General features: G+C 44.3%; 6 protein-coding genes and 1 long non-coding RNA gene across 7 annotated transcripts; 3 read left to right on the top strand and 4 right to left on the bottom strand.

Annotated features, from left to right (window-relative positions):
• The first annotated feature begins 2063 nt into the window (after positions 1-2063).
• LOC117856024 (disease resistance protein Pik-2) lies at positions 2064-10513 on the top strand. Its single transcript, XM_034738425.2, has 3 exons — positions 2064-2404; positions 4308-5026; positions 8277-10513. Exons 1-3 carry the CDS (start codon positions 2204-2206, stop codon positions 10255-10257), a joined length of 2901 nt encoding a protein of 966 aa, XP_034594316.1. The 5' UTR covers positions 2064-2203; the 3' UTR covers positions 10258-10513.
• Positions 10514-21714: 11201 nt separating this feature from the next.
• Positions 21715-27041, bottom strand: LOC117854612 (disease resistance protein RGA5). Its single transcript, XM_034736841.2, has 2 exons — positions 26368-27041; positions 21715-22873 (listed from the first exon to the last, which is right to left on the bottom strand). Exons 1-2 carry the CDS (start codon positions 26961-26963, stop codon positions 21808-21810), a joined length of 1662 nt encoding a protein of 553 aa, XP_034592732.2. The 5' UTR covers positions 26964-27041; the 3' UTR covers positions 21715-21807.
• Positions 27042-41442: 14401 nt separating this feature from the next.
• On the bottom strand, positions 41443-51573 carry LOC117856028 (uncharacterized). The gene is made up of 2 exons (XR_004640604.2): positions 51202-51573; positions 41443-42805 (listed from the first exon to the last, which is right to left on the bottom strand). It is a non-coding gene; the product is annotated as an uncharacterized lncRNA (long non-coding RNA).
• On the top strand, positions 42611-48435 carry LOC117856025 (disease resistance protein Pik-2). Its single transcript, XM_034738429.2, has 3 exons — positions 42611-42808; positions 44333-45036; positions 46136-48435. The coding sequence occupies exons 1-3, from the start codon at positions 42611-42613 to the stop codon at positions 48096-48098; spliced, it is 2865 nt and encodes a 954-aa protein (XP_034594320.1). The 3' UTR covers positions 48099-48435.
• Positions 51574-52060: 487 nt separating the features above from the next.
• Positions 52061-54189, bottom strand: LOC117854598 (actin-related protein 6-like). The gene is made up of 2 exons (XM_072293530.1): positions 54113-54189; positions 52061-52858 (listed from the first exon to the last, which is right to left on the bottom strand). The coding sequence occupies exons 1-2, from the start codon at positions 54187-54189 to the stop codon at positions 52069-52071; spliced, it is 867 nt and encodes a 288-aa protein (XP_072149631.1). The 3' UTR covers positions 52061-52068.
• Positions 54190-55584: 1395 nt separating this feature from the next.
• On the top strand, positions 55585-64146 carry LOC117858829 (disease resistance protein Pik-2). The gene is made up of 3 exons (XM_034741966.2): positions 55585-55966; positions 59712-60415; positions 61504-64146. Exons 1-3 carry the CDS (start codon positions 55769-55771, stop codon positions 63464-63466), a joined length of 2865 nt encoding a protein of 954 aa, XP_034597857.1. The 5' UTR covers positions 55585-55768; the 3' UTR covers positions 63467-64146.
• Positions 64147-64258: 112 nt separating this feature from the next.
• On the bottom strand, positions 64259-67812 carry LOC117858830 (cysteine proteinase inhibitor 12). The gene is made up of 4 exons (XM_034741967.2): positions 67509-67812; positions 67129-67348; positions 64762-64907; positions 64259-64666 (listed from the first exon to the last, which is right to left on the bottom strand). The coding sequence occupies exons 1-4, from the start codon at positions 67716-67718 to the stop codon at positions 64511-64513; spliced, it is 732 nt and encodes a 243-aa protein (XP_034597858.1). The 5' UTR covers positions 67719-67812; the 3' UTR covers positions 64259-64510.
• Positions 67813-70416: the final 2604 nt, after the last annotated feature.

The raw sequence follows: 70416 nt of genomic DNA, 5'->3' as shown, positions 1-70416 counted from the left end.
TTTCTTCCTCCTCCTCCTCTCCTTTCTTTTCCAAGCGGACGGCTGGCGGGCTGCGGGTGGCGGGCGGCACGGGTGGCCGGCGCGGGTGGCGAGCGGGCGGCGGGTGGTTTTTTTTTATTTGTTTAACCTTTTTAGTCCTGGCTGGTAACTAAAAGAACCCGGGGCTAAACACCAACTGGAACTAAAAGGGGTCTTTAGTCCCGGTGAATGATCCAGAACTAAAGGATCCCCTTTTGTCTCAAAAATTTAGTCCCAGTTGGATTTTCGGGATCTATGACCCTATCCAACCGGGACTAATGCTCATTTTTTCCATCGGTGTTAGGGTATGCCAGGTCCCACTTGGCATACCCATTAGCTCCGTCACTTGCGTAGCAACTTATGTACAAACTGTATAGCAGCTTACGTATGAAAACTTATGTACACCTGGCATACCCATTAGCTCCACTACTTGCATAGCAACTTATGTACAAACTGTATAGCAGCTTACGTATGAAAACTTATGTATAGACAAGAGATAACTTTTGTAGATATAGTGTAGCATATTATGTAGAGGCAATGTATCAAACTTTTATAAATACTATATAGCCATATATACTATATGTCAAAATTTATGTAGAGATAAGTGTAACCACTTGTGTGCGGAAACTATAACAACTTATGTAGTATGTTTGATATCACAACCTATGTAGAGATAATATAGCACCTATGTAGATATTTTAGATAGCTAATAACACGAGAGTAAAATTTATATGCATGTACATTCAAATCTCATCGTATGTTTAATAACAAGTTGTGCTGTAATATTGTATTAATGTTTGTAAAGTTAATTTGGCAACTTACTTAGGTACTCTATACATGCAACAATTTCAGGTAAAATAATATATTTTGAGAAAAAGTAAAATAATATATTTGTAACAACTTATGTATATAATTATTTTTAAGTTTACACATAAATTGCTACACACTTGATACAGAAGTAGCTATTGCACATTCACGTAAGTTGCTAGTGCATAAAATTTATTTCGAAACATATACATCATAGGTCTAGGTTTATAGATCTCGTTATAGGAAATATAGTGGTGCGATCGCAATTGAAAACGGACCATCCAGAAAAAAGTTATCACATTTTAACGAGACGAAACCGAAATAAAAATAAGTAGGCTGCAGCAGCGTAGTACAGTGCACTGGACCGAAGCAGGCCACACGGGATCGCGCGCTTGGACACAAGCGCGACCAGACGCGCACAAGCTTTTTCCATTTCAATTGGACCCGACACTGAGGACTTAAGGGTATATATGCGCAAAAGAAGTAAATTTTGAGTTTTTTTATCTTTAGCTCAGTAGCGTCACGATGAAGTAATATTTGTTACGAAAGAGGCACGCTCTATGAAAAAAGTATTATTTTGAGCAAGATGAGATCATTGGTCCTATTTTATTTTGTAGTACTAGCTGGCGTGCACCAGCAACAAAGGGGGAGGATGCTTGTAATGATTGTGATGAGGTTAATAAACATCTCCGCGCAATAATAGAACTAGTTAGCGCTTGTTAATTATATTGATGTACTATCACCTCCACCTCAATGAAAGACGATACAATAGAAAAACACCTCTACTGTACGTACTCTCTCCGAAGCATCTTTTACTAATCCACCCACCCCCATTTAATCTATGTGTGAAAGAGAAATGAAAGAGGTGAGCGTTGGAATGATTATAGACCGGCTACTAATCCGTAGACTAGTTAGCCTTTTTCCCCCTCTATCTTCCCTCCCATGCACTCTTCTCTGTTCAGTCAAAATTCGTCTAACGTAAGAGTACTCGCTTATAGTGTGCCTAGCATTGACTATTGGAGTTGATGCCTAGCGATGGCCTAGTATTTTGTACTCTCTCTGTTTTTTTTTTTTGAACCAAAGGAGTGAAAGGACTATATATTGGCCTGGTTGGTAGCTAGGGCCATGTTCAGCAGCCAGTGGGCAGGTTAAGAAACAGAGGCCGAAGAAATAAAGAAAAGAAATAGAGGCTGAAATTGGGGTTGTTGATGGAGTTTTTATATGTAACCGGCAAGGCGCCGCTGCGTCACTCCAAGCAACACGTCCAAGCTGGCACTAGCTAATAAGCCCATCTTTCCGGGGTCGTCGTCAGAGTCGCCGCCGGGCGCCGCCCGGCCCAAGAAAGGCACGCGGAGTGAGATCTAGCTCGCCTGAGGCGATGGAGCTCGTCGCGACCACCGCCGCCCAGAGCGCCATGGGGATGCTCCTGGGGAAACTCGGCGGCTTGATCGCCGAGAGGTACGCGCTGCTCGGGGGCGTGCGCGACGAGATCCAGGAGCTCAAGGACGAGCTCGAGAGCATGGCCGCCTGCTTCCGCGACGTCGCCGGTATCGGCGATGACGACGGGCAGAAAGAGCAGGTGCGCGACGACAAACTAACAACATTTAACAAGTCAATTCCCGACGACTCTCTTGCCCATTTATTTGGTTGTTTTTCTTTCTTTTCAAGCTATTTATTCGGATTCCCGTTATAACTTGAGTTTTCATTTCCATTGCAATATAACGTTGTTCGCTCATGCTCTCCGGGTCTTTGTTTGGACCGGCAGGTGGATTAGAATAATCAAAAAACAATTAGAAATATTGTATCTATAGCATCTTACTATGTAATTATCTTCCTAATTGGTAAAGCAACCCGCGTTTAACCTTAATATAGGAAAGATATGATGATTTTAATATAGTAAGGGATAAGAAGAAATAAGATAAAGAATTATGTACGAGTACCACAACAAAAGAGTTTTCCAATTCATAATGTCCTCTCCACCATTACTTTAGTGGATTCCATCAACTAAGCTGCCTACTGACCATGACGAAGACTAGAGTCACTCATTTTTGTTTCCAAGGGGAAGAGAGCTTTATTAGTTACTCAGAAAAACTATTACATTTTAGAGTAATAAATAATAATTTGCTCGACACACGGGAACCTGTAGACGCCACAATGCTGAATGTGCTCGCTTCAGATTCTACGCAGGATTCTGAATTCCGATATGCTCATTCCTGCATCTAACCTTCCTGCGTAGAATCGCATCGCATCTCTACATGCTGCAGTCTCATTTCCACTTGCAAGAAGACAGTTAAGCAATTTACAGCATACTATCACAAGATGAACGAGGCGCCAACTCAAACCAACAACCCCACACCTAAAACTGGCAACCTAACAGAACCTAACCATTACACTACGTACATCTCAGAAAACTTGTATCGTTTTCACAATCTCTCGCTCACAGCCAGCTTTGAGATCGACCAGTGCTTTACCTGGTTTCATCTCATCCAGCACGGTCTCGTAATTAAAGATATTCATTCAGACCATCCAGTTTTAGCTCTTCATCCTTTATCTCCAGGGTTCGTGATTCTTCTCTTATCAAACAACATTGCATCAATTAGATCAACAATCTTCCTGGCCTCTTCACAGCTTCCTCCAACTTGGCAGTCGCTTCCAGAAGAACTAGGTTTCCATAGCGCACCCCCCCCCCCCCCCCCCCCCAACACACACATACATCTTTTTGCTACAGCCTACAACACATTTTTTGTTACAGCACAAAATAAGCAAGAACAAGTTGTCTCTGGTAAGCAATTAATTCTTTGACAAAAGCCACAGTAGAAAAATGAGCTGTTGGGGTACATGGATTTTGTACACCGCAGGTGTGCGGACTGGAATAACACCTCTACATTTAATCGCCTTAAATCCCAGAAGAACTGAATTGCCATATGAAAGCATCCTCATCATCAAAGAAAACCACAGTTGAGCCTATTTGAAAAACCTCATCACCTCATCCCACACATTCATTAAATTTTGATCTATACATCTTCTACATGTGCATTTCAAATTGACTCCATGCCAAAGCTACAAGATAGTAGTAGAGTTTTCATTGTATAAGGAAATTTGGAGTTGAGAGTTTGCCTAAGATAGGTGCAGCAAGATCTATTAGGTCGCAAAGCAATGCCCTTCAAGAGTTGTGTCCCTGTGCTATATGGCAATTATTTAGGAGCAAGGGATCAAACTACGATTGGCAGAGTTGACATGGATCTTTAAAATATTGAAGAACTATAGATCCATGTTGATCTAATCGTCTAGAATTAGAGGGAAAACAATAGCAAGAACACAGTACACAATATAGACATAGTCCATACTAATATTTCTTGTGTGTGGGCATGGCGGTCCATGAATATAAAGAGGATGGTAGGAGTCAAGCTCACATACACAAAGTCGTGAATGCTCGTTGTATGAGTGTTTGTTACTAACGAAACTGGCATTGTTGTCTGCAGATGAGGACTTGGATGAAACAAGTTAGGGAGATCAGTTATGATGCAGAGGACTGCATTGACATTTTCTTGCATCACCTGAGCAAGCACTCAGGGGATAGCAAAGGCCTGGCAAGGCACGGATACAAGATTCTCGACTTCTTAAGAACACTTAAAGTTCGACTCAAATTGGCCACTGAGATACAGAGCCTCAAATTTCGTGCCCAGAAGGTGAGCGAGCGGAGGCTGAGGTACAAGTTGGATGCCCTGGACATGCCGGACAACATGGCCAGCTCATCCAACTATGTTGACGTGGATCGCCGGCTGCCTGCACTCCACGGAGACGAGTCACCGCTGGTTGGGATGGCTGAAAACAAACGAAAACTCATAGACTTATTAAATAAAGATGACACGCAACTTCGGGTGATTTCGGTTGTTGGGATTGGTGGCCTAGGTAAGACAACTCTTGCGATGGCTGTTTTGAACAGCCGGGAAGAGGCTGAAAGTCAAATCCGCTCTGGAGAGCCCAACATTCTAATCCGTGCTGGGCAACCTAACATTCAAATCCGCGCTGCTGTGCCGGTGTCTAAGACCTATGATCTCCGGGCACTTCTGGAGTACACTGTGAGGGAGCTTCACCGAAGACCCATTGGGCAACATGAAGATCCCCTCATTGAAGGCATTGGATCCTGGAACATATCGAAGCTCCTGGAAAGATCTCGAGAACACTTGGCAGATAAAAGGTTACTACTATATTCCTCTCTTCATTAGTAGAATAAAATTGTGAGTGCAAACTAGTGTATATTCCATAGGTCCGTATCTTATAAATGCTCACTAAAAAGTTGTTGAACTATGTTTCAAAAATTGTTGACATGTTTTAGAACAAGGTTCTTTCTAGGTTTCTGAAAATTGTCAAACCAGGTTTTCAGAAATTGTTGATCCATTACTTGAATTATTGCTATTTTTAAAAACAAAAGCTGGAAATTGAACAGATTTCAAGGAACATTGAGAGGATATGAATGCTCGCCGAATAAAAGCATTCTTATAACCTTCCTCCCTTGAGACTGCATTGCATGTTATATTCTTTGAACACACTATATACTTGGCAAAGCAATTAGACAACTTAGATTACCTAACGAGATCTGCAGGAAATCTTACAATTTTAATATACTCATTTACAAAGGTTATGCATGATATTAGAGCATGCATCCTAGGATAGAGCAAAATCATGCTCAATAAGGTGTGAATTAAACTAATCATTGCATGTACAGATTTGCCCCCAACAGTGTTTTAGTTATTATTTTTTGCTTTGAGATTTCACAAAAATCTTATGAAAGGGGCCATTTGTATTCCAACAAATGAGAAAAGGGACATTTTCTGTATTACTTTTTTCTCGAACATGCAGGAGAGGTGCGTATCATTGTATTAATAGGAGAAGAAAGAGTCATACATAGACCCAAACACACATCCACACACACTAGAACCTGTAGATCCTAATAACCTTTTACAAGAAAAAAGTCGACCACGAGAGGAGGCAAGAACCAAAGCCTAATCAACCCCTCTGATAGCAGGAAGGGGGAGGCCCTTGGCTCCTGCCAAGCTCCACGGCTAGGCATCTTCTTTGGCTAGAATCAGAGCTGTAGCATTCCTAGGGGAAGCCCCATTAAACACACAGTCATTGCAATGTCTCTAGATGGTCCAGGCTCCAAGGATGATAATAGAGTTCAAGCCTTTGTGCACATCACTATCCACTCTCGCCCACTAGTCATTCAGAGATGTATCAGATGGCTGCGAAGCAAGGGCCAAGAGACCTGCATATTGCAGGATGGAGAACCAAAACTGTCTAGCGAAAACACACCCAGTGAGGAGATGTTGGATATTCTCATCTTCTTGGTCATAAAGCGGGCATCGAGTAGGATGTGGGAGTCCACACCGAGCTAGCTGATCTGCTGTCCAGCAGCGATTGTGGGCCACTAGCCACATGAAAAAAGCGACATTTGGAAGGGACCCATGATTTCCAAATGCGTGCATATGGCTCAAATAGGATGGCGCCCTGAAATTGAGCATTATAGGCTGATTTAGCTGTGTACTGTCCGGATGAAGATAATCTCCAGATATGCTTATCTGGGATTCCCCGCTGAGGTTCCATTGCAGTAAGAGTATCCCACAGCTCAAGATATTCCCACAATGCTTCAATGGATATGTCACCCTGAATGTCCTCCAACCAATAATCATTGTCAAGGGCCTCCTTAACAGTACATTTGTTTGCCCTTCTCCTTGGCACCAAGGCATACAATCGAGGTGCAAGGCCCTAGATACTCTTACCAGCCAGCCATTTATCTTTCCAGAATAACGTATTGGATCCATCCCCAATTTTAGTGGTCATGGCCATTGAGAGGAGGCATTCAACCTCCTTGCTAACCTGGAGCGACAAGTTGGCCCAAGGTCTGTGAGGCTCAGATTTCTTAAGCCATGGCCATCTTGCTCTCAGAGCGAACCCTAGTGCTTTCAGGTTAGAGATTCCTAGCCCCCCAAGCTCACGCGAGCGACACACCTTAGGCCAAGCGATAAGACAGTGCCCTCCATTTGCTTCTTTGCAACCGTGGGGCTCTTCTAATCTTATCAATTGCTTTGATTGCCCATGGGGGCAGGTCAATTTCCATGGCCAAATAAACCAGCATTGTGGTGAGAACATGTTGAACCTGCACAACTCTTCCTGCCCGAGTCATTAGGTCAGCCTTCCAACCAGGCAGCTGATTCGCAAGTCTGTCTATAATGGGCTGGAATTGTTCCCTGGTTAGCTTCCGTGGTGAAAGAGGCAGTTTAAGATACTTGCACGGGAACTCCAAGATTTCACACGGCAGCAAGTTCTAGACTAGGACCATATTCTCTTCAGAGCAATGGATTGGTAGTACGTTACTCTTCTGGGCATTGGTCTTGAGGCCAGAAGCATCTCCAAACAGGTGGAGCATTCTCAGAGTTAAGGTAATATTTGTTGCTACCGGCTAGAGAAAAAGGGCTACATCATCTGCATACAAGGAGATTCTGTGTTGGAGGGGTCTTCAGGATAGTGGCTGTAGTAACTCAGCCTCTGACGCTCTAGTGATCATCCAATTTAGGACATCCATGACAAGTATAAAGAGCATTGGAGATAGGGGATCTCCCTATCGAAGCCCTTGTCTGTGCTGTATGACATTCCCAGGGGTGCCATTAAGAAGGATTTGGGTAGATGATGAAACCAACAGGCCACATAAGAGATGTCACCATCGTGAGCCAAAACCAAGTTTGCCAAGCACCTCCAATAGAAATGGCCATGAGACTGAATCGAAAGCTTTCGTGATGTCCAATTTGAGAAGGATTCTTGGCTGTTTTGGGAAATATAAGAACCTCACCGTCTCCTGGACCAACATGAAATTGTCTTGAATAAACCGTTGCTTGATAAAAGCACTTTGGTTGGGGGAGACTATTGCATCCAGGTGACCAACCAATCTGTTGGCCAAGATTTTGGTCACTATTACAACTAAATAATAACAAAGTAATAGATATTTTTGAATGGCCTTCTTCATTCCTATCAATTTTATCCAAAATGGTCTGAGGATGAAGAATCCCTTGAAAAGTGAAGACACAATCTTCTTCAAAACTGATGCATAATGGGCCCTCAAGATGAAAAAAGAATGATATTTCCAAGGAATGGCCATGACTAATGGTGAATTTGTGTTTCTTGGTGACGAAGCTTCCATTTTGTTGAATTGTTTACTTTAACTGTGCAACAACATAAATTTTCATCAATGAAAGAAGTGGGCAAAACAATGCTGTTTGTAGCGTATAACAATAGGGAGATGGTATAGTTCTTGAATCAAACCCTTTTTTCATAGATTTAGTTACTGATGCAAACTTGCAAATAAATTATTTTTTTCTTTTCATGAAGAAATCCCTGTGAACTCGTAATTGATCTTTGCTAGCTAAACTGATTAGCTTTGTTTTCATGTTTAGGTACTTGGTCATTATTGATGATGTATGGCGCTCGACAGCATGGGAACAGTTGAAGGTAGCTTTCCCTAATAATGCAAAAGGAAGCAGAATAGTAGTTACTACACGAAGTGATGAGGTCGCTAGAAGTTGTTCATCGTCCAATGGTGATGTCTATAAAATGGAGGCCTTAACGGAAGCAGATTCCAAAATGTTGTTATTCAAGACAGTGTTTGGGTCAGAGACAATCCCATCCGCATATCAACGGGAGGATGTTTGGAATGCTATAATCAAGAAAAGTGGTGGTTTGCCTCTAGCAATAGTAAGCATAGGAGGAATGCTAGCTCAAAGGAAAAATGAGCCCGTGGACAATTGGAAAAAGGTTATTAAAAGAATACCTTCTGAGTTGCAAAAGGACAAAGTGTTAGACGGAATGAGAAGGATTCTTTCCCTTAGCTACAATGATTTGCCGTACCACCTGAAAGCTTGCTTCTTATACCTAAGTGTTTTCCCAGAGGATCATGAAATCAGAAGAGGACCATTGGTCAGAAGATGGGAAGCAGAAGGATTCATTAGTGAAGTACACGGTTTGAGCTTGGAAGAGATTGCTAAGGATTATTTTGATGGATTTGTCAGTAGAAGCGTTGTGGCTCCAGAACGGCTCACTAGCAGCAGCGACATCAGGAGTTTCAAGGTTCACGACATAATGCTGGACATCATCACCGCCAAATCTACCCGAGAGAACCTCATGTCAACCCTTGGGAATCACCAGCATAGCACCGTAGGGCATGACAAGATTCGGCGGGTTTCCATCCACCCAGGCAGCAGAGACAATTATTTCTCGAGAGCAAGCTTACGCCATGTCCGTTCTTTGACAATTATGGGCAGCACAGAGAAACCAAATGACATCACTTTCAGCAAGTTGAAACTTCTAAGAGTGTTAGATCTCGAAGGATGCCGCTGGTCATTAAGTGACAAAGATTGGAAAGAGGTCTGCAAGCTGTCCCTGCTGAGGTATCTAAGCATTAGAAGGACAGGTAACGAGCGACTACCAAGCAAACTAGGGAAACTTAAAGAATTGGTGACACTGGATGTGAGGCAAACTAAAGTAACACACTTTCCCAAGAGCATCACACAGCTCCAGAGCCTACAGTGTCTACTGGCAGGTGAATATGTCCATTTCACAAGGACGCACAGTGTGAAGCATTTTGCGTACAAGAAGGAAGTTGTGAAGATACCACCTGGCTTGAGTAAAATGAAAGCGCTCAAGAGGATTTCTTTTGTAGATGTCAAAGGGAAGGGCCTTGAGGCACTGCAAGAAGTGGCAAAGTTGTCCCAGTTAACCAGGCTGTGTTTAATACAGACCGATCCATATGCAAGTTGGGGAAAGTTTAGCTATATCTTGAGCGATTTGAACAACTCTCTTCGCTATCTGTCAGTCATGCAAGATGAAGGAAACTGTAACATACCAGGGCAACTCGACTTCTTGGAGCAGGTAAGGTCACCGCCTGTCTTCCTTCACAGCCTGCACTTGTTGGGGAGGCTGGGTTCTTTACCTTCATGGTTTCCATGCCTCAGCAATTTAGCCAATCTATCACTCCGACACAACTACTTAGGACTGGATATGGTAGATAAGCTGGGGAGGCTTCCGAGCCTTATCTCTCTCAAGTTATACAGTGGGTCATACACGGGAACTGAATTAAGTTTCACAAGCCATCAGTTCCCCGTGCTGAAACAACTGGTTATAGACAACCTACCAAATCTTGTTAAGCTTAGCTTCGAGAGTGGGGCACCTGGGAATCTGGAGAGACTCACTCTGTACCTTCCAAGGGGCTCCGCTGCAAGCGTTCTTGGAATCCGGAACCTCCCGAAGCTACGGGCAGTGGAGCTATTCGGCATTAACGATGGTCATGTGGTGAATACAGTGATGGAAGAAGTCAACAGCCATCCAAACAAGCCCATAAGGGTTACCAGAGATGATCAACCACCACCACCTTCTTCTTAGTTTATCAATGTAAATAGGCTGGCCACTTTATCAATGGCCTAGATAGTAGCTATCTGGTATTTGTTTGTTCCCAATCAATGTTTTGTGCGCCTTAAATTTAATTTGTGCCTCCTGCTGCAATCAACGCAATACCATCAGTACAAAAATTTTGATTTGTAAACAATGTATTCTTCCTTTTGTTATTCTTTTTTTCTTTTTAGGGCACTGTACACAATGTACTTTACAAATGGTGTATGGATGGCCAGGTTGCTGTGGAGGATCAGTGTCGCATTTTAACATGTGTGGGAAAGCATTGAGTGCAGCGTACTTTATTCGTTAGCTAGAGATAAAACGTGCACGAGTCACCCAGAATGTGACTTATAACTGTGCATATCTTTTCAGTTGAAATGCAGAAGATGAAATGAGCATATATCATCTTGAGAATACGAAGATGCATAGCAGTAACTATATATACTTGGAGCAAGCTGATGTTGGAAGTAATTAGGTTTAGCTACTCTACAATATGCAGAGAACTAATCATTAAATCAGGAAACACCTATTTTGTAGGATATCTGCATTCTGAAGTCAGGTGCTTGGTACATAGGAGAATACCTAGGTTAGAACTGACAATGGCAGCATGATCACTGGAAACATAGATGCGTACAAAATTTTGTGTCTTTGGTTCGAACCCAGCTGGGCTGTGTCCTGCAAGATGCAAAATTTTAGGTATGTACAATTTGTAGCATAAGTAAAACTGTGGGTTCAAATCATATGCATATCTGTTCCAGTTGAAATGCAATAGGCATATATCTTGTGTTCTATTTTTTTTTTAAAAAAGAAGCACATCAGTAAATACTAAGGTCCCCTTTGGCACGGCTTAGGCTAAAGGGGCTTCGGCTTCGCGCTACAGTAACATACACTATTTAGCACTGTGCGTTACTGTAGCACGAAGTCGAACGGATACCGAGGCCTCAGAATGAACTAGGAAGGAGGTGAAGCCAAAAAAAATGGCTCCCCACGACTTCAGCTCCTCCTGTTGCGAAGCCGAAGCCCCTTATACCAAACAAGCCTTAAATGTAGGCACGTGGAGCAAGCTGATGTTGGGAGTAATAATGCTTAGCAACACTTAAAAGGTGAGAACTGCACAAATCATATGCAATTGTGATTAATGAGGTAGGTACTTCAACATACCTCAGTTCTCCTTTGCAACAGAGAAGTTCTTCCACTAGTTCAATCACTCCAGTAATTAAATTGACTTGACCCCATGAGGAGGATCCTTGTATCCTCGCCTTTCTGCACAAATCCCTGATGAGAAATTTGACGAAAATATAACATTCTTCAGTAACAGCCATAAGAAAATATCTATAGAGCATTTATACAATTTATCCAGTTTGTTACAGCAGTTAAAGAAACAGGATTTGTTGTCCGTGCAGATGAGGTCTCGGATGAAATAGGTGAGGGAGCTCGGGTACGATGCGACATTTCCCGCCATTGCCTTAGCAAGTACTCATCAGAAGGTATCAGAGATCAGACGCCTGGCAAGGTGCATGCCCAAGTTCATCTATCTCTTAAGAGCGTTGAAAGTCTAAAACAAGCTTGCCGCAGAGGAGCATGTATCCATTTATCAGTTTGAAAATTATGTGACTCTTTGGTATGGGAGCAAGTCCGAACACCTTGCCAAGCTCAAAGCTCTGACGAGACGCTCACGAGTACCGGCAACTGTGAACACAATCCGTCAGTTATTAAACTGCATTCGGAGGGCTTCCATCTGGAATCAACTCAGGACTACTATCTACCATAGTGCTAACGAAGGTCTCAGTTTGGCCTTTCAACAAGATGATTCTGGTTAGAAACTTTTTTGTCGTCAATTAATGATATGAATGAATGAATAAATCGAAGTGGAGTCGTGACATGATAACTGAGTCAACTATGTCAAGGATGACCCTGAATGGTTCCCTTACCGTTTTGACAATTGGCAATCGTACTAGAGCGGATACATGTCAGTGCAAATTGCAGACACAAAAGCAGAGGGGAAAACTGAAAATGAGGGTCGTCTTTACCTCGGTGGAAGAGAAGAGGGGAATGCAACGGAAGGCGGCTCGACCTCTATGGTCTCGCCCGGTGCGGCCTGCGACGATGGCTGTCGAGGGGAAGATGGGTTGCTGGCGCAGCCACATCACCGTCCTCCCGTGGCCCCTCGCCGGGGGCTCCGGAACCCCCCTCCTTGGCCGATCCGAGAAAGATTCGGTGGGGGGAAGCAGGCGGCGGTGACGCTGGCTGACGGGTGACTGCACATGGCAGAGCCTCGTTCATGTTCAACGGTTCAGAGGCGCCGAAACTGCTCTCCTTGGGTGGGCTCTGCTGAGCCAATGAGAGTGAATTGTGGAACTCGTGGGCTCGTAGCCACAATCAGGAGCCCATGGTCCATGGACGAGGCCGCAAGTCAGGAGCCCATGGACCATGCTGCATCTTCTTGTGAGGTTTTTTATTGCTTTACCTCGCTCGCGCCCGCGGACGAATTTCAAGTGCAAAACTGAATTAAAAAAAATGTACTACTTTCCGGCCTGCCGTCCACCCACGATCAGAGGAGCACCGCGCAGAAAGACCATGCGTGAACCTTATCCCCTCCCCCAGTCACGATCACTGGCCCTCTCTTTCCTCTCTCTCTATTCTTCTCTCTGATGCAGCAGCACGGTCTGGCGGGCGGCGGCGGCGCGGCTTCGCGTGCCGTTAGCAGTGATCGGCCGGCCTTCCTTCCCGCACACCTCGCCTCCCCGCGCCGCCTTTAATAAAGGATAAAGTTTCGGTTGTAAAGAATCTTACGTGAATGTGATGGTTTGGATGTATAGATATGTTGATTAAACATTGACTTATAGATAGATATTGTATAGATAGAAAAAGGTTTAAACCTAACGCGTTGTCATCAAATTATTGTAATTCGTTGGGAATTTCCCATACAGTAACACAAAGCCGTGCGCTAGCCAAGATAGACAGCTACGTTCACCCAATTACCATTGTTTCTTTCATGGTAATCAGAGCTACTTCCTCAAACTACATCTAAGCTGCCGCAGCTATGGCTTACAGTTCCTCGTCGTCATCGTCGTCAAGTGCTCTTGGGCCGCTCATCTCTGAGAAGCTCACGCGAGAGAACTTCATCCTTTGGAAGGCTCAGGTGTTGCCACCGATCAGGGGTGCTCATCTTCTTGGCATCCTTGACCGTTCAATCCCGGCACCACAAAAACAATTCAAGATGACGAGAATAACGTCGTCTCCAACCCGGCATACGAGATCTGGCTGGCGCAGGACCAGCAGGTACTCGGCCATCTTGTTAACCCCCTATCATCCACAGTGTTGGCGCAGGTAGCTATGTTGACATTGTTGTCCGAAGTTTGGGCGGCATTAGAAAACATGTACTCGGCACAATCATGTGCACGAGTAACCAATCTACGGATGCAACTTGCAAGCCTCAAGAAGGGAAGCATGAACATCGTGACGCACTTCAACAAGATGAAGGCTATCGAAGATGAAATTGCTGCTGCAGGGAAGCCTATCGAAGAGGAGGCTTCAATCCCCGTGGTCGCGGTGGAAGCTGTGGACGAGGATCAGGCAGTCGTGCTGGAGGGCATGACAATTTTTCAAGTAGCAACAACTTCACCAACAACAATTTCAAGTCTGGAGGATAGTCAAATAGACCTCGGTGTCAGATATGTGGCAAGACCAATCACACTGCTATTGAATGTTGGCACCGATTTGAAGAAGATTTTCAGCCATCAAACAACAACAAATCAAGCTTGGCAGCATATGGTGTTGACACTAACTGGTATATGGACAGCGGTGCGACGGATCATATTACCAGTGAATTGGACAAGATGACGGTACATGACAAGTATGGCGGTCATGATCAAGTACACACAGCGAATGGTTCAGATATGAAAATTAGAATTATTGGTCATTCAACTTTACATACCCAGCTCGAAATTTCTTATTGAAAAATATTTTGCATGTTCCTAGTGCTCAAAAAGTCTTGCTTCGGTTCATCGTCTTGCCTCTGATAATAATATTTTCCTTGAATTTCATCCAATTTTTTTCCTCATCAAGGACCGGGCAGCAAAGAGTTTGTCAAGGCAGATGTGAAGGAGGCCTTTATCCCTTAGTTTCCAATTCTTCCAAAGCAAGCACAAATAAAATAGCGTTTGGAGTCAATAAGCCATCCATGTATAGATGGCATAGTCATTTGGGTCATCCATCTTTCCCTATTGTCAAGCATGTTTTGAAGAACAATAAGTTGTCATTTATAGATGATACTAGTAATAATTCAGTTTGTGATCCTTGTCAGAGAGCCAAGAGCCATCAATTACCTTATGCAAATTCCAATAATGTGTCTACTTTTCCTCTCCAATTGATCCATTCTGACGTATGGGGTCCAGCTCTAGAATCTATTGGTAGACACACATATTATGTAAGCTTCATCGATGACTATAGTAAATATACATGGATCTATTTGCTTCGAAAGAAATCTGAAGTTTTTCAAATTTTCCATCACTTTCAAAACCTTGTTGAGCGCAAGTTTAATAGGAAGATTCTATCTATGCAAACAGATTGGGGAGGAGAGTATGAGGGATTGCATTCTATCTTCCAGAAAATTGGCATCTCTCATCGAGTTTCATGTCCTCATGCACACCAACAAAATGGCTCCGCCGAAAGAAAACATAGGCATATAGTAGAGGTTGGCCTTGCTCTTCTTGCAAATGCATCCAATGCCCTTAAAATTTTGGGATGAAGCCTTTCTAACCGCTACTTATTTGATTAATCTTCTGCCTAGCAAAGTCATCAATTATCATACGCCAGTAGAGCTTCTTCTTCAGGAAAAACCAAGCTATACTTCTCTTCATGTCTTTGGGTGTGCATGTTGGCCAAATCTTAGGCCATTCAACACAAGAAAACTTGCTTTCCGCTTAAAATGATGTGCCTTTCTTGGTTATAGTTCTATTCACAAAGGATTCAAGTGTCTTGATATCTCTACTGGGTGTGTGTATCTCCCGTGATGTGATCTTTGATGAATCTGTTTTCCCTTTTCAAACTCTCCATGAAAATGCTGGTGCTCGTCTTCGCCAAGAAATTCTTCTTTTACCGGATCACATTTTGAATAATAACTCCAGGGATGTAAGTTGCAATGCTAATACTACTGATGATCATAACCCAAGCCTTGGCTCTAGTACTGTGTTACAAGAATAGGAGCCATCTGGAGAAAATTCGGCGCAAAATGATGCTTGGATTGCTTCAAACGAACAAGTAATAGAAGGAGTTGATCACAGAAACCTGGCCAGCGCGGAAAACCACGTTGATCCGCCGGCACCTGCGGCAACAAGTCTTCCTATACCGGTGTTGCCGCAGGCTGCCCGCACGACGCAACCCACGCCCGCGCCCACGCCAGAGGCGCCTGCGTCCGCGCCAAAGACGCGTGGCGAGCCGCGACGGGCAGACGAGCCGGAACCGGCGGGCCGCGTCACTCTTGGCGAGCCGCGTGGCGAGCCGAGACAGGCGGGGAGCGAGCTGTCACCTGGAGCGCTTGCGCCCGCATCTGGATAGGCCGCGCCAATATTTGAGTCCCCGGGATCCTCTACGCATACCACTTCAGAGTCGAGTTCTGAACCCGAGTTTGTCTCCTATCCAACATCAATTACTCCTCGTCCGAGAACACGGTTTCAAAGTGGCATTGTTAAACAAAAGCAATATACTGATGGGACCATTAGATATGGTTTCTTTTCTTCTACAGGAGAGCCACAGACTTTACAAGAAGCATTTGGGGATCACAGATGGACAAAAGCAATGGAGGAGGAGCTTATGACACTCCACAAAAACAAGACCTAGCACTTGGTTCCTCCATCTAAAGGTAACAACCTTATTGATTGTAAATGGGTGTATAAATTAAAGCGGAAAGCTGATGGAAGTATAGATCGTTATAAAGCAAGATTGGTCGCAAAGGGGTTTAACCAAAGATATGGTATTGATTATAAAGATACTTTCAGCCCTGTTGTAAAAATAGCTACTGTTCACCTTGTGTTAACTATAGCAGTCTCAAGAGGTTGGTGTTTGAGGTAGCTAGATGTACAGTTTCTTCATAGTGTTCTTAAGGAAGAGGTTTACATGAGACAACCTCCAGACTTTGAGGATGCAAAATTTCCAAACTATGTTTGCAAGTTGGATAAAGCTATTTATCGTTTAAAACAAGCTCCAAGGGCCTGGTATTCACGGTTAAGCTCAAAGTTACTTGATCTTGGGTTTAGAGCATCCAAATCTGATGCATCATTATTTATTTATTCCAAGTCGAATACAACTATATTTATGCTGATATATATTGATGATATCATAGTAACAGGGTAATCTATGGATGCGGTTTTAGCATTACTTAAATATCTACGGGCCGACTTTGCTCTCAACGATTTGGGAGATTTGAATTACTTTCTTGGGATTGAAGTCAAACCAACTCAGGGAGGCATTATATTGTCACAAGTAAAGTATCCTTTGGATGTTCTTAAAAGAGTTGGCATGACGAATTGTAAGTCTTCTTCGACTCCTTTAGCAGCTTCAGAGAAATTATCATTAGAAGATGGAACTCTGTTATCGTTAGAGGATGGTACAAGATATCACGGTATTGTTGGGGCTTTGCAATATTTAACTCTCACACGTCTTGATCTAGTTTTTGTTGTCAACAAAGTGTGTCAATTTCTACATGCACCTACAACTGCTCACTAGACAGCTGTCAAAAGAATTTTGAGGTATGTGAAACGAACAGCTAACATTGGGCTTGAAATTAGAAAGTTTTCTTCTACCTTGCTTACTTTCTCGGATGCGGATTGGGCCGGTAGTATTGATGATCGAAGATCTACTGGTGGATTTGTTGTTTATTTTGGTCCGAATTTAATCTCATGGAGTTCTAGAAAATAGGCAGTTGTGTCTAGATCAAACACTGAAGCAGAGTATAAGTCATTGGCCAATGCTACAACTGAAGCTATTTGGGTTGAGACATTGCTGTCTGAATTGGGGGTGAAATTAAAAGAACATCCTTGTCTATGGTGTGATAATCTTGGTGCGATGTATTTGTCGGCTAATCCTGTCTTCCATGCTTGTGCTAAGCATATTGAGATTGAATTTCATTTTGTAAGAGAAAGAGTAGCAAGAAAGCAATTGGAGATTCGGTTTGTTCCATCTAAAGATCAACTGGCAATGGTTTCACTAAAGCACTTCCAGTTCAGGAGTTTGAAAAATTTAAAGGCAATCTGAACCTCAGAAGCAAGCCCGGTTGAGATTAAGGGAGGCTGTTAAAGGATAAAGTTTCGATTGTAAAGAGTTTTATGTTAACACATCAAATGAACGTGATGGTTTTGGATGCATAGATATGTTGGTTAAACCTTGAGTTACATATAGATGTTGTATAGATAGAAAAAGGTTTAAACCAACTATATCTTGTGTCACGCATTATAATTAAACTCTTATAATCTGTTGGGAATTTCCCATATATTAACACGAAGCCGTGCGCTAGCCAAGATAGGTAGCTACGTTCATCCAATTACCATTGTTTCTTTCAGCCTCCTCCCTTCCTCTGCGCATTTGGGTGAGCGAGTAGCTCCACGGTGCCACCAAACCCTGACCATTCAGGGCCGTCGTGACGCGCCGGCCTCGATCTGCTCCCTCTCTAGCAGCTAATTGCCGAGACATGGTGGTGCTTCTCTTGCTTGACATGGCGGCTCAGGAGGTCGCCGCAGGTGCATCGGGCCCTTGGTTTGCCCCTGATGACCCGACTCTCCCTGCGCCCTGGAAAGCAGCGCTGATCGATGGGGCGACGCTGTACTACTGGAACCCGGAGACGAATGTGACCTAGTACGAGAAGCCGGGTGCTGCGGCGGCGGCACCCCCTTGCCAGTGGGTCCTCCGCCAACGACCCCTGTGCAGGTTCCAGAACCCGCACCAGGGGCTTTTTCACAGCCTGGCATGCAGTTTGGCCAAGCTGGTCAGGAGGCGCACCAGGAGCGGCCAAGCTTGGGCGGCAGCAGCAGCAGCAGACTCAACAGCCGGCGCAGCAACAACCTTTTCAGCACGTGCCTCAACAGCAACCTTCTTTTCAGCAAGCTACCAGCAACAGCAGCCGCACATGCCAAATCAGCCACCTCAATACCCCAACCCGCATCCTCAACACATGCCGTACCAGCAGGGTCCTTACAACATGCAACCCCAGCAGCAACAGCAAGGACCGCCATATCCGTATCAGGCAGACAAGCAGCCACAAATGCCGCAACCTGCCTACCATCAAACACAGCAGCCGCCGATGCCGCAAGCTGCCTACAATCAAGGTCAGCAGCCACCGATGCCGCAATCTTCCTACAGTCAAGGTCAGCAGCCCGCGATACCACAATCTGCCTACAATCAGGCTCAACCACCGCAAATGCCACACGCTGCATATGTTTTGGGGGTATAACCTCAAACTGCAAGTGGGTTTCACCATTTCATATCAAGACGATCAAAATACATATGCGATGGCCTGATTTGGATTTCGGATAAACAAGGTTATGGTCATGGGAAACTGGGAATAGGAACCACGTCTTGGAAACTCAGAGGGTCTGTCTTCCAAAATAGGAGAGCACGATATTCGTTGAGTAAGAGAAGTTGTCGTTCGACGTGATTTTGTAAGGGATTCGAATCCAATTAGGGAAAGACTTATCTACCCGATAAATATAAAGGCCATTACGGACTAAGGGTATGCAATCGATCAACAAAAATGTGTACCACTTTATTCTTTTCCTTTGCCTTACTTTTTTAAGAGAGTGGCTTTCCTAACCACATAGCTAGCCACGTGCCCACAAGATGTGAGGTCATCGGATATCATGCTTGTACTTGTACCAGAAATCCATCACTAGGCTCATGTCCAAAGTAGTCCAAAGCTTTTGAAGAAATGGAATGTAGCCCAGATAATAGATATATCTTTTGCAAAGCATTGTCACCCAGGTCGCCAAACCGAGAAAACATTCAAATTGGAAAATGAATCATCAGAAGTCTGAGGATAACAAAACTAGCAGCAGGCATCAAAGAAAAGCAACTTCAGATGGAGGATAGGTGAAGGCAAGTATGTTAAAATGGTATTTAATTAGGACTTCATCACCATGTGTGTTTTATAACCGTGAAATGTGGGTAGTAACTATGCTGCAAAGGGCTACAGCCTATAGCCGATGCAATCTGAGCATCGACAGAGGGCAGCATACACTGACCAATCAAACAAATACAGCATCCAAACCAAAGTTTCCACATACCTCAGCAACCCAACTTGTTCTGAAACAGCAACTACAGCACGGTACGACAGAACTACTTGACAGAATGGTAATTGTGCAGACTAGGTTCAGGGGAAAAAAATATTTTACAGCAATATACAAGACCAAATCTTAGATGAGGCTTTTGCTCTCACCATAATTTACTTGGCCGTCGCCCTCAAGATGGGCTTCACCACAACCATCCAGCCCAAAGGTTGTACACATGTTCAGAACTTCAAATGTAAGAAGAGACCAACCTGACCACATCAGCTGCAGATTTTTTAGAATCCAGGCAAACATAGTTACGAACCATACAAGCATTATGATTATAACCTCTGCAATAAATAATGAACCAAGACTCACCAATATATACAGCAGCACCTCGTAAAGGAACGTTGCATTCAGCCAATACAGATCTCAGATCCAACAAAGGATTGTTTGGGATCTTGGAGACTTGGTCTCTGATTGCAGCCTCTAAAGCATGAGTGCTACAGTTGATTGTGACGCTGACTTCTTCCAAGAAAATGAGGTTCTCGATGCCAAAATCAAAATCACCAAACTTATCCTCTGTTTGCTTTGCACCAAAGATAAGTTTAAACCTTCTTAACTTTGGCATCACTCCTGGACCAAACTGCAGGCCCATCCCACTATCCAAAAATCTGAGCCAGAAGACCTTGAGACTTATAAAGCAACACTCATTGCTGATTATGCACCTTTCGAGGGTATCATGTGACACCAACTCGAGGAGGACTAGACAATGCAACCACCCAAGAACAAGCAAACCTTTTTTTTTCGAGAACACGCAGGAGAGCTATGCATCTTTGTATTAAGAAGAAAGCATGAACAAGATAAGTTACAACGCGAGCCTAATTGGGCGCACGCACACGGGTCTCAAATTACAAGGACTGTTCCTAGTTAGAAAAAAAAATTGACAACCGTAGCAGTAATTTGGCCCACTATCGATTTCAAGGAAGCTACAATGTTCGCCCCGTCGGCCCTGGCCATTCAAGCAGGCCTAAGAATTTGGCACCGGCTGCAGACCAAAGATGAGCTTGCTCAATTACCTCATTGACTAGCTGTCCCACCTGCTTCGCTGGTGATCTATTGAACACCCTAGCATTTCGTTCTTTCCAGATGGTCCATGAGATGATCATGAATGTTGAGTCGAGGCTTCTTCTCCTTGCTCTGTCCAAAGTACTCCTCTTGGATATCCACCAGTTGGTGATGCCGAGGTCCGGTGCCGGAGCCTGATTCTGAATGTGCAAGACTGAACTGACGGCTTGCCAAACATGTTGGGTGAAATGGCATGCGGAGAAGATGTGCACCGACGTCTCCTGATCCTGGCCACATAAGGTGCAATCCGTGCAATCTTGAAGGCACAAGCAAACCTTCAGCTTCTGTCACACGGACACTAATGTGCAAATGTGTTAGGCCATGGAGATAGGAAATCATCCATGGGACTATGGGGTTCAGGTAATGGGAAATGTTCAGCTCAAATATGTGTAGGTTCCAACCACACGGGTGCCACCCATCCTCCAACAAGCCAAGAAACGTACCATAGTAGTCATCAACAACGACTGTTTGCAGGTTGGAATGGTTAAAAGCAATATCAAGGAAATGCATTAGTTCCGCTTTGTCATTGGAGAATTCAAAGCTTATGCCAAGCACCCTTAGGGGGTGTTTGGATACCCTCTGCTAAACTTTAGCACCTGTCACATCGGATATTTGGATACTAATTAGCAGCAGTATTAAACATAGTCTAATTACAAAACTAATTGCACAGATGGAGTCTAATTCACGAGACAAAGCTATTAAGCCTAATTAGTCCATGATTTGATAATGTGGTGCTATAGTAACCATTTGCTAATGATGGATTAATTAGCCTTAATAGATTCATCTCGTGAATTAGACTCCATCTGTGCAATTAGTTTTGTAATTAATTAGCATCCAAACATCCGATGTGACCCTGCTAAAGTTTAGCACCTCGTATCCAAACACCCCCTTAGTAGCTCTGATTTTCTAATAAGGTTTTCAGCATTCAGCACTGAGTATCTATGGCTGACAACAATCATAGACAGCTCCTCCAACTCAGCTTTGATTTTCTAATAAGGTTTGCAGCATTTAGCACTGAGCATCTATGGCTGACAACAATCATAGACAGCTCCTCCAGCTCAAGCATATCATCCATGTCTCCCGGTATCACCAAACGGTCACCAAGCAAAGAAACCAGCTTTGCCGTTGCAAGCTGTGGCAAATGGTTCGCATTGGTTTACCTTAAATCCACAGTTTCCAAATGCTGCAATGCCTTCATTTCCCTAGGGGGCTGGTAGGCATCAGTCCCTCTCAGACTCAAGTATCTCAGCAGAACCAAGCTCCTGATGCTCCTCAACTGGCGCTTTCGCAAACCCATGGCACCTTCAAGGTCCAAAACCCGTACAAGTTTGAAGGTCGAAACATCAGACAACTGCTTATTGGTATTGCCAGAAACTGCAAGTGAGCGCACTTTGGATAGCTGCACCGTCATGGAGGATAATACGCCAGATTCATACTGCTTGCTGCAGTCATGTGTGAACCGTCGGACTGTATCACATGGGTATGATATGGAACTCAAATGTTCACCAACTGTAACAAAGTTTTCTTCCATTGACAAGGACCGGATAAACTCATGAATGATATTATGAATGGTGCAGCCAATCTCATCATTGATGTCATTGAGCACCAACTGAATCAGTCCTCTCCTAGCAAGCTCCTTGAAATAGCTCTTGCCAACACTCCATAAGCTTTCTCCCTTTCTCAAAGGAATGAAACCTTCAGCTATCCATCTGCGGATCAGACGATCTTTCAAGATTGTACAATTCTCTGGAAAAGTACTCAAGTAAAGGAAGCATGACTTTAGGTGGAGAGGCAAATCACTGTAACTCATGTCCAGTATCTTGGTCACCTCTTGTGGTCCGTAGTCTTGTTTCGTCATTGATAAAATAGTGTTCTCAAGCACCCAAGGCTGTCCTGCTTTTGTGGCTAACAAACCAGCTGTGACAACTACCGCCAATGGGTTGCCGCCGCACACTTTAAGTGCGCTTTTGAGAATATTTCGATAATTTTGGCAATCTTCCTCTGAAAAAGACATCCTACTGAGCAGCAAGAGCCTAGAGTCACAATCAGCAAGAGGCTTTAAAACAAAGATGAAGTCAATTGGCTTTACACAGCAGAACTTGGCTAACTTCTCAGCCTCAGTTGTTGCTAGTATCCTACTTCCGAGGTTATTCTCTGGAAAAGCACATGTGATAGAGTTCCAAGAGGAAATGGTCCATATGTCATCAATTACAATGAGGTACCTGAAAACACAAGGTGCACGTCAGTCAGAGCTTTAAGTAACCATATAACAGCTTATTCAATGAAAGCTGATCATCATGCATGTTATTACATTATCTGTTTACATGCAAGCCCGTAGGGATGTAGTTCACCAGATTGTGGCCAACACGACGTGCGCCATTGCATGTTTCCAGGAAACTAAGCTTGCACAGATAGATGACTTCACCTCGTCTTACTTGGGTGGGTACAGGTTAACCAAAAACGCTTTCGCGCCGGCCACAGGAGCTTCAGGTACAAGAGGAGGACTGCTGATACTGTGGGATGAGAGGTAGTGCAGGTCTCACAGATTACCATGGGGATGTTTCACTTATCAGCCTCTATTTCACTACATGATGGCGAAATATTTAGACTGTCAAATGTCTACGAACCATCCAGCCAGGGGCAAAAGAGAGCCTTCAGGACAACGATCACAGGACGTTAACTGGGACAACATAAATCTCCCCAGTCTGGACCTTAGCTCCCTCGCCGAACCTTTCACAGAGGAGGAAATTAAACATGCAGTACTCGACATACCATCGGACAAGGCGCAGGGACCACATGGCTTCACTGGGGCATTTTACAAGGCCTGTTGGGAGATTATAAAGTGCGACGTCATAAACGCAGCCAATGCTTTTCATAACTTGCATTGCACGAGCCTGCCATTAATCAACACAGCCAATTGTAGTGTTGTTGCCAAAAAAGGAAGGGGCCGAGGGAGTCCCTGACTTCAGACCGATAAGCTTGATACACTCATTCATCAAGGTTATTACAAAGGTGCTCACCATGCGGCTGGCCCCGCACATGAAAAACATTGTATCACAATCACAATCGGCTTTCATCAAGCAAAGGAGCATCCACGATAATTTTATGACAGTCATGAACATGGCGCGTCGCTACCATCGACAACGAATTCCGGCACTATTTTTTAAGCTTGACATCACCAAAGCGTTTGATTCGGTGAGATGGGATTATATGCTAGATTTACTTCAACGCTTGGGCTTCCCCATTCGTTGGCGGGAATGGATGGCCTCTCTATTCTACACATCTTCATCTAGGATCCTTCTCAATGGGGTCCCAAACAGCCCCATCAGGCACAACAGAGGACTACGGCCAGGAGATCCTTTATCTCCTTTACTTTTTGTGATTGCAATTGAACCACTACGAGCTTTACTGGAGCAGGCCACTGATAGAGGATTCATATCCAAGCTGCAAGGCAGGTCCCTCAATTTCCGAACATCCATGTACGCCGACGACACAACTATTTTCCTAAACCCGACTAGGCAGGATGTCATTGCTTTAGCTGACCTACTCACTAGATTTGGTGAAGTGTCGGGGTTGAGAACAAATTTCAAGAAATCTAGTGTGGTGCCTATAAGATGCGAAGGGCCTAATATGGACAACATCTTTGGAGACGTTCCAGTCACACGGTCTTCCTTTCCGGTGCGATATCTTGGACTTCCACTAACGACGTCAAGGCTCAAGAGAGTACACTTCCAGTACGTCATAGACAAGGTGACCTGCAAACTCACTGCGTGGAATGCAAGGAACATGACTATGGTGGGCCGTCTTGCACTCACGAAATTAGTATTAACATCACAGGCGGTATACCTCCTGTCGGCAATGGAGGCCCCCAAAGAGGTGATGAAGGAAATTGACGAAAAGCGCAAGAAGTTCTTTTGGGCAGGAGCGGCGACATTAACAGGGGGAAAATGCAAAGTGAATTGGTGAAGGTCCGCCCGACCAACAAGACTGGGGGGAGTAGGTATTTTAAACATCTACAAGTTTGCAAGAGGACTGAGGCTCAGATGGCTGTGGCACGAGTGGAAAGTAGAAGATAAGCTTTGGGTAGGCTCCGAGGTTCCGTGTAATAACACGGATACGAAATTATTTGTGGCATGTACACGCATCGTCGTAGACGATGGAGCAAAGACTTCCTTTTGGAATAGCGCCTGGGTTCAAAGCTAAAGGCCAAAGGACATAGCGCCAAGGTTTTTTTTCTACCAATGGGGGTATTTTCTCCATTTCAAAAAGAAAGAACAGGAGTTTACGTGGCGTGCTTCACAACCGAACTTGGATCCGGGACATCAACGTACACCACAGTAGATTCTCTGTGCAACACTTCCGAGAATACGTCCTTCTGTGGCAAGTCGTACAATAGATAGCCCTACGCCCGAGTGTCCAAGATGAAATCACTTGGAAGCTTACTGCAGATGGTAACTACTTCGCAAAATCCTCTTACGACGCACAGTTCATTGGTTCGGCATCCACCAACTTTGACGGCTTGATTTGGAAAATATGGGCTCCTAGAAGCTGCAAAACCTTCTCCTGGCTCGCAATCCAAAATCGCCTTTGGACTGCTGACAGATTTCAAAAAAGGGGATGGCCAAATCAAGCTACCTGCCCACTATGTCGGAGATCACAAGAATCGGCGCTACACCTCTTCGCCGAATGCCGGGTTACAACAAAAATCTGGACCATGGTGGCGGACTGGTTGTCGGCGCCAGCAATCCACCCGAGGGCTTGGCAATAGGCCGATACGCTGCACCATTGGTGGTCGATGAGAGCGGGAGAAAATTCCTGCTCTAAGACAGGCATGCGAACTTTGATTATGCTAGTTGCATGGACAATCTGGAGGGAAAGGAATATGAGAATATTTAACAGCAAGGAGTCTTCTGTCAACATGATTTTCGAGAGGATCAAAGACGAGGCCACCGTGTGGATTATGGTGGGAGCGAAACATCTCTCCGCTCTACTGGTGCGATGCTGATTGCGACTGAGTTCATAGTGTTATTTTATTTTCTGGCTCAATTTTGCCTCATTTCATTTTTGATCCATTGTATTTATCCAGTCTGGATTCTTTCTTTTTAATATAATCGGTAGCTCTCCTGCCAGGTTCATTTAAAAAAAATTGTTTGCATAAATGACATTGTTTTGAAACTCTTCATCTTCTAATCAGTAGGCACATTTGTATAAGTGTACCATAGAAAGGTTCTTGCTTTGCCCACATGCTATACCAGACTTTGCTTTTTGTGCATACTTTACTGGTATTTGTATCTGTGCCACTGGCCATGTCAATTGCAGTGGCACACACAATTTCCAGCAGCATGGACACAAAGTATGTATTTGTGATGACATGCGAGCAAACTAGCAAAACCACAATGATGTACACATAAATTTCTAGATTTCAAAATGCATTCTTCAAAAAAAAACCTACAAAAACTTACAGGCACTTTACTTATCTGTGTGCTTCTAACACTGTTAGTATATATATTCTTAATATGCCTCCAGGTTGTAACAGTTGGTCAGTACCAAAAATTTCAGGATGTAAAAATATATTAAACTCCATCATTCTATTCTTGGACTGATGCTTAGGCACTTAACCAATAATTAGGTAAATAAATATGGAATGATATGCTGACATAGAATCTAGTTTTGGTAACAGAAATGATCTCTATATGAGAGAGAATCGAGGGAGTACCTCTTTGTGTAAAGGAATTCCCTCAATTTTTTGGTGATAACCTTCTTGTCACAGGGAACAAGACTATTGGGCATCACTTGACGGGCGACATCCATTCGAGTATCATCTATAGATGGGTACCGGCCAACATATACAATAGCTCCACAGTCGAACTGGCTTCGCTGTTTTTTAAATACCTCCCTAGCAAGAGTGGTCTTGCCCAGGCCTCCTGGCCCAAGAACTGAAACAACTTTAAGCTCTTTCTCATCATCTATCAGGCGCGGGACAATCTCACTTTCTGGGCCACCGAAACCAACGACGCAAGGCTTCTCCCCACACGGAATCTCATCAACATGCATAATTTTCTCAGGGGTGGTGTCTTCTAGGTCCAAAGTGACATCGCTAGGCACAAGATCAGCAAAGCCAACTTTAAGACGTCCAAACTGTTTTCCAAGATATTGCAAATCAACAATCCGGTTCTTAAATTCTTGAAGCAGATTGGATCCATATGATTCCTGCTTGAATCGACACCCGGACTTGATGAGGAGCTTGTCAATTGAGTCCTCAATATCGTAGGCGAGCTCGCGGAGCTGTTTCATCCAATGGCAGTCCAGCATGCCCGTCACCACGCCTCGGGCACAGAATCCAAGAAGATGTTGCTGGAAGCCATCAAGGTATGGCCTCAATTTTGTGAACTCCGGTTCAGCAGGCAGCTTCTTAAGGAGGGAATTTATGGCGCCCATGGAAGAGCTCACCATAGCCATTGTCCAAGGAGAGCCATCTTCTTTCCTCTCCTGTTTGTGATCACCCATCATCCCCAGCCCACGGTCATGATCCATTTGGCCTGCAAATAATAATTAAATGAGTAAAAGAATTGCGCGTTAGTTATCAGCTCCTGAGGCGTAACTCTTCTCTGTAAAATCTGGAACTGCATTTCGATAACTCCTACACGTAGCTGAACTAAGCAACATGATATAAGTAATATGATATATGTAGCAGTTTCCAAGGACGAAGTGAAAATTTCTTAAGGCTAGTCTTGAAACAAGCTAACTGATTTATGTTTTTTTTCCAGAAGAGGTTCAACCTCATTTCCATTAAGCAACGGAAATATTCATTTATGTTTATTACACTAATATGCATAAATGGACATACTCTGGTCACAAAAGGAAAAGCACAGCAAACAGCCGATCGGTCCATGATCTTCTTTCCTAAACTAATACTACTCATGAACTAGAACCAAGTGCTATGAACAAGCAAACAGCCAGCATTATCTCTAAAACCTACAGAGTCAATTTTTCTCAAGAGACCCCTCTATGTACGATCTAAACAATAACTCCAATAAGCTGAAACATAAATCTCAAAAGATATCAAGGCAGGAACTAAATTTTTGGTAAGGGTACCTCTTGGAGAGGACGTAGGGTCTCAACCGGGAGAATCTACAAAGTAGACATGACGTATTCAGATTAGAATTTCCAAATGTAAACCTTGACAACTAGTTCAACCGGTGGTTGATAAAGCACTCATGATAAGCTAATATGGAATACATGCTGGTTGATAAAGCACAAGCTTCGTGCGTATCTTGTGAATCAAACACAGAGGACCAGGATATCCAGATCAGAAAACGGATGCTTGCTGAGGCAATTTCTCCTCGCACCCACGGCCATCGTCCTCTAGCAGGTGGCCCTGGCCAAGATCAACTCCTACTTAGCCTCTGCTACGCCGCAAACGCAACCGCCCTGGACGTCGACAAGAAACTCTAGAGACAGGAGACAGCGGCGGCTACCCAAGAGACCCTAGAGACAGGAGACAACGGCGGCTAGCCAGGAAACTTAACGGAGAGAAGGTGCTCACCGAAGGGGAGAGCCGCCGTCGAAGAGAGCGATGCGTCGCTGCCGTCGACAGGCCGGGTGTTTTCCTTCTCAGGGACATATAAAGGCCCCTAATATGTTAGAGGCGGCTGTAGACTTGTAGTCTATCTAGTACTCTATAGTAGGCCCTTCACTACGGGAAACCTCAAATTTGCCGAGTGTAATTACTTCGCCGAGTGTATTATTGCGGGCACTTGGGGAAGGACAGTTTTGCCGAGTGTAATACTAAAAACACTCGGCAAACATAATACACTCGGCAAAGAGCCTATTTGCCGAGTGCCACCAAAAAAACACTCGGCAAACACCCACGGGGCACTCGGCAAAGATGGAGCACTCGGCAAAGTGATGAGCACGTGACTTCCCCGTGCCGCGACGGGCCGGCGCCGTGACGGACGTTAGGCTTTGCCGAGTGTCTAAGGGGGGCACTCGGCAAAGCCACTAGTTTGCCGAGTGTCGTGATGGAACACTCGGCAAACCTACCACTTTGCCGAGTGTCGGCATGAGACACTCGGCAAAGTGGCGAGTATGCCGAGTGCTACGGGGAACACTCGGCAAAGTAATTTTTTTTCCCTCCTCCAACCTCCAAACTTTTTACACTCCACATGTATGGCATTTGGCACTGCATGGTAGAAGGTGGACTATTTTTTGACCTGTTTGCTATATTTAATCAATTAATTTCATTTAGAGTAATTTTTTGATTTAAGTCAAATTTGAACTGCAGGTGATTGGAATAATGGAATAATATGAGTGGAAAAATCATATTCATGTTAGTGAGTCCAAATTGAGGTCTCACCCAGAAAATGAAAAGGAATTTCGAACATTTTGCTAAGGAAACACGACTACGAACGTGTGGCCAAATGATTGTTTAATTCTCAAAAATACAAACGAAGTTTGAAAATCACGAGATTTTGCAAGATGCTATGATTTCATATGCAGAGGCTGTGGTAAAAAATTGACAAGGTTTCGCACAAGTTTTGACATATAATGTTTAGAATTCGAAGCATCTCCGGAGAGGATTCGTAGAAGTTGGAAGGATCCGGTAAGATTTTGAGATGAATCGATACATGTATTTCTCATTGAGTCCAATTTTTTTTATAGGCTATAGAGAACATAGATTGGTTCATGTCAAATTTTGGGAATTTTTCAGATCCGTTTGGTAATTTTTATTCATTAATTGCACGTATATGAATTTAATAGATATAAATTTAATATGAGCTATAAATCCATGAAATGATGGAACAATATTACTTAAAAAATGAAATACGCAATGTTTAGTGATATTGACTAGGTTTTTGCAAACTTTACAATCTTTTAATTAATAAAACTAGTTTGACATGAAATACTAGTACTTAGTTGCCGAGTGTCCCCGGGTTGACACTCGGCAAATAGGCTATTTGCCGAGTGTCAACCCGGGGACACTCGGCAAACATCGCCGCGGTCCAGCTGTCAGCCGCACTTTGAAATCCAAAAAAAAAATTAAAAAAAATTGTTTGCCGAGTGCTCCTGATCTAGCACTCGGCAAAGGCTTTGCCGAGTGCTAGATCAGGAGCACTCGGCAAAGCGGGCGCCTCCAAAACCCTTAGCGCCTCGCGCACGCGCCTCACACGCGGACACAGCACAACACCCGCCCGGCCCCCACGCCCGCTCCACCGCCCCGCGTCGCCCGCCCGCGCCGCCGCCGCCGCCGCCGCCCGGCCCCGCGCGCCCGCTCCGCCGCCCTGCGCCGCCCACCCGCGCCCGCTCCGCCGCCCCGCACCGCCCGTGCCACCGCCCCGTGGCGTCGCCGCCCGGCCGCCCCGCGCCGTCGCCGCCCGGCCACGCCGCCGCCGCCGCCTGCCTGCGCCGGGATCCGGGCGCCGGCCGCCGGCCCCCCGGCCTCCCCCGCGCCGCCGCCGGCCGCGCGCGCGCCGCCGCGCCCGCCCCCAGCCGCCCCCGCTCCTCTATTCGTGGCCGTCGCCCCTCCGTCACCCCTCCGGTAAGTTTCTATGCCACTACACATCATAAATTAGAGTATGCATGAAATTAGAAATTAGAAATTAAATGTTGAAAATACTAGAGAGGTGGTAGGATGTGGTAGCATTTATTTTAGAAATTAGAGGCATGGATTTAGAAAATTCGAGAAGACGGATGAGTAGAAATTAGAAAATGTTGAAAAGAATAGAGGTGTGGTTGGTTGTGGTTGTGGTTGTTGGCCATCGTGCCAACTCTTTGGTGAGATTGTGGTTGTCGAGTTGAGACAGGTTGCCGATGGCTGTGACTATAGGGTCAGGTCGTTTGCCGGTTATGACGTCAACGGATATAGGTTTCACACAACAAGGCACGAGCATAGTCGGCCCAATCGAAGAACCACAAATACCGGAGTTTTCACGCCAGGCTCCGATGGGGTCGAGTACTACGGAAGAATTGAAGAAATATACGAACTCACTTTTCATGGGTGCAAACCTCTTAATCCAGTTATATTCAAATGCCATTGGTTTGATTCATCTGTCGTGAGACGGGCCCCTAACCTTGGGCTAGTCGAAATTCGACAGTCATCCAGGTTACCAGGAGACGATGTCTATATTGTGGCTCAACAGGCCACACAAGTTTATTATTTGTCATACCCGTGCCAAACCGACAGCCGTCTTAAGGGTTGGGATGTTGTGTACAAGGTATCGCCACACGGTAAACTACCTGTACCAAACAATGAAGATTACAATATAGACCCTGACACGTACGAAGGAGAGTTATTCCAAGAAGATGGGCTCGAAGGGAGTTTTGTGATAGATTTAACCGAAGCGATCGGAATGGAAGTAGACAACGAGAGGGTTGCTGCAGAGGACGGTGGAGACGAGGTTCAGAATGTGAAGGACTTAGAATTACTTGAATGATTACAGTTAGCTAATGACAGTGATGACGACATTTCTTCTTCGGAGCACGAGCTTGACTATATCGACACGCGTGATAGTGATGATGAGACTTATGATCCAGCTAATCCCGATCATGATGATTATTTCTAATACATGTATGATTCGTACTAATTTAGTTATAATTTAATTATAATTTGCATATCTTTGTAATTATGTTTTGTTTGCCTATGCTGACTCGTGTACTCTTTTTAATTGCAGGTCATTAAGCAATGGTGGGCGGTATGAGGAAGCTCACGTCGATTTGCGAGAGACTGGCCGCGGCAGGGACTGGTTCAGGGTCAAGGTCACGTTCAGGAAGCGGTCGAGGGAGGCGTCGAGGCATGCCTCGATGTAGGGTTGAGGAGGAGGAGGAGGAGGAGGTGGTGGTCCAGAGGCCTCGGGGGAAGGGTAAAGCGGCGAGGCCCCCGTCGCCTGAACCTGAGGTGGAGGAGGAGGAGGAGGAGGAGGAGGAGGAGGAGGAGGAGGAGGAGGTACCTTCCGCACACGCCTCTGGGGACGAGGAGGCGGAGGAGGAGGAGCAGCAGGAGCAGGAGGGGGACGGGGAGGCAGGGGATGCCCAGTCCAAGATATGGTTGCGAGGTCCCTCATCCCTCCCGAAGCGGCCGATACCTGAGCATTTACGCCCGCTGATTAAACCGGTTGGGACCAAGTAAGTAACTTTAAATATTCTTAATATTGTTCTTATGTTGAAAGTTACAAAAACTAATAATTCATATTAATGACTTGTGCAGGAGTTGGATTAAGCTCAGTGGGGGTGACCACAACCGTAAGGCCAACGGGATCCTTGGCCTTTTGTGCAGGGTTCACTTCCCTGGCTTGGTGGTGTACGCCGGACAGCAGCAGCCGGCCTACACGTGGGACCACTACGTCGCTGCCCCCGACGTCCCTGATCGTCAACAGAGAAGATTCCCCAACATAGCGGAGTGGGTCAAGGCCGAGCTGTGGGTAAGTACTCCTCGTACTAAATTGCTCAATACATCACCTACTTTCGACATTCTTGAAATAATAACTGTATACACGTGTATATGCAGGACTTCTATAGATGCCAGGAGGGGTTCGAGGCCAAGGCGAAGGCCGTCTGTGATGTAGCTGCCAAGAAGCTCGTGAGGGACATGCATTACGAGGCGCGCATCCAGGCCATCATCGAATTCCACGCTCAATACAGATATATGAAGGTTAGAAAAGAGGAGGCAAGAACAATGAACATGACTAAGGACCAATTCATGAGGGTAAGTAAAGAACGTTGATGCTTACTATTTATGATTAATTAGGCTCATTTTCTTTTTCATACGTCACATGCTTGATGATGTAGGTGCCTCCGTGGTGGTGTCGTGCGCATATGCCGTGCTGGGAGAGGATGGTCGATGTGTGGTTGGAGCCCGAGTGGTTGGAGAACCACCTTGCTTGCCGGCAGCGGCGTTTGTAGATGCCGACTGCACCACACCATCAAGGCAGCCTAAGCCTTGATGAATATAGAGAAAAATGGGTACGCAACTTCAATTCTTTATTGTAACGTTCAGTTCTACATAATTTTTAATGATTTTGTATTTTGCCGCAGTCGGCGTCACATGATGGCCGACCTTGCTCCCAGCTCAAGGCATGGGTCCTCTCCAAAAAGGGCAAGGCGACGGCCGATATAGATTTCAACCCAGACGACCCGTCCGAGGCGTACAGCCACCCTAGCATACACAGCCGCGTCAGCGAGTATACAAAGATGGCTAGGGAGGTTCATGGGCCAGACTTCGATCCGAGCTCGGAGGACATTGATGGAGAAATCGTGATGAGGGTGGGAGGAGGCAAGAAGCATGGCCGATATTGGATTGGCGACGGCGTCATCGACACGGCCTCTACTCCCACTCTCTCCCAGATCCGAGCTAGGAGCACGGACTCGAGCCCGGCGGTACGGCCACGACCCACCGCTGCACAGTTCCAGATGGAGGCTCTACAGGTTCTTTCTCTTCCATTTGTCGTTCGTTTGTTGTTATACTTTAGCTTTGCATTATAACATTGCAATGAAATATTGTAGGCCCAGGTGGAAGAATCAAGGAAGAAACAAGAGGAGATTAAGGCGCAGATGGAGGCGCAGATGGAGGAAATGCGGCGGAGGATGGAGGAGGAAAACCGGATTAGGATGGAGCAGATGTTCCAGTACATGCAGAACTTTGCTTCGAGCATGGGACAGTCTTTGCCTCCGCCACCGCCGATGATGTTCGCTCCGCCTCAGCCACCCACGACTACTCCTGTGAGTCACTTGACACATTGTGCTTAAGATTTAATACTTTAAATTTGACAACTTTAGATGTTACCTCAGAATGTCCTATCCTATGTGCAGAATCAATCGGCGGCTTCGAATAATGAAGATCAAGATTTGTCGCAGTGGTCTCCTTGGCCTCCACGGAAGTAGACTTGGTTGTGAACAATGTGGAAACTAAATTGTGACAAGCACTTGGATTTATGGATTATTTCGTGCTTATGTTGAATTATGCCTGTGGTGTTTATGAATTATGCCTGTGGTTGTGAATTATGCATGTGGTTGTTTATTACAAATGCCTGTGATATGTGTATTGTGAATTGAGAGGGGTCCATTATACGTGGCAAAATGTCGGAAAAGGGGGGGTTCTGGTCACTTTGCCGAGTGTAACACTCGGCAAAGAGGGGCCTTTGCCGAGTGTTTTGGCTTTAACACTCGGCAAAGGGGCATTTCCCAGGTGAAGGAAAGCTTGTTTGCCGAGTGCTAGGGACAAGGCACTCGGCAAACATGGGCTCTTTGCCGAGTGCCAGACGCGAGGCACTCGGCAAAGGACCTGTTTCCCAGGTACCCGGGCAGCCGGCTTTGCCGAGTGCCCACCCTAACACTCGGCAAATATGGGATCTTTGCCGAGTGCCCGGGACACGGCACACGGCAAAAAAATCCGGGTTTGCCGAGTGCCCAGTCCGTGACACTCGGCAAAGGGCCGGTCTTTGTCGAGTGTTGGCACTCGGCAAAGACCCGGTGTTTGCCGAGTGCCTCCCGTCTGGCACTCGGCAAACCCGTCGTTACCCCGACGCTGTCAGCGCGTATTTTGCCGAGTACATCTTTTCGCCGAGTGTTTTTTGGCCGTCGGCAAAATGTTTGCCGAGTGCTCGCGTTTTGACACTCGGCAAACTAGTCTTTGCCGACACAAAATTTGTCGTGTGCTCTTTGTCGAGTGTTACACTCGGCAAAGCCTTTGCCGAGTGTTTTTGGGCTTTCGCCGAGTGCCTCTGGCACTCGGCAAAGCTTTTGTTTCCCGTAGTGCTTGTTATTTCATTGAACCTCGTCTTAGTTACTAATTTAGGCACCGTGACTGTGATATTAATAAGCCAGCTAACGGGGATAACTACTTTAACGGTAACGCTACGACAAACAATCCGGAACAAAAAAAAATTGGACGCTCCGACATACGTGGCAATAGTTAAGCATCGATGTTATAATTATTATTTCTACATATTTCACAGTTAATGTTGCATGAAACATAGTGTTCGCGGGAATTTTCTATCCCACGGCGTAGTTATTTTTACACATTATTTTTCATGTTGCAAATAGTGACAGCCGATGTTGCACTAGATAATTTTTAATGTTTCGTCGGAGCATCCGATAGAAAATTTCCCATCAAACATCCGAACGCTAGGAGCGCTGCTACTTTAATGTGATTTTAGGTTGGCTTGGTTTGCCATCGTTAATTAACGGATAATCAGAGGACTAGAGAAAAAGAAAAAAAGAAAAAGCCAAAAGGCCTGACCCTGATCATGGTACATGTAGGGCCAGTAAAGGATTCTCTAATTTAGCCTAGCAAATTTAAGGATCGGGCTCAGTAAGAATCGGACTATAATATTATATGATTTTGAATAAAAATAGATAGGGCTAAGTTAGATTGTGAAAGAGGTACGAGGACCATGATCTATTACCACCTTTATGTATACGACGCTCGAGTTGCTCTTGTTGGTTGAGTTTGTGTCATGGTTGTCCAGGAGTGAAGCCACGTTAGGCTTGCTGAGTGCACGGGCACCATGAAAAAGATAAAATTCCTGAGATTAGAACTTAATTTCCACCACTTGTGCACTCCCTGAACTCCGATGCGTGCACTACCATCCGGCCCAGCAGCCCACGCTTGCTACGCTTGCATACTTTCTTTGCAGGCAGGATAACGCAATAAACAAACAGGTCAGTTCAAAGCATTGCATCAGAAAAAGTCCACACGGATGGGCCAGTGGTCATCTGCTAAGAAGCCAAGTGTGCCGCATGCATGACAAGCAAGAGTTGCACCGTTAGAAAAATGACCTTCCATCCTCAACAAAAATCTCGGTTGTTTTTGGAACCGAGACTAAAGATAATCTTGGGTCTAAATTTTGTAGTCCGTGGAGACAACTTTAGTCCCGGTTGATGTTACCAACCACGACTAAAGGAGGTTTTTAGTCCCGGGTGAAAGATCTGGAACTAAGATGGAGACCTTTAGTCCTGGTTGTGAAAATGACACCCGCAAAATTGCGGTTGCTCAAAACGCAAAAACTTCATCGTCCAAGTTCCAAATTGCAAGTCGCAAAAGATGGCATTGTTCGCTCATCGTCGGTCGCTGCAGCACGCCTCCTCGCCGGATCGGTGCCCACGGCCTCAAGCTGCTCGTAAGCTTCCTTTTCTATTTGTCTCCACTACAGCATCCTTCCGGAATCTTGTTTTGCTCCAAATTTCAATGGTATGCAACTAATTTCCTCACGAATGTTTTGGGTGCAAATCAATTTGTTTGAAGTAATAAGGTAGTGTTTCAATTTCTTTGGCCACCAATTCTGATTCATTCATTTAAATTGCAATGTTAGGGTATGCATTTAGGGGTTTTGCTTTTGCAAATTGCAACAAATAGGCAACTAAGAAAGGATCCATCGATATTTGAGACTTGGGGTATTGGAGTAATATACAAAATCATGTAATTGGGGAATTGGTGTAATAATATTGGAAATATGTATTTTTCATCTCTTAAGTATTTTGGAAGTGTCCCTCATGTTTTAATTGGTGCAAATCGATCCCTTAATTTATTTTATCGATGCACTAATCATCCCATCCTAACACTTTTTCCTATAATATTTGGTTAGATACATCATTTTAGTAAGCATTTTTACCGTTACCGTTTTGTCATTGTATAAGTTAGACACAGATTTTTATACATATACATATTGAAGTGTGCACTCAGGTCATCCGTGCTCTAGCTTCGCCCCTGACAGTGGGTGTCACCTCCTCTGCACTCACCACAAAGTAAAGTAAAGCAATGCAAGCGAATACAGTAGAGCATGCATAACAAAATTGACTGCTTCACCTGCTACCCGCCACTTATGCACTAACCACATCACACCACCAATCGTAAGGGTGCCCCCAACGATGCTCCCCACCACGATCCTAGGTAACACCCCACCAGATGGTCCAGCAGGTCGCTGCGTCTCGGGCGCCGGAGGGCTCGGCGGCGGCGGCTGGTGGGGCGGAGGAGTTGGGGACGATGGCGGTAGAGGGGGAGGAGGGGTAGCAGCTGGCGGATGGAACCGCCTCCTTGCGTCCCCCGCACGTGTCGTAAAACATTCACACCGAGTCAATGCTGAGGTTGGCTTCGGCGAAGGAGTCGTACTCGCTGACGCTACAGAGACAGCCGTGATCCGGGTTGTCTACAGTGTCTAGCAACGTCGAGCAGCAGCCTGGAGGAGGAACGGCTATCAAGAATGTACACTGCTCCGCCAGCCTTGCCACAAGAGTAGAGCTGTTGCATTTCAGCGCCATTTCTGCCCATGCATGTCATTACCATTTACATTAATTAGATAGATGTGTTGTGCTTGTGGGTAACAGTTAACTCAAATAAAACCAACTAACTGCAGACCGACTACTCTAGCTACTTTCATTGATCCATGGCAAAAAGAATAAACTACTACTACTACTGTAATGAACAATTGCATACCGATCCTACACACTCCATTTTGTTTATTGGTCAGGAATGGAAACAATTGCATACCTCCCTTTGGTGTCCTGGCCACGGGGTGCGGGTTTGGAGCTCGTAGCTGCTGCAGAGTTAGACACGAAATAAATATATGATCCAACAAGTCTTTTGCTACATGCAGCTAGTTCAATGCAGCGCGTGCAGGGGGTGAGTGTTGAAATATGCAATGCATACTTGGAACATTCTAGAAGATTGTGGAGATCTCAAGAGACTAACTTTACCATGTATAAGGATAAGATCATGGCAAGGTAAGAAGGTACTAGAAAATTGGAGAGAATGCATGAGCCATAATTGTCATGCTTCATGGTGAAGTGTAGAATACTCTAGAACTAGATATTTTAGCATGGTAGAAATATAAAAAACTAGATAAGGATGAGGAGGGTTCTAGAGGCAACACCACAATGATCATGAGCACCTATAAATAGAGGTGCTCCCCTCCCTCCTAGCCGATTTCTCAACAGTGAGCAAGGCTAATTATTAGCATACATGCAGAATGTAGTATAATTAATAAAGATCAGACAGTCAGCTGAGAGACAGGACCTACCAAAAGTCTTTAGGCTTATGACTATATTTGCATTGAAAGGTTAAAGTTTAGCACTAACTCAACCAAACAAGAGAGTTAATCGGTGGGCTAAACTTTAGTTAAACCTAAAAAACTATAAAAGCATCAGCTAGGATAAACTTTAGTTAAGCCAAAAAAGATGTAAAAGTATTAGTTATGATAAACTTTAGTCAAATACATATTTAGTCAGATACATCATTTTAGGATGATGCGTAGAGGACGTAGAGATTTGATTCAGGATGGTGCTTTTCCAGTAACATCAAATCTCTAGCATCTGGCAGGCGCGTCAATGTTCCTTGCAATTTTAGAGCTGCGATAGCAAGCTCACAAATTGATCGTACAGGTGGCTTGAATTGATAGCTAGAGATGTGAGCATGGTGATGCGGTCCTGGATTCTTTCTATGAAACTTGGGTACCCTAAATAGGTAGAAATCCACACCAAATTTCTAGCTTCCTCAAGTTACTACCTGCCTGACGCATGGTCTGTTCAAATGCTTCCCAATCACTTATCACAAGGCCAGCTAATGTGTGGAGCTGCTCCAGGGTTGCCCTCTTTTTTGGTGAGTACGAGAGGCTCAAACCGCCCGAAGAGGTAGGCCAACTATGGCAGCTTGAAAACTTCAATCGGTAGTTGCACCGCTGCTGTCTCTCGGCAATCAAGAGTCTCCAAGTGCTTCAATTTTTTTATCTTTTTGGGTATCAGGTTGACATCAGTGCATCTAAGTCCAAGATACTTAAGGAAGTGCGGCTGGCATACACTTTTCATGACCCCATTCTCAGTCCCTCTGGAACCTTCCAGATTCAAAACTCGCAGTATCTTGCAATTCTCCAAGTCCAGGGGGCTTTAGTGTTACAAATCCGTAGCCATCTCACTGGAGATAACTCAACTTCCTTCACCAGCATCTGAATTTGTTCTGTGTCACCATCGATGGAAAGACGACGGACAGGGGCAGCATTGACAGGACCTAAACCTAGAACTTTTGGGACATGGTCACCCTTATATATCAATGTGGCAAAATTCTTGTGGGCTGACTTGTGTATCACAAACTCGAGCATGATGCCACCAATTCGAAACCTCTTTACAACGTAATCAATGCCAACGGTTAGTGGCTCGATGATGTTTTGGTCAATCAACCTGTCCAAGCATAAAGAAGCAATTTTTTCTTTGTCTAGTCTCACGTCACCTCCAGCAATCAAACCAACAGCTATCAGTTCCCGTACTATGCTCTTCCTCTTTATGCTATGCCCCTTTGGGAACATACAAGTGCATAGAAGGCACATCCTATGGAAGTAGTCTGGTAAATGGATGTAGCATGTGGTAAGGGACCTTCTCATATCCTCAAAGGATGTTGCGGGATCTTGGCCAGTTAGGCACCTGCCCAAAGCCAGACCTTCTTCTTCACAGTCCTTGATGGTGAGAATTGTCTTTCCTTTTTGAAGAAAATGTCTAGCCGCACTAACCAAAGCTAGGGGTACACCCTCACATGTATCAAAGACTCTAGACAAAGCATCATCCAGCGCAGCTGACCGTGTGACTTGGACCTTGTCCTAGAACAACTTCTTTGAGTCTGCATCCGACAGACCGCTGACCACATACAACTGGCCTCCAGCAGCAGCAGCAGCAACTGACTTGATATTTTTCGTGATGATGATTGCGCTGGAGTTATGATTTTCTGGCAAGAGGTTCTTCATGTCATGGAATAGAGGACTTTCTAGCATGTCATCTATGACAAGAAGGAACCCGTGAAGCATAATACAAATAAAGATGTCAGGAGAACATTGGATTGACTGCTAATGAAGAACCACAATAACAATAGATAGTATCAGCATAACACGTGCATCAGTAAACCGATGTACAATCTTGTGGATGGTTTTGTTAGCTAAGCAACACACTGAACGTAGGAATATCTGCCATGTTCTCTGTTTTTTTTTTTATGTATGTGCAGTCTCGAGCGCAGCCATAGAAAGAAGAACTTAACACAGGTAATGCAGGCACCATAGAATGAAGGAACTTATATACAGGTAATACAGGCACCATAGAAAGAAATAACTTATATACAGGTAATGCAGACAATTGCAGATAATATCAGTTGGCCATGCAATTAACTGATTGTAGAAGTTTGAGCATTGATTAGGGTAAGATGGAGTAATCACCTCTTGGTAGCCAAAATTTCAGCAAGAGTTCGACCGGCGACTTTAGCTGCCGCCTGGACGCTGTCGAGCACCTTGTGTATAAGTGTGGTGGTATTGCTGTAGTCGGACGCGACCACCCAAGCAGTGCAGTCATACTTTTCAGATGCACAAATGTGGTCGTAGAGTGCCCTTGCGAGGGCGGTCTTCCCCACGCCTCGACGTCCGACAACACAGACGGCCCTCAGATGCTGTCCGGCAGACTTGCACAGCAGCATCTGCAGGAGCCCAGCTTTAGGCTTTGCAATACCCAGGAGGTCAAACTTTAATTTAGAGGGTATGCGCTGGTGGGAGGGGGGTGGTAAGGGGCTGCGCATCTCCTCCATCCTCACCCGTCTTGAGGTCCATGAGCATCTTGACGCGCCGCCTCCTTGCCAAGGTGGATAGGGGGAAAATAACCTATACGTCCTCTACGTGGAGGTGGCACAGCTCGGCACCAAGGAGATGGTGCGGGGTAAGACGGTGGATGGTGGCTTGACTTCGACTTGCTGCTACTACGTTCACTTCGAGGGAGCTGGGGGAGTGGGTAGCTCTTCTTCGCCGAGCGTCCCTACCCCAGTCCCCGGGTTTCCACCGACTACGCCGAGCTGTTCATTGGACCGCTCGATGAGTTTTGTCACTCCGCTCTCTCACAATGAGGACCACGTCGACGCGCACCACGATGGTGAGCCAATGTGGTACCGCACCATGGTGGACATTTTCGGCGACCAACCCGGGACGGGACATGACCGATGCCGTGCTTCACCTGACGCACAACGACGGTGAGACTTGCTCCTTCGCTGAGGCTAAGGGACACGCGGCCTGGCGCATGCAAATGGATGCCGGATAGCACCGCTCAAGGCAACCACACTCAGGAAGAGTCAAGTTTTAAGGGTTAAGTCCTTATGGTGATAAAATAATATATTAGTAGTGCATGTATGCACTTAGTACCTGTGAGCACTAGTATCCGTGGGTGGTTCGTACCTACGTGCACCTTATCACCAATTATGCTTTCTTTTCTATGTAAAAGCTGCTAGACTTAGGGGGAGATGGTTAGTTAAGTCTAGTAGCTCTATTAGATTTTATTCCTATTTTACCCTTTTGCGTAGCCACCAAGCTACCTCTTGCTTGCAGTCTATATATGTACTAAAACTAGGAAGCGATCCATTTGGACCAACTATATAGGCCTTAGTATTTTTCTGTGGCGTTGTTTTACTGTGGGCTTAAGGAACACATAAAGGCGCCTTGGAGATATCATCATGATGCGAAAACAATAGTGCAGGTTTATACACAAGCAAGAAAGTATCGCAATCAGCTAAGGAGAACTATAGAGATTTCCACAAGAACAATTATAAGACCAGTTAACCCAGCAACAGGAAGGATGGTTCCCAATTTAGAAGGAGTGGCGCTGGTGGATCATCCGCCCGTTGAGACCCTGTTGGCCATGCTGCTCCTACGCTTCTGTTTCAGATTTTGTGCAAAGAAATCCCCCGGCTTTTATCACTCGTTCGTGGCTTCTAATCTGCTCGTCAAACAAATCATCTTAGCTCACGATAATTCAGCTACAAAATGGTTTCACCCAAACAAGAATAGAATAAACAGATGCTCCAACTCCAAATCATTCAGGTGCTGCATATAGTCTCACATGTCATTGATAAATAAAGTGATACAATATGACAGAAAATTTTGTCCTAAAAGCCACTACAAGAGCACGCTGCAATGTCGTTATGTTACGTGACCAAATGAAAGTTGAAAGACAAAGATTCCAGCTTATACGAGCTATTCAACGACACCTCAGCAGCTAATTGCTAGTCAGTCTGTCAGATGTAGATGTAATATGCCACCCATAAGCTGCTCCCAATGTGGGCGCGCACCGTGGTGCTCCGATTGGTCCAGGCAGCAACAGGAGATGGAACTGCAGGCATCAGCTGATAGCCAAGATGCACGGCACCCAGCAAGTACACGCCAGTGGCCACCCGCTGCTCCGTGGTTCTGTCTCCCATGCTTGGCCGCGGGGAACCTGCTGGGTTCAGCTGCTCAAGTTCCAGACCTGATGTAGTACAAGACATCAAGGTTCGCCATTTGTAGCAGCAAAGCTCCGTGTGCCATGCCTCCCATGGCTTGTATGCTGTGTGGATCCATCTGGCCAACCCTGTACACATTCTGAGTAGGTTTGGCGCGGCTTCTGGTGGTAATTGCAGTGCCGAGACCCGGGACGTCGTCCATGTTGATATCAATGTGCCTTCGGCATTGTCCCATGTCCATCCCCTGGAGCACCGCTGACGCCTAGCACATTGTTCCGAGGAACAGGAATGGAGACGGGTCCGAGAAACAAATAAGCAGTAGGCAGAACTTCCCCGTGTCATGTCTCATGACTCCTGTTCATTTGGCCGTTCTCGGCTTATTAATCCACATGATTGAAACACTGCAAAGTCAGAATTCAGCTGCAGTAATGCCTATGGTACAATGATACAATGATTTAATGCCTATGGTTCGAACCAAGGAGAAATAAAAATATATATAGCTGCGGGATCCAGATGCTCTTGTTTTCAACGCTACTACTCACAGTTCCAATAATGAATGGCATGCTTATCTGTATGCAGCTGTATGCATCATACAGTACTCCCGTCTGTATTAGTATATATGTAGCACAAGATGACAAGACGAGGCGCAGCTTCGTCGCTCAAAGCAACACCAGTCATCAGCTAGTTAGTCAGCACCGCCGCACAAGAAGCTCCGCTAGCTCTAGCTCGCCTGGAGACGATGGAGACCGCCGTTGTTAGCGCCACCCTGGGCGCCGCGGGTATCCTCCTCCAGAAGCTCGGCAAGGTCGCCGCTGACCACTGGACGTCGCTCGGCGGCGTGCGGCACGAGATCCAGGAGCTCAAGGACGACCTCGTGACCTTGACCGCCTGCCTCTGCGACCTCGACAGCGCCGGCGACCACACGCGGAGCGAACTGGTGCGTCATGACACTAAGTCAGACTGCAGTTTTGGCTTGCCTCCTTTGGATTTTCATTTGAATCGGTAGCTCTAATAGCTTAACCTTTGCACGATAGCAAAGATTTTTTTTTTCCATCGTTTCTAGGAGCCGCCGGAATTAGGAAAGCATGGTTTTTTGGGGTTTTCAGGGAACCTGATTTCTTTATATTATATGAACAAGAAACAAAAGGAGACATAAAAGGGGAAGGGAAGAGGGATCGTTGGGATTCCCTTTATTGCAACTATTCTTTTTAACTTGCAAGAAGATGCACTATTGATGACTATTGACTAGTCAAAGCATGCATCTTATGTGGAGAGAAAAGAGGGGCACGAAAAAGATAGTATGATGTAAGAACTAAGAACCTTTGAGACTTGCTTGCTTTCCTTCTTAAATGACAGTGCAGTGCACCTACAAACATTTCGAGAGAAAAAAGATAGCATGGCCCGCATCTAAGTGAGGGAGAGAGGTCACACAATCCACAATCCAGGATACCAAACAACAATTAGCTTTTAGACCTCTAGTTTTCCGCAATCCATAGTCCACTATCTAGGTTTTCAAAATCCAAAGCTAAAAAATAGAGCCGAAGAAGACGATGAGGAGATGAGGAAAAGTGGTCAATAAAACACAGCTTGGCTTCATTTACCCGAAGAAAATTCTACACAACACCACCGAAAATCCAATCCCGTACCCAATAGGTGCAGTATGTGTGTCCCATCTTGAGCCCATACACGCACCTAATTTACATATGTCAGGACTAGAGAATTATTCTGAAGAGTAAGAAATCAAGAAAATAGTTGAGATTGACAAGATAACCATGGCATCCATCAGAGGGATACTGTATATGCTTAGATTTGCAACAATGCTGTATACATATATTTGGTTTTTCTCATTTGCCTGGCCTTGCTCGTAGTTAAGTTTTAGACAAAGCTCGCCCGGCTAGCCTGGACAGGTAAAGAAGCAAAGGGCTACAAACAACAGACGCCACATATAATTTGCATCCAAGCATATGCAACCTCCTTTTGTTCTATTATCACCGTAACAACTCAAGTGCGTGTTTCTTGCATTAACGCGTTCAGGCCTGCAGCTCACAACATGTGTCTTTCATTTGCTTCGCTTTCGTGGCCTTCCCCTACTCCCCTAGGTCAAGTAATGAAACAAGTTCATAGCGCAACTCGCACTAGCCCTATAGCCAACATGGCTAGGAACATCTCAGGTGCTACCACGTTACCAAACAAGGTAGCACATAAAACGAAAGCAAAAATATGGTTAGGTAGGTAGATGATGCAGTTATCTATATCCATATAAAATTTGAGTTCGAACAAATACTTACGCAAGGAGAACATAGAAGAGATATGACCACTTGAATATAGTTCAGGCTGCGGATCAGACAAAAACTAGAAAATATTTGTGGCTCTGGTTACCATATTGAGTTGCAACCATTTCAACCTAAAATCTTGAATTGACATATTACAGAAGTAACGAAACTTGAATTGATGTCTGCAGACAACGGCTTGGATGAACCAAGTGAGGGAGATAGGTTATGATGCAGATGACTGCATCGACATTTTCACCCACCAACTGAAGATCAAGACCAAGTACCCAAGAGACAGCCAAGGCTGTGTTGTTCTGGCAAACCACATACACAAGATTGTCAACCTCTTAAGAACACGGAGTGTTCGAAAGGAGTTGGCCACAAATATCCAGAGACTCAGATCCCGTGCACAAAGAGTGAGCGAAAGGAGACTGATGTACAAGCTGGATGCAACCGAGGCTAATCTTAGGCCGCTGAGCATGCTCGGCTCCACCTATACTGATGTGGATCGGCGACTTCCTGCCCTCCATGGTGACGAGTCACGGCTGGTCGGGATGGGTCCTAACACAGAAGAACTCATCGAAAAACTGAACAAAGGCGGCAATCATCTTCGGGTTATCTCAATTGTCGGCTATGGTGGCCTAGGCAAGACCACCCTAGCTTGGACTGCTTACAGCAGTTGGGACGTCCCTGGTGTTAAAAGCCGTGCTTTTGTATCAGTGTCCCAGACCTATGATCGCAAGTCACTCCTCAAATCCATATTGAAGGACATTGTTCCAAAACCTGTCAGCAAAGAAGGGAGCGACAGAAAGGAGGAAGGTCCCCTCAAAGACATTGAAAGTTGGGATCTGTTGAAGCTCATTGACATGTCAAGAAAACATTTGGAAAATAAAAAGTTAGTATCTTCCTCTCTTCCTTATACAAAAATAAATTTAGGAGATCAACTTGAACTATGTTTCAGATACTGAGCTGGGTTCATTCGAACATTGTTACCAAGCTTTCAAAAGGCATTGAACTAAGGTTCAGGAATTTTGTTTAAACCAGATTTTAAAAATACCATTGCTAGTTTCTTTCAAAAATAGTTGAATTATGTTTCATATATTATTATCTGCTTTAAAAATGTTGGGAGGATATAAACATTCACCTTAGAGTTTCCGTACAACTACCCATCTCATGAAACTGCACCGGAAATTATTGTCTTTGAACCCACTGTATTCCCCCTTTTTTTCGTCACGCTAACAACCCACTGTATACTTGGTAACGTAACCAGTCACCATAGATGACTGCTGAAACCTATGGGTATTCTTACAGGTAATTTTAGTACATTTACAAAAGGTTATATGACAAAAAAAATGATTTTATTCTCAAATGTCCATATATGATATTAGAGTTGTATCCATTGGATAGAACCAAAATTCATGTCAAATAAGGTGTGAATTAAACTAATTGTCACATGTAATGTTGCTAAGTGAATCACAAACTTCTACAAGGAGCACCACTCAAGCAAACCCGTTACAACTTTTAATTAATTGCAACAAGTGAGAAAAAGGTTTCTTTCATGTCCTGCATATAAACCAGTCTTTCTTATAGGGCATATAAATCACACAGAAGTTATAAATAACTTTAAACTATCTTCCCATCAAGTTTTATTTTTATGCACTAAGGAAGAAAAATTCCTTGAAAACACAACATTCTCGAAATAGATGAGAACTGTTGAATTCAATAGTAATTAAAGACGTGGTATTGAAGATGGAATAAGTATAATTGTGGGCAATATCGCAATGAGAGATTTATGTTTCCTGATAGAAAAAGTTATTATTTCTATATTTTTGAGTTTTGTACTTCAATGATGTACAGTTATAATTTTTTGTAATTGAGAAGAAAAAAATGCTATTTGTTTCATACTGAAATAAGATGATAATCCTAGAATCAAATTTTAATTTCTAGCAGGTTTTAGTTCCTGGTGTATACTGAAAGAAATCCTTGATGTTTAGGTACTTGGTCATTCTTGATGATGTATGGAGCTCGACAGCATGGGAATGCTTGAGGAGCGCTTTCCCTGATGATGGAAAAGGAAGCAGAATAGTAGTTACCACACGTATTGACGAGGTTGCTCGAAGTTGCTCACCGTCTGATGGCGTCCATAGAATGAAGATCTTAGGGGAAAAAGATTCCAAGAAGTTATTATTCAAGACAGTGTTCAGGACAGAGCAATGGCCGTCCACCAAATATGATGACTATGAGGAAGTCTGTGATGAAATCTTGAAGAAATGTGGTGGTCTGCCTCTGGCCATAGTAAGTATTGGAGGAATGCTAGCTCAAAGGAGAAATGAGCCAGTGGCAAAATGGCAAGCAGTAATTAATAGGCTACCTTCTGAGTTGGAGGCAAACTCAACTCTAGAGGGAATGGCAAGGATTCTATCCCTTGGCTACAACGATTTGCCATACCATCTGAAAGCTTGTTTCTTGTACCTGAGTGTTTTCCCAGAGGATCATGAGATCAGAAGAGGACCCTTGGTCAGAAGATGGACAGCGGAAGGCTTCATCAGTGCAAGGCATGGTTTGAGCATGAACGAGATTGCTCAGAGTTGTTTCGATGGATTCACTAGTAGAGGCGTTGTCATTCCTGAACAGCTTGCTAGCAGTGGCGAGGTCAGGAGCTTCAAGGTTCATGACATAATGCTGGAAGTCATCACCTCCAAATCTGTCCGAGAGAATTTCATTTCATTCCTTGGGAATCCCCAGCACAACACAGAAGACTATGGCCAGATTCGCCGGCTTTCCATCCAGCCTGGCAACACCAACAAAGATTTCTCCCTAAGCTTATTATCACATGTTCGTTCTTTGACAATCATGCGCAGCACCGAGAAACCAGTGGCCATCACTTTCAAGAACCTGACACTTTTGAGGGTGTTAGATCTTGAAGGATGCAGGTGGTTAAAAAATGAAGATTTAGTGGACATCTGCAAACTGTCTCTATTGAGGTATCTAAGCATTAGAGACACAGAGATATCACAATTGCCAGTCATGATAGGAAAACTGAAAGGATTAGTGACACTGGACGTGAAGCAAACTTCAGTGAAAGATTTACCCAAGAGCATTACACAGCTCCAAAATCTGAATCATCTACTAGCAGGTGGATATACGCACTACACAAGATCACACAGTGTGAAGCATTTTGACTACAAGACAGCTATGATAATACCACCTGACTTTAGCAAAATGACAGCTCTTCAGAGGATTTCTTTTATTGACGTCGAAAGAAGCCCCCATGCACTGCGTGAGGTGGAAAAACTGACACAATTAACCAGACTTTGTGTTATGCAGATGAATCATGACGCAACATGGGAGCCCTTTGGCCACTCCTTGAGTAAGTTGAGTAGCTCTCTGCGCTATCTCTCAATCATGCAATATGCAAAGAGACCTAATCAACTTGGCTTCTTGCACCACCTAAAGTCACCCCCTCAACTCCTTCAGAGCCTGCACTTGATGGGAAGCCTAAGGGTGCTACCTAAATGGTTTTTATCCCTCCAGAACTTAGGTACCCTAACACTCCGAGAGACCTACTTAAAACAGAAGACGATACGAGTTGTGCTAGGGAAGCTTCCCAGCCTTGTCTCTCTCAAGCTGTACCGCCTTTCGTACACAGGGAGAAAACTAATATTTGAAAAAGGCAGTTTTCTCAATCTGAAGCAACTAGTTGTAGATTACATAGAGGCACTTCATGAGATTACCTTCCAGCAGGGGGGAGCACCTCTTCTGGAGAGGTTCTCACTGGCCTTAGGTTCGCGTAAACAACAAATTGTCGGAATTGAGAACCTCAAACAGTTGAGGAAAGTGGAGCTGTATGGTGATATTAACGATGAAGAGGTGAAGGAATTGACAAAACTGGTCAGTAGTAAGCATCCAACAAACCCCCCAAAAGTTACCAGAGAAGATCAATTTACAGAGACCTAGCAAAGAAGCATCTCACTTTTTATTATTGTTATTATTAAGTAGCTCGGTCGGTCAAGTTGATTTTGTAATTTTATTTTAACCCTGATGGATGTTCGCAAACAATTCGATCACGTTCCCTCAGTAAAAATGTGTACACCATGGGCCCATTTGGATTTGTAATGAAGGAACAGAAATTTGATTCCATCAAGTAGACTACAACTCGGATTCTAAGGAACTGAATTGTGTAAGAATTTGGTTCAAATGTAATTTTCATCTTTGGGGTATATGTATTTTGTTCTTGTACGAATCAAAATACAAAATATATTTCGATATCCAGATCTGGAATCCCCAAGTGGTATCTCTGGCTTTGTGTTATCCAAATTACAAACTGTGGACCCACAAAACACCTATGCTTGTTTCAATAAAAAAAATGGGGGTTGAGAGTCCGGTACTTCAATGTAGATTATGGGGTACCACAATTGTGCTGAGAAGGCGAGGGAAGGATGGTCGCGCTTCATTCCTCTATGCCTACTAACTTTTGAAGTAATAATGCTTAGGGCAGACACAATGTATGAAAAAGGTAACCTTAAGAGCAACTCCAAAAGCTCCCTTAAAATTGCCCTTAGAGGAAAAACAAACAAAACTTACCTTCAACAGCTCCCCAATCCTTCCCATAAAAATACGCAGACGCTAAAAATACCTCCGTCGCTCCGCATATATGCGGGGGTCCGGTCCTTCCCCAATAGCTGGAGGACGATGAGCGCGCCGTTGATCGTGCCGATGGGCTTGTACATCCCCAGCAGGACGGACACGGCGGCCTCCCCGAGCACAATGGCCTGGTGAGGACCTTGCGCGCGCCGTCCACGAGCTCGCAGTCCGCGCGAACGTTCTGGTCGACGGGGATCAGCTTGGAAGCGGTGAGGAGCTGCGCCACTGTGCCGGCTGTGACGATGGGCCCAACATCGAGCTCCATGAGCGTGCCACGGTTGGAGGCGAGGATGGAGCGCACCCAGTACAGGGGGTCGGTGTCAAAGGCCGCGTAGCGGATGCCGTAGAGCGACAGGTGGCTGCAGACGAGGAAGACGGACACGGACAGCCCCGTGTAGAGCGCGCGGCGGTGGAACGGCACCATCCTGTTCGGGCGTCGCACCGCCGGCATCAGCGTTGCCAGCGGCCAAACCAGGTCCAGCGCCGAGGAACCGTGCGCCATGAGCTTGATTAGGTACGCTGGCGGCGGGCGCATCGAGGGCAACATGGACCTCACCGGGTGGCGCGGCCGGCTCCGGCTGGCGTGCGCCAGCAGCCCTGAGCTGCTCTGGGTTGCCGGAGGAAGAAGAAGAAAGAATGAGACAGGGAAAGAGCAAGAAGGCGTCGGGCTGGGCCCAATTTCGATGACGTGGCCTATTTTGAAATATTGGTGGCCAGTTATTAGCGATCTGTTGTGGGTTGGTATGTTTTTAGGGGAAAAACTTTTTGAAAGAGCACCCAATACATAGTTTTGGGGAAGAACTTTTTGGGAAACTCTTGGAGTTGCTCTAAGGCAATGATTACATATGTGAAATGAGCAGATACATTGTTCGAGTAAGCCATAGCTTACGGTGCACCGTAGGCTTATGGTCGACCACAAGCAACAAGAAAATATCTTTTTCTCTCTCCGTGCTGCGTTCCCCTCATCCATCCTCCTCTGCTAGCGGTTGCCACCGACTGCGCACCACTGGAACCTCACCGGATGGGAAGATGGTTGCTGCCGCTGCCGCTACCGAATGTTGCTGCACGGAGCTCGTCCTTGTCGGATTTGGCTGCAGCTAGGTGACCTCACCTCCTATCACCATCGGAAACTCCAAATCAGGAACCAGAGAGAAACACGAAGAAGCTGATGGTGCCCACCGCTGGCTACTGGTTTTGCTGGATTTGGAAGAGAAGACGACCAGAGAAAGAGGGGCGAGCGGCGGCGCGCGATGCGACGAGAGAGGGAGTGAGAGGTGCGGGACGAGAGAACCTGAGAGGGAGGGCATCGGTGGGCAGGTGGGCTAGGCCTTTTTTATTAGGAAGTGGGCCCCACCTAAATGCTAACTTTGACCACAACCATTCTGAGGGTAGCTGTAACAAATGCCAACTTTTTTGTGGACCTCAGCTTAATGCTATCTTCAACTTTTACCACTGCCCTTGCCCTTAGCAACACTTACAAGGTGAGAACTGCACCAAACTACGAATGCAGTTGTCATTAATGAGGTTGCCTCTTCAGTACTTCAACTTGCCTCAGTTCTTCTTTGCACCAAAGAAGCTCTTCCACTAGTTCAGTCACTCCAGTGTTAAATTGATTTATTTTCCAAAAAAAAAATATTAAATTGATTTGACCTCATGAGGAGGATCCTTCTATACTCGCCTTTCTGCAGAGATCCCTGACGAGAAATTTGTTGACAATATGCCATTCTTCAGTAACAGACATAAGAAAATGTCTACAGAGCATCTATACTTGCAGTTTCCAGTTTGTTACAGTAGCTAAAGAAACAGGATTTGCTGTCCATGCAGATGAGGACATTGATGAAATAGATCATCAATCTCTTAAGAGCATTGAAAGTCAGAAACAAGCTTGCCGCAGAGATTCAGAGCATGTATCCATTTATCAGTTTGAAGATTACACGTGGGGAACCGATACTGAAGGTCTTTGGTATGGGAGCAAGTCTGAACTTGTCAAGCTCAAAGCTCTGTGAGGAGACACTCATGGATACGGGCAATTGTGAACTCTGCTCGGATGGGATGGAAGACACAGTGCGTCAGTTATTAACCAGCATTTGGAGGGCTTCTATCTGGAACCACCCTGGACCACTATCTACCCTAGTGCTCAAGAAGGTCTTAGCTTGGCGTTCCAGCAAGATGGTTATTGTTGGAAATTTTCGTTATCAATTGAGCATATGAAAAAATTGAAGTGGAATCTTAATATGCAGATAACTGATTCAACTATGTTAACGACGAACTCGCATGGTTGGATACCGTTTTTGACAATTGCAAATCGTAGTAAAGCGGATACATGTCAGTGCAGATACAAACATACAGGGGAAAACTGTAAAGGGGGGATTGAAAAAAAAAAAGAGGAGAGAGCGCTGCAACGGGTCGGCTTTACCTCGGTGGAAGACGAAGTGGAGAGGAGGCCGGCTCGACATCTATGGTCTCTCCCAGTGCGGCCTGCGACGATGGCTGTCGAGGGGAAGGCCGGCGGAGGATCGGCTTGCCGGCGCAGCCACATCACCGTCCTCGCGTGGCCCTTCGCCGCCCTCGCTGGGGGCTTCGTAACCCCATGCTTGGACGATCCGAGAAGGATTCGGGCGGTGAGGGCAAGCAGGCGCCGGCGAGCGCAGCGACCTTGCAACGGCAGTGCTGTTGCGGTGGCTCGTCTGAGCGGCGGTGATGCTGCTGAGTGCTAACTGCACAAGTGCGCCGCCGCCGCTCTGCTTGGTGGGCTTGTGCCCGTGAAGTGTGGGACTCGTGGGCTCATTTGTGGCCGCAAGTCACAGGAGCCCACGAATCTTGTGCAGTTCGATTCGCTTTGTAAACAAAACCTCGCGCGGACTGCGAAGCGATGATGGACGGCCGAGACTACAGAATGTCAGAATGCAAGAACATCCACGTAGAGTTGTGGAAATTTTTGGAGTGCAAAACTGAATAAAAAAAGAGAGGTGCTTTTAAAACTACAGTCGCAATTTAGTTAATTTATAGGATCGTGCGTTGCTACAGGTAACAAAACATTTATATTTCAATATAAAGCATTCAATAAGATAATAATAATGTGAAAAATTCTACAACACATGTTGGGTACAAACACTCAAAAATTAATACAACCATATCATAAAGTACGTTACATCGTATCCCACGAACCTCTTAAGTTGCATCAAGTTTAGTAACATTTAATTACTAATTAAAATATAGTGAATAAAAAGGCTAATTGATCTGGAAAAATCTAACACATAGGACCTGGGCAAATGTTCAGGACTCATTTAGAATGGAGGAATATAAAATAGAGAGATGGGAAGAAATATAGTAACAAAAAAATGGGATGAGAAAACAGAGTTTCATCCATGACATTAAGCGAACGGTACGAGACGAGCTCCTTGAGATGGTTTGTCAGGGCCTCGCCGTCAAGATCTATACGTCGCACGCCATAATTGAGAGTACAGTTCTGAAGCACAGGGGATGCATGGATGAAAGAGAAGCCACACTCAACAACAAGGCTGCATTGGGCACGAAAATGCGTTGGTTGGCGGCGAGCCTCATAAAGGTGGACAAGGGATGGAGCATCTGCAACGCGGAGAGAGTTGAAACCAAATTCCTCAAACACCAGCTCCTCAGTTGCACGCTGCAGAGCTGGAGGGTTGAACATGGGCTCCACCAGTAACAAGGATGAGTTGTTAGGATCCACCTGCAGCGAGCTGCGTACAACCCGCTCCCAAACCTCCCTCTGCACCTCAGTATTGATAAGATAATCACGATCAATGGGACGCTTCACTGTCATGCCAGTCGCGTCGACGTCGTCCGCCTGCAGCTGATCAGCCACAAGCCATTTCTTGGCATTGCCAACAGGGGGTTTGGCCATGCAGTTGGGGACAACAGCGATTGGATCCTTGTCCCCGCCTAAGCCAGCCTTGAGAAGGCCGCCCCCGTCGTCTATCACCACCACACGCCTGATCCAGCTGCCATTGTATATCCCTCTCCTGTCTCCTAGTCCAGCCTCTTTTGAGGTAGAGGAATCACCAAGAGATCCATTCAAATTTAGGAGGGGTCCTCTACACAAATGAAGAAGATGCAAATAAACATGATGGAAACGGTAGATTGCTTGCACAAAACCATAGAAAGGATCTGCATAACTTAGCATCAGACATGATAAAGACACAAATACAACTAGGGTGAAGGTTGGTCTGGATTATTAGATTTAAAAGCAATTTAGTGCATGCAACATTGGATCTAGAAGATAAATTAGACATCTATAACAAGCATGTGGCGATGGTACAAAATAGTCACGTGAGTTATCTTGAATTAGCAAAGTGGACCAATAGCATTGAGTTATTTCCAGATCTCAGGTGACTGGGATCATGGAAATGCATAATCTGGAACCGGATTTAGGTATCGAGGTTAGAGTTTTGGGGTGGGGATTTACCTCGTGCCGACGGCTCTACAAGGGTCGTCAGAGACGAAGGCCGGCCGGCGTGCGGGACGGCAAGGGGCGCCACCCGCCGCGGTAATGGAGAACCGCGGGTGGGGGATCAAGGCCGCCGGGGGGCCTCACTCGTCTCTGTGGTTAGCGTGGCGGCAGGATCCGCCGGAGGAGGAGAGAGGCGCTGGGAGCCCGCCGGACTCGAAGAAGAGGGCGGCGACGCGCAGAAGTGTAGCACGAGGAAGGGAGGAAGCGCGCCGGCGTCCGGCGAGAGCAGAAGGATGGTGAGGTGAGAGCTAGCGAGCTGGGGGTACGGGGAGGTGGCAAAAGACTGAGCCGAGGTTTTGGGTTTAGCGCAGGTTTCAGGTTCGGCCAGCTTTCTTTACTGCTTATTCCTCGAAAAGAAGGCTTTCAGCTTTCCTAATTTTTTTAGTAGCTTGAAAAATAATGCCCGGCCTCTCTGTAAATTGAGGACCTATATAAGCAATGGAATAGCATATTTTTAAAATAGATGGCCAAAATGTGTCCGAATTGAGATGACTTCTTCAAATTAGATAGTTATAACATCATCTTTGTTACTCGATCATGATCAATCTCTAGTTGCATCACTAGGGCTATAAACTTGGTGGAGGCTAAATAGTTATATTAAAGTTCAATTTGGTGGTGTTGGTTTATCTAATCGGCTCTCGTAAAAGGAACCCTAGAGAAGAAAAGAGCCATCTAAATGTATGAATGAACATTATGTTTTTTTCAAAACTACCGGAAAGAGCGCTGCGAAATCATTTAAGGAGAAGAAGAAATTCAGGTTTTACTTAGGTTCTTATTACAAGATAACTAGTGGACTCACTCATACTTAGCAAGGAAACTAACATAGAAAACAAATTACAACACGGTCGGTCCACCAACTGCTTGTTGTCTGACAGCAATTTCCTCCTTGATCAACCAAAACACAAGCATCGCCATCTTTATCTTTCCTTCAAAAGTCTGAACATTAATGTACCATAATGAAATTTATGTGATTATATGATATGATTCCGATACAATATGGATTACACCAAGGTTCTTAAAAAATTTTCACCTAGGTTTATAAGAGTGTATGTGTTGTGTGGGTGGGGGGGGGGGGGGGGGGGGGGGGGGGTTGCACACTTGCACTACAAAATAAAAAAAATAGTATTTTCTTAGCTGGGTTTGTCTCTCATGCCCCTCCATGGGAAGGAAACTGTATAGGTGAGGAAAGTTAGTTTTCAATTTTATTCGGCGCTGGCCATTCGGCTGAATTGAGACGCCTCGAATTCTACTGCCACGACATGCCTCCATGATACAGAATGGATATACGTTGTTTGTGGTTTAAGCTCTCAAAGTGAGCATCTGGATCTTTATACTTTTCACGTGTTTTACTCTAAGTTCAAATATTTGTGAACATGGATTTTTTGCTTGGAAGGAACCACTTGAAAGGTTTAAGGACCCAAATACTTAGTACCAGAGTTTGTGGATCTAGATGATGGGAAAAAAACAAAAAGCCTTTGCTAAATTCTTCCCCCATAAAAATTATTTTCCTCTATATTTTCTGTTTATCTTCTTAGTTTTAAATAGTTACACACTTGGAGTGCAAATGTGCAATCTTGGTCTCTTGGATGCGCAGGGGCAGGGTAGATAAAGAACAAAGGCAAAGTCAGAGGGGAAAGCTCGTCTTGGTCATCATCCGAGCTACTAGAAAACTGCGGCAGGTCGAGCCTAACGACTGTGAGCTTACTAAAATATATGTGGGCTAATACACCTGGATTAGACTCGTTTAAACAGCAAACCGAGCTTAATTAGGAGTGAAATGCAAGACCTAACGGTCAAGAGAAGACAAAAAAAAGGAAGGAACTCGATCATTTTCAGTATCAGTTATGCTAACACTTTCCTACAAGGTAAGGGTCGTGGTTTCCCACTGTTTCACACTTCCATTTTTTAAAAAAAAAAGAAAGAAAGAAAAAATAACGCCGTACCTGAAACACGGTTAGCGTTTTACCTGCTCCCAGGAAAAATGCAAACAAGTCCAGGGTCCCAGCTCTCTTAAAATTCTCAATATCTGAATGTCAACACGACCCCAACCATCTACTCCAAAAATGGATGAATGAAATAAAATACTGTGTAAGAAATAGGGTGCCTTTGTTGCTTTCCGTCACTAAACAAGTATACAGCGTGAACTTTGGACAGTGAGATTCCTTGCTGAGCGCCTGAGCTGGATATAATAGTCTATGAATACTGATCCCCAGTCTCGTCTCGGTCAGGTCGACGCGACGCAAGACCACGCCTTCTCCAAAACAGAAGAAAATAACAAGAAATATGATGCTTGATTGCTTGTTGCTCCGTCACTAGCTACTCACTAAACTAGTGAGAGTGCCAGCAGCCAGTAGGAACTAGGAAGAGAGCAGCCATGTGTGGTAGCAGAGTTATTCAATCTTGAAGTCTTAACTATGAGCAATCATCCTATAAGTAACGCGCCCAAATGATGGGCTGACGCCGCGACGAGCACTCTGGCAAGCGCAAGCCAGCCATGGAGGCTGCCGTGGTGAGCTCCACCGAGGGCGTCCTGCGGATCCTCCTCGGCAAGCTCGGCGCCGTCCTCGCCGAGAAGTACGTGCTGCTCAGCGGCGTCGGCCGGGAGATCCAGGAGCTCAAGGAGGACCTCGAGATCATGAACGCCTGCCTCCGCGACCTCGCCGCCGGCAGCGAATACCACCACAGCGAGCAGGTGATGATTCAGTATTCTTTTTTCATAATGCAATAGAACTCCTGCAGTCTTTACTTTCGAAAGGCATTGTGCCAATAACTATTGCATCGTATAATACTAGGTTGATTGATCACACAGCTCTTGATGTCAATAGAAAATTAAGCTACATCACGACAGTTTAATTTGATGGAAAACATTTTAAGTACAAATTCTATTTCTGAGCTTTCATGCATGATTGACGAAAATTTACGTCACTATTTGTCCCCGAAGCTGGACATGTAGCCTGAATACTCTCTTCGTCTTCATCAAGATGCTGCAGTACTGCAGTAGCATATAGGGTTAGAACCGGTGTGTTCCTTTGAATATGACCTACATAAGATTCCATTGGTGTTTAGTTAAAAGGGAAAAGTCCTATTTCCACCATCCAACTATAGCAAAAGTCTGATTTTCAACCCACAACTACAAAACCGGATAGGGAGGGCCATCCAACTGTCAAAACCGGGCAAATTTGGTCATTTGAGTGGTTTCGAGGGTGGTTTTGCATTTTCTAGAAATTTAAAAAGTTTTGGTTTAATCAAAAAATTCATAACTAATTCATTTCAAATCTGATTTTTCAACCCACAACTACAAAACCGGATAGGGAGGGCATCCAACTATCAAAACTGGGCAAATTTGGTCATTTGAGTGGTTTCGAGAGTGGTTTTGCATTTTCTAGAAATTTAAAAAGTTTTGGTTTAATTAAAAAAATTCATAACTAATTCATTTAAAATCCAAAAAATATGAAGTTGGTACTAAAAATTTTCTAAAAAATGTAGACTATTTGTTGGTACTATATTTGGAGTTGTTTACATCATATTTGTTACTATTTCAGTATTTTATTGCTCATAATAAAACACAAGGAACATGAACAACTAAAGTTCAAATAATGCCAAAAAGAACACCAACATATCGGTTACATTTCCAAAAAAAATTTGGCACCCATTTGATATTTTTATAATTTGAAATGAATTAGTTATTAATTTTTTAATTAAATCTTAACCTTTTAAATTTCTAGAAAATGCAAAACCACTCTTGAAACCACCCGAAGGGCCAAATTTGCTTGGTTCTTACAATTGGATGGCCCTCCAGTCCAATTTTGTAGTTGTGGGTTGAAAATTGGACTTCTACCATAATTGAAGGGTGAAAATAGGACTTTTTTCTAGTTAAAGTCCACATCATTTCTACAAAGGCCTAAAGCGTGGCATAACAAAACCACATCTACTAACAAATGTTCTTTAGAATGGTTCCTAATCTGTTTAGGTGACTCAATATACTCCAGCGATGTATTTCAAACTTTTACTTTAATTTATTATACGCCACCCAATGGCCAAGTGTCTCGTTCTTTTCCATAGAAATCCAAATGAAAGTACCCTTCAAAAATACTAATATTCTTTTTTCATGATAAATCTAGAAACAAAAAGATTATGTTGTAAATATATATTGTTCTTTTAGTTATTAATGGTTGAAGCTAAAGAAATTTGACTTTGAACAAACCTAAATTTGTTTTATATTTGAAGTCTAGGATAGTATATATTTCTAAGTCGAGGGAGTATTTACATTCCTAAATTCTTGAGTAAATTAATTAAGTAAATAATGTGATGCTGATGCAAGCTTAAGAAGCAAAATTCATCATAAATTTGCATTAATATATTGGTAAATGAAAAGTTTATGTAATTTGACTTAAAAATTTTGGTAATATGAGTTCAAGCTAAAAGTTTGATTTCAATTCAATTGACGCCAAATTTTCAACCTAAAAAGGGGTATAAAAGCTGTGTCACCTAATATGCAAAATGCATAAGTTTTTTAATTACAAATTCTCAGACTGTGGAAAGAAATTCATGTGCCTTCAACAAAAGAAAATGTATGAAGCTGCACCATCTGATTTGCAAAAATCACATATGTCTATTGGAAAGTCATAATGTCAAAGTCATTTGTTCGTGGCCGCTAAATTGAAAGGATTTTACATATATTTACCGATTTACGATCACGGTCGCAACCGTGATACTTGTAAAGTCCCTTTTTGAGGTCCATCATCACCTACCCAAAATTACCTATGTCACATGTGACATGTAGGCCCATTAGCACCGAAAACCAAATACACCTCCTGAACAACACATGTTTTCTCTTTTCCCTCAAAGAAGGCAATTCCAGTGCTTCACCCCTTAGTACTATGTACTTCACCCAAAAAGCCCACCAAACAGTGTCAAAATTCAACCGCAAATATAGACAGATGGGAGGACAATATATGTTCATAGATAAAATTTGGAGTTGAACGAAATGCGGTACCAGGAAAAAAAAACAAAAATAAAATTGGCACACAAATTGATGGGTGCCCATATGATGCACCACCGCATCTATTCATATGTCAATTTGTCTTTTTTTTCTTCCTTGAATGGAATTTTGTACTCCAAATTTTATATGGGCATACATCTATTCATATGTCAATTTGTCTTTTTTTTCTTCCTTGAACGGAATTTTGTACTCCAAATTTTATATGGGCATGACTGCATGAGTGTGCAGTTTATTCATTCATATTTTGGTTAAATTTTTATATTTTTTGTTTTTGTTGAATTTTTATATTTTTTAGTAAGTGAGTGAGTACTGTCATACATCCATACCGGATTTCAAGTTGTCGAGTGTCTCCCTCCTCTGCCTTTGAGTCAATACCGTGGGCTCAAATACGAGGAGGTTCGCATGGCAGTGGCTTAAAGTTAGAGGAGTCTCCTCCCTCTGGTTTTCTCTTGTAGTTCTTTTTTGTCCTCTCCCTCTCCTAACCTCGTCAGAGATGGCATCCAGTAGCCTAGACTCAGATGCCACTTGCCGCCCCCCGGACTTCGATAGTGACACTTCCTCCGTAGAGGTGATAATGGATCATGGCTTTTATGACTCCTACAATTCAGAATCATATAATATTATGATCCAACTCTTATTAAACTTGATCCTTAAATTTGCTACGCCAAACTTATTAAACTTGATCCTTAAATTTGCTACGCCAAATCAGAGAGGACCCTTCTACCACCCCTATTCCTCCAATCTCTTCTCCGTCGGGATCTCATTGTCACTGCGGGCAGAGGGCCGAGGGAGATGGCATCCAGCAGCCCCGCGGCCAGGGAGGAACCATCTCCTCATCTGATTTGACTGAACAGATCGATAACTCATCTCATCTGTGATCTGGTTTTCTGTCAATTTTTGGTTTGTTCCTCCTCCACCTCCGGTATCAATTTACCTTCTGTCAGCTCGAGTGTTTCGCTCTGCTGTGAAGTTTACACTTGAAATTCTTAATTTATTTTCTTTCTTGGCTGTGGTTTGATTGAACCAAACATTACAATGAATTTTTATACCGTGACCTCGCTGAACCAAAGCATATGTCCAGTTGCCCATTTCCTTTCCATTTCATAAGTATATTTTTACACCCATGCCTTATAATGGACCAAATGCTTGATTAGTTCTTGCTCCCCCCGTCCCAAATTACTATTTGTTTTGACTTCTCTGGATACATCACTTTTATTATGTATCTAGACACAAGTATATATTTAGGTTCATATCAAAAGGTGTTTATCTAGAAAAATCAAAATAAATAATAATTTAGGATGGAGGGAGTATACCAAAGCAGTACCCAAATTCTTATACTGTAGCTTATGATCTTTCCTTGACAGTTTGCATCCAAGGTACTCAATTTACGTCTCACTGGAATGCCTGTTGATGTAAATGCCTTTTTATTTTGTAGACAGCGACATGGATGAAACAAGTCAGGGAGGTGGCTTATGATGCGGAGGACTGTATTGACATCTTCTGGTATCACAACGGCCACCGGCATTGTAACCATAATCCCATTTCGGGCTGGCTACGCAAGATAATTCACCCCCTGAAGACATTGAGAGCTATGCACAACCTGGCCATCGAGATCCGAGAACTCAAAGCCCGTGCGCTGAAAGTGAGCGAGCGGAGGCTGAGGTACAGGGTGGAAGCAGCATTTGGAGGTGCAAGTGATGCATATGCAGCTGGCCGTTCTTCTCCTGAACATAATCATCTTGAGCGCCAGTTGGCTGGACTCAACATCGATGAATGCCGGCTCGTAGGGGTGGCCGAGAAGACCGAATCAGTCATCAAGTTGCTAGAGGATGGTAACTCGGCTCATCTCAAAGTTGTCCCCATTGTTGGTTTTGGTGGCCTGGGCAAGACAACTCTTGCAGTGACGGTTTACAAGAGCCCAACAATGAAGGGGATCCAGACTCGGGCATTCCTAACAGTGTCCCAGCATTACGATCTTCGCATACTACTAGAATCTTTATTGAGGCAGCTCATCCTAATATCCTTGATAGATCTAACCTGCTCTAGGGAAGAAACCTTTAAAGATCCCCTCAGAGGCATTGAAACCTGGCACATATCTGAAATCATTGGAAGATGCAGAACCCATTTGAAGGACAAAAGGTACTTCCTGGTAATATCAAGAAATATAAGTTTCAAATACATGTTTATTATCCTAGCTCTCCCTCATTTAAGAATAGTTGCAGTTGTGAGTTGATTTTTTGTTCAGAAACTTGGTATCTTCCTTTCTTCCTTCCACCAAGTATCTCTATTAATATTGATAATGTACAAACAATAATAACGAGAATACTCCTATAAAAAATATGCCACTAATTTATTCCTTGTTCCATCTGTATGTAACTTGTATAAAGCTAAAAGGGCATACTTTGGACAGTACGGATATGTGCCTCTCTTTTTTTCCTTTGTTGATGCTGTTTTAATTTTCTTGTTCCATTTTTCATGATTAGTTTTCTTATGGCGAACACAAAACAATGATGTAGTTTGATCTTCAGGTGTTTGCCTAAGTGAATCTGTCATAGAAAATAATTGCAAATTCTTAAAGCGGAGTTGTTAATATTAGCTGAGACAAATAAGCACCATCTAGGAGAAAAATATCAAATTCATGATAGGTGAGGGCAAACCTTCTATTCGATTTAATCTTTTAGGATGATATTGATTTTCCCAATCTAACATTTATGCTTTTAAGATTTCTGATATTTTCTTAAATGGAACACTGAATCAAATCCCTAGGTGTTGCTCGATTAATTCTAATTGCAAAGGTTTGACGTTGATTGGAAGTTTTGCACATCTGTATTTAGCTCATTCCTAGGTGGAATATTGTACAAAGCTAATATTGCAGTACCCTTTGATTGGATCAAGCTTATCCTACTATGTTCCCCATTCCAATTACATGTATGCCATTTTAGAATGATCATCCAGTGAGATTTTAAAACCACACCCACCATAAAAGAATAGATTTGCCTCCATAGAATATATATTGGTGGATATGTTATAAAAAAAAAGTGAGTCCATGACATTTGTGAGTATGTTCATCCATCATATCGTTAGATGATATAATTGTAAAAGGGGTGTACTACTTGAAAATTGCTGCAATTGTTCTTCTTTTGGAGAAAGATGAAGTCAAATCACTTGGTAAGAATTTTACTTGTTATTTGTTAGCTTGTTTGATAAGCATTGCTTTTCAACCATAGGTACTTAATTGTTCTGGATGATCTGTGGAGTCCAAAGGATTGGGCAAACTTGAAGGTGGCTTTTCCTGATAATGACAAACAAAGTAGAATATTAATTACTACACGGAATCAGTATGTTGCTGAAAGTTGCTGCTCTGATCCCCATGATCTTATTTACAACATGGAGCCTCTACCCTTTGAAGAATCTAAGAAGCTATTCTATAAGAAAGTGTTTAAATTGGATAGGTGTCCTCCAGTATATCATGATTTGGAGGTAATCTCTGACAACATACTGAAAAAATGCAGTGGTTTGCCTCTAGCCATAGTTAGCATCGGAGGAATGCTAGCTCGAACGAAAAATAAGACAAGGGCAGAATGGGAAAAGGTGTGTGATAGATTGGGTTCTGGGTTAGAAACAAGTGCCACAATGGGAGGAATGAGAAGGATACTCTCTCTTGGCTACCATGATTTGCCCTACAGTTTGAAGGCTTGCTTCTTATATCTGAGTGTTTTCCCTGAGGACTACGAGATCAAGAGAGGAGCCCTAGTTAGACGATGGGCAGCTGAAGGTTTCATCAGTGGAATGCACGAAACAAATTTGGAGGAGGTTGCAGCGAAGTATCTTGATGAATTCGTGAGTAGAAGCATTGTTACACCAACCCGCATTGCTAGCACTGGTTTGGTAAGGAGCTGTAGGGTTCATGACATAATGCTGGAAGTTATCACCTCCAAATCCATCCAAGAAAACTTCATCTCGTTTGTGGGGAAGCAACAGTACAGCACAACAGGGCATGACAAGATCCGGCGACTTTCAATCCAGGCCGATGGAAATTGCAGCCATAAAGAGCAAGAGAATCACAACACAAACTTTTCCCATGCCCGTTCTCTGTTAATTCTGCGCTGCAGCGAGAAGCCATTTCCCATCAGCTTTACTCACCTTAAACTGCTGAGGGTGCTAGACCTCGAAGGTTGTTGGTGGCTGAGTAATGAAGACTTGAAGGAGATCTGTAAAATGTCTCTCCTGAGGTACCTCTGCCTTAGAAGAACAAATGTTTCGCAGCTGCCAAAGCTAGCAGGGAGACTGAAAGAACTGGTGACTTTGGATGTGAGGGAAACTTCCATTAGGGAATTACCTGAAACTGCTACTCAGCTGGGAAATCTGAAGCATCTATTTGGCGGCAGGTATAGACACTATACCAGGATCAGTCGAGTCAAGCTTTTTGAGCCACATGAAGCCCTGATGATACCGCGTGGCTTGAAGAAGATGAAATCCATTCAAAAGATTGCCCATGTAGACATTGCATCCAGCTCCCACGTGATGCAAGAGTTGGGTGCGCTGTCCGAATTAACCAAGCTTTGTGCTATAAACTCTGAGTATGGAGGAGAAAAATGGAAGCCTTTTGCTGCCTCGTTGAACATGCTGTGCAAGTCCCTTAGGCACCTGTCCATCATCCACTGGCGCAACAAGGATATGGGACTTGAAATCTTTCTGGAGCTAAATTCACCACCCATCTTCCTTGAACAGCTCTACTTGTGGGGCAGGTTAAGCGTCCTGCCTCCATGGATTTTATCCCTCAGCTACTTAATTGAGCTATCGCTCCGGGAGAATTTTTTTGATGGGGAACTGTTGAGGCAACTGGGGAAGCTTCCAAGTCTTGTATCTCTCAAACTCTACCATGAATCATTCGTGGGAACAACGCTCTGCTTCGAACAAAATCTATTTCCCAGGTTGAAGCAGCTGATTGTAGACAATGCCCCAAACCTCGATGAGCTCAGATTTGATGGAGGTGCCCCTAATCTGGAGATGCTCACGCTGGCTTTTGAAAGAGAGCCTGCAAAAGGTATTTTCGGCATTGAGAACCTCCCAAGACTCAAGGAGGTTGAGTTCTTCGGCGCAATTATTTTTGATTCCCTAGTGGAGGGAATGATAGCTGAGGCCAAGATACATCCTAACAGACCAAGAGTTTATAGAGAAAATTGCTAGTGTGTACAGTAACTTTTTGTGCTCGTCCCAAGAGATTTGATATGTTGCCGTAGCAGCTTCTTGTGTTGCGGTTTTGTTTCTGCCAAAAAACTGCCATTCGACTACCTTAGCCCGGTTATATGTATGGCTTTGGTCTTTCAGTGTTATTGTTCTTCCTCAGGCACATCTGCAAGTGTACTGATCCGAGACAGCCTGTTTTGTAGCTTCAGTCATATGGAATTACATTCGTGATCCTGCTCACAGGTTAACGGTGCCGTCATGGTGGATGAGGCTTGAGGACCATGAAGACGACCAAGATATCAAATGGCTTGCTACGCCTATACGCTCGAGGATAGGTGTCGTTCAGCACATGGACTACTTATCATCAGCCAGATCTCTCTGTCCACTGGAGTACGCAGTTACCTTACTGTTATGCAGTTTCTCGTACCTTGTAAGTTGGTCTGTCGTTCGTGGTGGTGGTGGTTCGAAAGGCCTTTGGCTCCCCTATGCGTCTGAACCATCGCTCGGATTTCGTATCCGTCTTGTTTTATCCGGCAATTTGCCTGGTGGACAGTGGACACTATGGCAATTTGCCTGGAACCGTAGCTGTGAGTTCGTGTCTGGCTTTCTGCTTGTAATACTGTTGCTTTAACAATGCACCGTATGATTTATGAACCACGCTGTCTGTGAGTGAGCATCAAGGATTTGAATTATATTTTGTTGTTTCTGCGAGCGATTATAAAGAATTTTGAATTATATTATTGTTGTTTTGGAGGCGTGGCGATTTATCACTATATCCACAAATGATCCATATTAACAGTACAATACGACCGGGATTAGCTTTTGGAAGCTCACAAGTTCCGATGCCAGCAACAGCAACACGGGCACCAGTTTTCCGACAGGCTAGGAACAGCACACAGACACTGGAGGCCTGCCCTGTTAGGAAGCAAGACAGCAACGACCATACGATACACGATATTATCCAGATAAAACCCGGAGCGACCACGTTTTCTCCTTATTTTACAGCCCAAACCACATTACCACAGCTACCGTTACGTCAGAAGCTCACTGGCTGCTAGATTCCTCCTGCTCGGCTGGCTGATGCTGGTTCAGCACGAAAGCCCCTTCCAGGCTCTTGTGGACCTCAGCTTTGATCTTCTCCTCCTTGCTGCCTCTCTTCAGCTTCATCAGAATGTCAAATTTCGCAAAGTCTTCCACAACCTAGTCAGAGAATAAGTTCCGAACATAAACTTTCAGCTATAAGTCACAACATTAAAAAAACGTGAGCACGAGTGGTTAAATTTGCAGCAGCTAACCTGTGCCTTAGCGCGAACGATCTCAAGAAGTTCATAGGGAAACAGGGAGTTGGACCTCTCCTGGATTGATTTCACAGCATGGTGCGCAGCATCTTTGACCACAGGATCCTCTATAGGCACCTCACGCCAACCAGGCTCATGTCCTCCTGAAATATCCCCTATTAGTACCAGAAGATACAAGTTTTGAAGAATAAACTCAACATGAGATCTAACATACGCAACGGCTTGTTCGCAGGTCATAAGCTAAGTTCTAACATACATGCTGCCATGCAACATACTGAGACTAAAAAGGTTGCCAGCTTTAACATGATGGGAAGACCAACAGACACTTCTCCTAGTGTGACAGTTTACTAAATGTGTGATTAATTGTTCAAGTTAGCAATCAGCTTATGCTGCAGCCAGGAGAAGCGCCAGTTTGCTGGGAGCATCACTAAGCGTGTTCAATTGATTCACTATCGCCGGATCACAAAAGGATAATTAAGGATGCAGTAACTAGTAAGGGGCCCACCAAGATCCAAGATTTGGCAGAGATTGCACAGTTAGATGAACTGACTAATTCGCAATTGAAATTTACGTGCTCTGAACATATAAAAAAGGTGGAAGGCATAAGCCAGCACACTGTGACTAGGGCCCAAGTTAGGGAGGGGCACATGTGTGATTATCAGCTTTCATGACCAGTGATCCAACTGAATATATGTCCAGTGTCAAAAGGACATCCCAGATCTAAGCCTAAACAGAGCAAGAAAAAAAGATCTAAGCCTAAACAGAGCAAGAAAAAACTACTTGAGTAATCAAATCCATTGAGATATGGTACCTACATGCAACCAAGCAAACCAGAGACAGTGGAACAATGCTCGCAGTTTGGCAATCAGTTTGACTCAGTAGCCATGCTAAATTAAGAGAGAAAGAGAAAGACCATCATTTTCAAGAACCCTGTGTATCAGCCTATCTAGACACCTTGTGTATAGAAAAAAAGTTGTCAACCCATCTATCGGTCCATCAAGTTGACCTCTAGGCTATTATTCTTCATGGCTCTCGAAAGCACCTGTGCAAGGCAGACAACTTTACGCGACTGACAGAAATATGTTGCACAACGTGACTCAAACCCCATTGCAATTGAGGTTCCAAACAGTAAAACTCACCCCCAAAATCCCATTAGCAAGTACTAATGCTAAGCTGAATGCCGACTCACTAATTGTACATCTTATCTTCCCAAAGGTGATGCTTGAAATCCCTTGGATAATATCCCGAGCCTAAGTACTTATTCCCCCCATTCCCTAAGGATGACCTAGACAGTAAAAACATTAGTTTTTCAGACAATCAACTGTGACCTAAACTCTGAACAAATACATTAGTGCTAATGCCCGTTATCTTCTTGTTTCAAGACCATAACCCCAGAACTTTCTGGAATATCAAGAGTCTTCCTTTCACATCCATGATCCACAGGATGATTTTTGTTTGCATTGTGTAACACCCAACATGTCAAGTGTGCTGTGAGTTTCTCGGATGTCTTGTAGCATAGAAAACCTTTTCAAACATTTTCCTTTTAATTAATTGAAAGGCAGAGCTCCTACCATTTGCTTCATCAAAATAATAACAAGAGTAAATTTCACCAGCGGTCCTTAAACTTGTCCCGAGTTCTCATCCCGGTACCGGTACTCTCAAAATGCTCATGACGGTCCTTAAAGTTGTCCCAAGCTCTCATCCTGGTCCTTCAACTTGTCCCGAGCTCTCATCCCGGTCCAAATACACATAACAGTCCCTAAACTTGTCCCAAAGCTCTCATCCACTAAAACTTTTGAGTGGGATTTGAACTTGGTTTAAAATCCTCATGTATTTTTTATTAATTTTGAATGGGATCCAAACTTGGTTTCAAATACTCATGAACTTTGGATCAATTTGAGTGGGATTCAAATCCTAAAAGCTCAACTCCCACTCAAATTCAATCCGAAATTCATGAGGAATTGAAACCAAGTTCAAATCCCATTCAAAATTGATTAAAAAAATCATGTGGATTTGAAGTTCAAATCCAACTCAAAGTTTTGGTGGATGAGAGCGGGATAAGTCTAAGGACCACGGATGAGAGCTCCGGACAAGTCTAAGGACCGCTGGTGAAATTTACTCTAATAACAATATTTTAAGTAGAAAAGATCCAGCCTGCCGGACAATGCTTGTCATAACGGTTATTTGGCATCTGTTGGGATTTAGATTTAATGTGCCCACGATCACTCCAAACTAGATCAGCCATCCATAATCCATTCGAATTAAGACATTACCCATGTCCAACTAGCACAACAAGGCATATCTACAAAATATGGCCAACCGCAGCAATAATAGCAAAGGTCACATGAGCGGGAGCGCGCGAACCTTTCTTGGCGCCGAGGTCGGCGTTGGTGAAAGTTGTGGCGTCCCCTTTGTGGACGAAGTCCTGGAGCTCCTTGAAGTCGAGCCATGGCTTGACCCAGACCTTGGCCTCGTACACCTTCTTCTTCCCGGCCTCGATGGCCTCGAGCGTGAGGTGGTGCAACGTGCCGGCCACCACCTGCTCCTTGGCCTCCACCACGCGCACGAACTCCAGCAGCGCATTCTGCAATCGCGCAGATAGATAAGCAAAACCCTCTGATCTCCCCCAAATCAGAAGAGAGCCCCCACCGCACCAATCGACCAAATCGCCGAGCACCCCGAAAAGGGGATGAGGCACCGGGGAAAGTGGGGAAGGAGAGCGCGGCGGTACGGTTGCTACTTGCCTCGCGCTTGTTGTGCTCGTCGACGGCGAAGCGGCCGAGCCCGTCGGATTCGGCGCTGTTGGCGGCGGCGGGGTTCTCCTTCACGCCGCCGAGGACGTGGCCGGCCATGGCTGCCGCTACGATGGCGAGGGGCGCGGAGACGAGGAAGAGGAGCAGGAGGAGGGGGAGCGGAGCGGGGGCGGCGGCGAGTCGCGTCGCGGCAACGCGCATGCTCTGGCGGAGAAGTGCTTGCGATTTGCTTCGATTTTGCTTCGTGGCGGGGGGTTTGCTCTGCGTAACGGGCGGGGAAAGGGAAGGGGTGGGGTGGGGAGGACTCGCTGAATCGCCGCCCGGTCGGTCGGTTGGGTTTGGACCTTTGGGGACTCGATGGAGGTCGGGGGCGGTTGCGGGACACGTGACGGGACGCGTGGAGGCTACGCACGGAGACGGCACGGCACGGGGGGCGGTTGCTTAGGATGGAAGCGACGAATCACACTCTTCTTGTTGGGGGTTGGGTTGGGCTAGGCTCTGGGGGGAGAAAAGGCTAAGCTGGCTGCGTGTGTGTGTGCGCGCATCAGGGGGTGCTCAAGTCCGGTAACCTGGCCCAGGTACGTCTGCAATACAAACGGGCCGGGAACATCTTTTATCCGACCCGAACATGGGCTGCTACACCGTCCAAATTCACCGTGGGCTGTGCCCGGAACACACTGTGGGCCAAGATCAAGTGTTGCGTTGCATGCACTACAGTACCGGAAATCCTATCTATCTTCCGGAAGGTGGGAAGTCGATTAACCTTCGCGCGCTTACGAAGTGAACCGTGCTGGTTTTTTTCTCCATCTCACACGCTTGCCGGGCATGTCGCTGTCACATGGGCTGTGGGAGGCGGGCTTGTCTCTTCAACTGTTCATCATTTTCCGTATCCGTTTAAACTATGAGATTATTTAGAATTAATGTAATAAAATGAGATCCAATATACATATTTTTTAATAAAAAATATGTATTCAGCATTTCGCATAAACCATTTCAACATATATACTAACTGTTTCAATATTTTTTCTATATTACCTCAACATTTACATGCAAATGTTGAAACAATTTTTCCAATAATGTTGAACTAGATCTTAAGAAATGTTGAATATGATATTTTCCAACATTTTTCATATAAATGTTGAGGTAGTTTTTCTAAATTGCTGAGCGGCATTTCGAGAATTGTTGAACTATTTTTCATATAATATGATAGCCTTTCAACCTTTACATGAAAATGTTGAAATAGCCTTTCAAAAATGTTGAACTTGGCTTAAAGAGATGTTGAAAATAATATTTTGAAATGTTGATTAGTAATTATATACTATTCAACATTTTTCACATAAATGTTGAATTAGTTTTTTTCAAATTGTTGAGCAGGGTTTTACAAATTGTCGAGTCTAGCCATTCGAAATGTTGAAAGCACACAATTATAGATAAATGTTGCTTCAAAATTTACATGAAAATGTTGAAATAGCATTTCAAAATGTTGAACCAGGCTTAAAGAAATGTTGGATTTAATTTTTTGAAATGTTGACTAGTAATTATATACTATTCAACATTTTCACATAAATGTTGAATTAATTTTTTTCAAATTATTGAACAGGGTTTTAAAAAAATGTTGAGTCTAGCCATTCGAAATGTTGAAAGCACAAAATTATAAATAAATGTTGCTTCAATGTTTACATGAAAATATTGAAATAGCCTTTCAAAATGTTGGACTAGGCTTAAAGAAATGTTGGATTAAATTTTTTTGAAATGTTAACTAGTAATTATATAGTTTTTTTCAAATTGTTGAACGGGGTTTTAAAAATTGTTGAGACTAGCCATTCAAAATATTGAAAGCACATAATTATAAATAAATGTTGCTTCAACATTTACATGAAAATGTTGAAATAGCCTTTCAAAATGTTGAAATAGCCTTTCAAAATGTTGAACTAGGCTTAAAGAAATGTTGGATTTAATTTTTTGAAATGTTGACTTGTAATATATATTATTCAACATTTTCACGTAAATGTTGAACTAGTTTTTTTTCAAATTGTTGAATGGATATTAAAAGTTGTTGGGTCCGGTCATTCAAAATGTTGAAAGCACAGAAATATAAATATAGTGGGTTAATAAAAAAATATTCTAAAAATAGAAACTTAGAAGAAAATTAAAGAGAAAATAGAGTTAAAATATCTGTAACATCCAATCGGAGAAGAAAACCGCGCGGAAAAAAGTCTATTAGCACGGAGGAAGAAAGCGCTTCGCCCATCATCCTCGGAACGGCGTCCAGGAAAAAAAGAGATGGAAAAAAAAGTCAACCAACATTAAAAAAGTGTTTGCTTTGTTAAACATTCTTGAAACAACCGGAGAAGCTAGCAGGCTTAAGAGGAGGTGGGATTATAACTGGGCCTAATGGGCTTTATAGTTGCTATGCTTAAAAATCTTCCACAAGATGTATAGGACCCCCACTACAGTACTCCTCTTCCTCACAAAAAAAAAAGTGCTCCTCTTCTTCCACATCACCTCACTGTCGTACATGAAGTTGCAACGCACTACGTTTGTTGAATGCACGAAGAGGAGCGCAGCGCAGGGCTGCAGGCGCTGCTGCTACTACCCTCCTGTTACTACTGTCTGACTGACTCCCAACTCGCCCGTGGCTTGGGCCGCCGCATTCACAGAAGCCCGGACAGTGAAACAACTGGCCGCGCGGTGGTTACGAACACGAGCAGACCGCCGGTTGCTCTCGTCATCATCCACTCAAAAGTTCACGTGCGATGCCGCCGAGGGTAGACGACAGGCACTGGCGGCGGGGGGGGGGGGGGGGGGGGGGGGGGGGGGGGGGCGCATCGGGATTGGAGCCGTCTCTCCGCTCCAGATCTCCCCCGGGCTGTACCGAACGATGACGATCCAGTCCAAA

This window comes from Setaria viridis, chromosome 5 (assembly GCF_005286985.2).
Source record: "Setaria viridis chromosome 5, Setaria_viridis_v4.0, whole genome shotgun sequence".
Lineage (NCBI taxonomy): Eukaryota > Viridiplantae > Streptophyta > Magnoliopsida > Poales > Poaceae > Setaria > Setaria viridis.
The sequence above is the reverse complement of the archived record's forward strand: the minus strand, read 5'-3'. Positions and strand labels throughout refer to the sequence as shown.

Bases quoted from the DNA above. Each gene is read 5' to 3' on its own strand.
- LOC117856024 (XM_034738425.2), top strand. From the start codon at position 2,204: ATGGAGCTCGTCGCGACCACCGCCGCCCAGAGCGCCATGGGGATGCTC. The intron at 2,405-4,307 runs GTGCGCGACGAC...TGTTGTCTGCAG, and splicing joins ACGACGGGCAGAAAGAGCAG to ATGAGGACTTGGATGAAACA. The intron at 5,027-8,276 runs GTTACTACTATA...TTTCATGTTTAG, and splicing joins GAACACTTGGCAGATAAAAG to GTACTTGGTCATTATTGATG.
- LOC117854612 (XM_034736841.2), bottom strand. From the start codon at position 26,963: ATGCTGGACTGCCATTGGATGAAACAGCTCCGCGAGCTCGCCTACGAT. The intron at 22,874-26,367 runs GTACTCCCTCGA...TTGTGTTTTCAG, and splicing joins GAATTCCTTTACACAAAGAG to GTACCTCATTGTAATTGATG.
- LOC117856025 (XM_034738429.2), top strand. From the start codon at position 42,611: ATGGAGACCGCCGTTGTTAGCGCCACCCTGGGCGCCGCGGGTATCCTC. The intron at 42,809-44,332 runs GTGCGTCATGAC...TGATGTCTGCAG, and splicing joins ACCACACGCGGAGCGAACTG to ACAACGGCTTGGATGAACCA. The intron at 45,037-46,135 runs GTTAGTATCTTC...CTTGATGTTTAG, and splicing joins AAACATTTGGAAAATAAAAA to GTACTTGGTCATTCTTGATG.
- LOC117854598 (XM_072293530.1), bottom strand. From the start codon at position 54,189: ATGGCGATGCTTGTGTTTTGGTTGATCAAGGAGGAAATTGCTGTCAGA. The intron at 52,859-54,112 runs GTAATTTGTTTT...TCATTTGTGTAG, and splicing joins GTTGGTGGACCGACCGTGTT to AGGACCCCTCCTAAATTTGA.
- LOC117858829 (XM_034741966.2), top strand. From the start codon at position 55,769: ATGGAGGCTGCCGTGGTGAGCTCCACCGAGGGCGTCCTGCGGATCCTC. The intron at 55,967-59,711 runs GTGATGATTCAG...TTTATTTTGTAG, and splicing joins AATACCACCACAGCGAGCAG to ACAGCGACATGGATGAAACA. The intron at 60,416-61,503 runs GTACTTCCTGGT...TTTCAACCATAG, and splicing joins ACCCATTTGAAGGACAAAAG to GTACTTAATTGTTCTGGATG.
- LOC117858830 (XM_034741967.2), bottom strand. From the start codon at position 67,718: ATGCGCGTTGCCGCGACGCGACTCGCCGCCGCCCCCGCTCCGCTCCCC. The intron at 67,349-67,508 runs GCAAGTAGCAAC...GCGCGATTGCAG, and splicing joins ACGAGCACAACAAGCGCGAG to AATGCGCTGCTGGAGTTCGT. The intron at 64,908-67,128 runs GTTCGCGCGCTC...GGGATATTTCAG, and splicing joins CGACCTCGGCGCCAAGAAAG to GAGGACATGAGCCTGGTTGG.